Raw genomic sequence first — 72,089 nt, forward strand, 5'->3', positions numbered from 1 at the left:
GTTTTCGATTATTGATTCGATTGACTAATGGTTGTTGTAAATTTGATTGCACCTAGTTTGTTTATTCTTGAAAACCTTCTCTTCTGATATAAGGCTCACTCAAACTAGATCAAAGTAGGGACGGGATCTTTAGAACCATCTTCGGATCTAAAGACATCTTGTGATAATCCATTATTAAAAAACTCCATTTTGTGCGTGATTGATGACAAGAGGATTCAAATATTGTTGTGCATATTATTGAAGGCATTATAAGATTTGAAAGCGAAGAAGAATGCTTATTAGTTTTCGTATCTTGTGGATTTAGTGTAGAGACCTTAATCGTCTGGAATCCAACTAGAATTGGTTTATCTTTGATAGACTTGATTGATTAGTCGCATGAGATCGGCATCGCTTTATAATTTCTCTTTGAGATCTATAATGATTGATTGCAAATCTATAGTTTGATTATTTTAGTAGTTAAAAGATAGATTGATCTAACCAGACAAAGGAGTTTATTAGATTAAACGGAAGAGCCTTTGTCAACAACTCATATATCTTCTAGCAAGATTGATTTGAGTGGTTACAAAGTAGATTCTTCTTTTGATGTTTGGAATACGACCCAAAGGACTTGTTATTTACGTGCGTGACTCTAGAAGTCGAAGGCGCAGGGATACTGACGAAACTAAGTAGCTAGGGGAAGTCTACTTGGTCTCAACTATATGAAGTTGGTATTAGATTTTTATATCGGCTTAATTATGAGAGTATTCAAAACTGGACTAGGTTTCAGGGTTTTTCTGTATTTGCGATTTCCTCTTTACCAAAATCTTGTTGTGTCATTTACTTTGTTTTCCGTATTATAATTGTTATTGTAATTAAGTAAATTACACACGTACGTTAACTCCGTAACACTTGATATTGATCCTATAGAGTTTCGGTTATTACCGTACCTATTATCAAGTGTATACTTTGTTGTCGTATCGTCTGGATCTTGTATCCATAGTCAATCACACAAGTGATCTTGTTGTTGTATTATCTCGATCTCGTATCCATAGACGATTACACGAAGTGTGAACCGAATCTGTTGTATTTTCTCGACTCTGTCCATAGACGATCACATTAGGTAAAGGACTTATAGGTCGATAATTAAAATATTATGGTGTATTTGGGTACCCTCGTTTTTTCAAGCATGCGAGTTTCCTTGGACAACATCATGACCACGGATGTGGTAATCTTCAATTCGTATCGACATGAGAAGCAAGATCACATACTTATAAGGAGAAATGATGTTGCATTTTATGACGGTACCTTGTTTTACCCAAATAGATATTTAACGTACGGTCTTCATAGAGTGATGTTATAACTATGTTATGTTCAAGAAGAACCAATCCCGGTGATGAACCATTCCTAAAATAATATTGAGGTAGTTCACTGTCTAGAGCTAGAAACTTCTCATTGGGATGAGAGCCGTGATTGTAGAGTTGATATCAGTCTTTTAGAACGTGTGGTCGACGGTGATGAATCTCATTATAGTTACATGTCGTGGTACTCCCATTTTTCTAACCCTCTTTCAGTTCGTGAAGAAATCGTTCAACCGACTCGGAATAGAAGAACATCGTGAAAAACCCATCATTTTATAAGTATTGTGTTTTTCTTATTGTTTCAAGATTTGTGAAGATTATATAAATTAGTTTATTGATCTTTTGCTATTTGATTAAAATTATAAGGACAACTTAAAGATCCTTGTGAAGATGATGTGTTGCGTTATAGATAAAGGAGAGTCTTTGTCGGTTGAAGAAAAAAATAACATTTGACTTTGATAGCAATATTGATAATGAAAATGCCATCGAAGTATTTCATCGAGCGAGTATTGAACTAAAGAAGTCTCTTAATCATGGAGGTGGTCCCAGGGAAGTCAACAAGGCGACGGTGCTAAAAGAGGTCGTGGTCAGAGTCATAATAGTGGTCGTGACTAAAAAGATGTTGTCTAAACACCTACCCTGTTTCTTTATGTTTTAGACAATTATACTAAGGTTAATGGTTGGACTAATTTGTGTCTATGTTTGCTTGTTATCCAATACTTACTTTGTTAAATTTTTAGTTTATGAATGTACGGTTTATCTTTTAAATTATGTTTCTGATAAATATTAACATTGGTGTAGTTAAAAGACCAAAGTTATCATTTTTTAACCCTAGTATCATGACGATCAAACTTAGGTCGTAACTATTTTATATACAAACAGACGACCCTTAGAATACAAAATTTCAGTTACCAGTACCATGACGACCCTGGACTAATCATCATTATATCAAAAGTTAGATATGGATGACTTAAGGTGCTTAAACTTGGCCCCTTCCTGGATGAAAACATCTTATTAGTAGTCGTGGTTTTAACATTACGACTATGCCTACCAATGTGTAGTCCTCACCATATAAAACAACTATCGTAATGACTAAAGGTGGTTGCATTTGGTTTTTTTCGTGAACGAAAATATTTTATTAATCGTAATGGTTATGAAATTACTACCATGATGACCACCATAAAATAGTTATTGTATAAAACTCAAATTGTTACAGTCAATGTTGCTTAATTCGATAATATTTGGATGAAAACATCCTGTTAGTCATCATGGTAATAACATTACGATAATGGCGACTTTCCTACAGTCTTCATCGTATGAAACTTTAACCATGACAACCAAGATGATTATATTTGAGATACCCGTGGATGAAACGATACTACCGTGACGACTAAGACTAGTCGTCATTGTAAGAAAAAGTAGACCATGACGACGAGTTAAAAATTCATTTTCTTAAAGTACAACTGCACTGATTTACTATCCCAAAGACTAGTTTTTGAAACAATCCTATAAATGTAATTGTCATCTCTACCAAAAACACACATTTAATCATCTACTCTTTCTAATTCACTACATGACTTTGCATACAAGTATGACATCATTTGACTCAAGTGAAGATTTGGCCATAATTAAAACAAGGTACAATGAAACAAGACATGAAGATGTCTAAGCCGAAAGGGTTGCACCCCAGACCTTTTGGGGGAGGGTGTGTCTCCAATATGTGGTAGATTATGGAAATTCAAATGGAAGAACTCTTCAGAAAATACATGATAGGTAGCAACTTATACAAAAATGGATAACTGATTATGTAGGCATACAAGAGAGAATTTTTTGTCGTTGGCTTTTAGGCTTGTCGATCCGAGAATTTGTAAGTATTTTTGAGTTTTCGTTACATAAGGTAAGTTCTTGATCTTCCACTTGAACACTAACAGGGTAAGATTTTGTTTTTGTTTGTGTAAGAGGGAGTAGCAAAAATGCAGTACTTGGTTGAAAAGGGAGAAGGATTCATATTTGATGAAACCTATTAATTCATGAAGTCAAAAATTCCAGAGATTGACCTGAACTATATGTCATTCAATGTTACGTACGGAGATCCCTCAGATGAAGATTGATATTTAAGACTTATAATAGTTTTTGATAGATTTTGTGGGTAGATCTCTATGGAAGTCCTCACAAGACTACAACTCATCCACTAAAGTCGCCTAAGGGTTAAAAGTCTTGGTGCATATGCTAAGTGCATCCTTCATTGCTACGAAAGTGAGTTTTAGAATGTGAATCAATGTACTAACCAATATTATGTAAAGTATATTACATTTTTGAGTCTCACTTTTGTTGGGTAAATAAACGGTCTTCATGCTTCAACACTACACAACCTACCGATTACATTATAGTCTTCAATGTTATTTTTTGTGCACAATAGCGACCCTGGCAAAACAAATAATGCAAGTACCAAAGCCGTCATTTTGAAAAATCCAAACCTTAACGATCCTATATAAGTCGGCATGTTACAATTCAATACTTTGACGACGAATGAGGCATTTATTACACCGTTCACAGAATGAGAAATCTCTTATAGTCATCATGGTATAATTTCTATAGCATAACCACTAGTTAAAACTATCAGTCGGCATGGTTGTTAATAAATAAAGCATGAAGAGATTTTATGTTACAATCCTCATCGACATGCTCTTGTTTTTTCGAGAAACACGACTTTTATGCACGAAAATCCTGAAAATGTTAATTCCTTCTGTAATTTGAAGAATTAAACCAACAAAACCTGCACAATTCCATTTTGAGAAGTGTTTTGTTAGAGTAATTCAGTTTCGTTACAAAATTTTTATAAACCAATTTTTTTCCAATTTTTTTCCAATAACATTCGTAAGTTAAATCTAACAAAATTCATAAGTTAAATTTAATAATGAAAGTGTTTACTTGTCTAATATAATCTAATAAGATTTACTTAACTAATTCAATAAATTAATATTAATTAATCTGAGGCAGATTAAGGGTTTGGGTTTTACTTTCTAACGATCTTATTTTGTTTTATTCCCTAATCCCCAATCAGTTTTAGCATACCCCAATTCGGTGAGTTTTCTCTAAGAGCGGATTAGATCGCAACTCGACCGGTTGGTCGGCACAAATTGGGCAGGTTCTCTAAGAAACATACCTATATAGATCAGAGGATTTTGCTCGGTCAACAATTTTTTTTTTTTTTTACAAAGCCAGGTGGATGGGTAAAAGTGAATTTACACTATGGAAAAAGTAGTGGGCGGTTGCTGAAGAAGCACGAGGTTGGGTCAAAAACGCGGCAGGCGCAGAAGATACACGGGGGAGGTGAGGGGGCAGACAGGATTCGCGGGTGGTCGATGAGGATCCACGGGCGGTTGGTGAGGATCCGCCAACTTTAAAATCCCAATGGCTACTATTTTCAAATCTAATAAACTCTTTCATTTTCAACTATTTTCGCTCACACCGCTCAATTTTCTTCTTCCTAATTTCTCTATACAAAAACTTCTACTAGTTACTTACAATTTTTAGTATAAAATATTGGTGACGAAGGCTACCATAAACAGTTTTAGGAAAAAAAACAATCGAAAAAAAATGAAAGAATACCGACGTCTGCTAAAAATGTCGATTATACTCAAAATCGTATTGCAGAGTTTGCTTCGCCGAGTGTAGTTGTTGCTCCAAAATTAGTTATAGGTCATGTGTCGGGGCCTCAAGAACGGCCCACATATTATAAAATGAGAGGTGGGTACAAATATTTAAATGTTGTTTATCTAGGTCTACCCCCTCCAGTCATAGATAAAGTGGATAGATATTCCCGGCGTCGGTTTTATTATACAAAAAACATAATTGCACGCTTACGAGAGTAATTATGGAAAAATGGTGACCTACGACGCACCCGCTGCATTTCATGGACTTCGAAATTGGTAATTTTGTTTAACTAAAATTAACATTTATTTTTAAGGAATTGTTGAATAATGCAAAATAATAAGTTAAATGATATCATTCTTGTCATAGGAATTACCCCCTTGAATTGTATTTTATTTGTGAAATTCCAAGTGGTATGGGAGCTCCGTACCGTATAACCAAAACAGATAGGCAAGTGGTGATAGATGGAAGATGTTCTTTTCATTGTTTTCATAATCAACTATACGAGCAGATCATAGAGAGTAGAAATGAGGTGGTATACATTGTTCAGCTTTAAAGCTTTTCCTAAAGCAAAAGGAACACTCAAAAGATGTAGATGAATATGAGGAAATCAAAACAGTATTTCTGTTATAGTTATTGGGTCATACGTTCTTTCCTAACTCAACCAGGTTGCTCACGTTGGTTGGATTGAAGTGTTACAACATCTTGGAACTGCACCAAATTATGATTGGGGGTCTACAATTTTAGCAGAATTTTATAGCGCCATCGATGCGACATCCATAGGTGTTCATAACTTCACTGGTTTTTGGGGCGTCATCGAGGTAATTATCTAAATTATGGTGTTTAAATTAAAGTATTTTTTATAAACAAAAAAAAGGACAATATACTAAAATATATGTTAATTTGCAGTATTGGTGGTATACCTATTTTCGTGTTGGCAAACAATTCTTAGAGACAATACCTCTAGAATTCCAATAATGAACATGTACCACAAGAATGGCTGGGAAAGAAACACCGGTAGCGAAAGAGCGCTTTCTAGTTTTGTTAATAGGTATCAACAAATGACACAAAGCCTCAAAAATGTCATTGTTCATCCTTACGACGATTTTCCTGAGTTCACAGATCTGCAGGTACAAATTATTCTTGGTTATTCACTTCGAAGAGTTGTTTTTTACACCCGGAAATGAACAGGGGTGTTTGATATTTGGAAGAAAGACTACTTTTTCAGTTACAACATATTTTTGCAATTGCGATCAACCCCCAAAACAGATGCAAATCCCCATATCAGATTATGATAGGTTGCAACAACATCCATGTGAGAGATTTGAATTAAATGCTCAATCTCATATTACTGAAGTACAATATCTTCAATGGTACCATACGATTGTGAAGCCTACTATCAGTGTTCACAACATGCACATCTATAGATTTGATTTCCTGGCGTTAGGACGTATAAGTCGTAACAGGAAATTCATTCCCAGCCAGCCGCCTCCAGAAGAACCATGCTTTATGACTTACCCCACTACAAATGGAAGTTCTTCATCATCTTCATAAAATATGCCCGAAGTACATTGGGAGATACCAAGCATAATTTCACAAGGAGAGCCAACCAAGACCCCGATAGTTTCTCAAGCTATTGAACGTACCTATCCATATTACAATGTGGAGGCCAGTGAAGAAAAATGGAAGGCACAACTTAACGATCTGCATTATCTAAGTCAGCAACTGGAGAGCTTGCACTTGCAGACAGTTCAAAAATGGCAGACAGATGCCATGTTTGGATTGAGCCAACTATAAATGTTGATGGTCGTGATCATTCTGGCAGTACTTATAGGAGCAGTGCATCGTGGCACGAGCCTGACGGTACACAAGTGGTGGGAGAAACACAAGTGTTGGATACAGAAAATCAGACTGTGCTTGTTTCCCAACATTAAGTATTTGAACCAGACCCGAGACTCCTTTCAACATCGTCTCACCTTGGAGCCCGAATCAAGGTTATTATACTGTTGCATCACCACAAGCAACCTCTTGGAACTTCCAGTTTACAACCACCCTCTTCTGTGTTTCAAAATTACAGAGGAGATATAGGCCAATTCTTAAGTTTGTTTGCAAGTGGGAGTATTCCGTATCTTGGATAATGGAATGGTGGTGAAGAAGGTGACGATGATCGACATTAGAAGAGTTGTAACTTTTAATTCGACCACTAATGTAATTCTAATCTTAATTAATAAAAAGTAGTGCTTTCCTACGAAATCAAATTACATATATATAAATTAAGCATTACAATTATTTCTAGTAAGAAATTGTTATTTAATATGCTAACTCAATTAACCAATCGAAAGAATTGTAATTGACCATCTTTATTAAAATGTACTCGGTGAAACAATATCTAACAAGAAGGGGTTGAAAGTGTTCAACTGCTTAAGGATTTCGAAACAATCTTGGAAACGGGAAACCATATTTTTCCATCTTCGCCATTCATCCAAAGATCTTCTAACCTTTTCTGCATCAGTTTCACCACTCAGTCTATATCTATTGGCTTGCCTGGTTAAAGCTACAATCTCACTTACTTCTTTCTTAATTGTCTGAAAACGATTTTCTATTTCGCATATAGCACGACGACTCGAATTACGGGTGTCGCTGCAGAACTTCTCGTAAATATCCTTCCAGAAATTCACACCCGGATAGTATGCTTCAGCAAGCTGAGTTTGTAACAACACATAGTTTCTATAAATAGATAGATCTTTTTCTCGACTATACTGAGCTCGTTGAACCAACAAGGGTCGAGACACCTTTCTACAAATTATAGTGAATGAAGAGAAAAAATTGGTGTGAATTTTGAGTTGAAATGAGCTGAATTTATAGGGAAAAGAATTATAACCGTGGGATGATGAAAATCAGATTTATCCGTTGGTGGTTGCGAAAAGGCAAAAAAACGCAATGGGCAAACTAATAAATTTGCTTGTTTGCCTAACCATTTTTCTCTTTTGTTGAGTTCATAGTGGGATCTAGATAAAACGTTGATTTGTTGAGTCCATAGGAAATGTCCTAAGTCTAGCTAGTAAACAAAAGTGGGCCTTGTATCGAAATCTTCCTTTGAATTTGTAGGTGTCCCTTATCATGAAACATCGGTTTGTGATATCAACACACAAATCAATCCCTGGTTCCCCATTCCTCCACTTTATAGAAAGCCATCGATACGAATAAGATAAGGGCTGCTAAATTCCAACACATTTTATTCGTTTAGTCCCAAAATTTCAACTCTTGGAGAATTTTCTTGTGCACATAAATTGACTGCCAGATACATTTTCTTACTAATAAAATATTACATGGCCGACAAAAAATCAATAAACAAATGAGAATTTCTAAGTATAAAAATTAGGTGAGCCTAATCCTTTGTTTCATATCTCCCTCTTGTCTAAGAAATTTTTTAATCCCTTCCAGTTAGTTTCCAAAAAATGAATCAAGAGCACTGCAACAACGCTGTCACTAAATCCAGTAACTACGTAGCCGGCGGGCAACCTCAACCAAGCTGTCCACCCACAGTAACTAGTGGTGCAATCTCAGTTATTAGTCCGAAGTACTGTGCACCTTATCCAGTTGACCTCTCAATTATCAGAAAGGTTCTGAAATTGACACATGATAACTATACAGTTTCAGATGTTAACGGAAATCCTGTTTTCGATATCAAGGATGAGCTCACTCTCGTCCGTCACCACCGTGTCTTACGTGACCCTGGTGGAGTCCCTATTGTCACTATTCTTGAAAAGGTATAATTTTATTGCATTCCTGTGTTTTGCTAATCATCCAGAAATCACCCGATCAATGAGGCAAACAAATCAGTGGAGATGTTAATTTATAACCAGCTGATTTTCACAGAATTCCAGTATGTGGAGATTTATATATAACACACAATGTGCATTTTGGTTCTTATATTCAGGTAATGACTGCACACAGGAGGTTTAACGTCTTCAAGGGAGATAGCACAGATATGAAAGACCTCGTATTCACTGCGAAACAGTCTCATTGTATTCAGTGGACTACCAAACTAGACGTGTTCTTACCAAACAACACAAAAGAGGATGTGTGTGATTTCAAGGTCAAAGGTAACTGGTTGGAGAGATCTTGTACTGTATACGCCGGAGATGGAGACAAAGATTCTAACAACATCATAGCTCAAGTAAGCATTCTGAAGTAAATTTATTTAGCAGTTTCTTTTTTCGAGAATTCTGGAAAGTGTCTTAATCTTGCTTGTTAAACAATTGATTGCAGATGCACAAGAAACACACGGTAAACAGCGTGGTGCTCGGAAAGGATACTTTTAACGTGACTGTGCAGCCAAATCATGACTCGGCATTCGTTATTGCGGTCATTATCGTCCTTGATGCCGTTAACGACCTTAGAGCTATGAGATGATGCATATTTATGTAAAAACTTCGCCATTGCTTTTCCTTTGTGTTATGCCTCTGTTTTTCTAATAATAGTCATAGCAATATGTGCTCTTCTCGTAGTACTTCTGCAAATTGACAGTAATGGATGTAATTTTATGAACGAACGTGTAATATGTGACACTATTAAATAAAATGAGTTATTTGGCATCAACCTTTATGTTTTACTGGCACTGAAATTAGGACATCATGGCCAAAATAGAAAAAACGAAAAATAAGAACAGCCAAATGAAAAAGAAAAAAAAGGGTCAAATAGATCCATTTCAAATGCAGATTTTCTTGGGAACTATTTTTAAATTTGTTGGTAAATTTATACTCTAAAATTGGTCTCTCACCATCACTAATTTATATCCGAAGAAAATAAAAATCAATCTTCAAAGAAAGTTTTGAAAGTACCAGAGACACAATGTTTACCTCCTTGACGGCAAGAGTTGATAAGGCAACAAGTGAATTGCTTGCCGGACCTGATTGGCATATGAACTCTGCTATTTGTGATTCCATGAATAATAATCTCTGGTAATAAAATATAGTATAGGATTTCGAAATGTAGCTTTCTTTTTATTCTCAAATTTTTGTAAGAAATTCATCAATGGTTTGCTTTTGGAATTCTGGCAGGTTAACAAAAGATATGGTCAAGGCATTGAAGAAAAGATTGAAGCATAGGAACCCAAAGATTCAAGTACTTGCTTTGACGGTATGAATTGCGAATAATGAATCCTCAAACTCAATCATAGCTGCATTTTTGAAATTATTTTGTTAATTCTCTTCTGCTTTTTGTGTTCAAGCTTTTGGAAACCATGATGAAAAATTGTGGTGATTACCTGCACTTACAAATAAGTGAACGAAACATCCTCCGCGAACTTATTAAGATCGTTAGGAAGACGGTAAAAATGCACCTACCTGTTCCTTCTATAATGTGCTTACTGCTTAACTAATATCATCTCACTTCATTTTCATGGGTTTTAGTTTTTGCCTGCTTTTTTGAGCATAATTGTATGAAATATCAACAGTTTAATGCGCAAGTGAGGGATAAGATTTTGATACTGATTGAAACTTGGCAAGAAGCATATGGTGGTGCCGATGGGAAACGACCTCAATATTACTGGGCGTACACCCAATTAAGGGTAAGCGTTGCTGATTCCGGCCATATACATTCTCTACTTTATTTATTCATGAAATAAGCGGCAGATACATTCTCAAAACCTGGTCGAAATATCATATTTGTGAAACAAACGTTATGCTTTGAGTACCACATCCAAACCTGATAAATTGCTAAGAAGCTTGTATTAATGCTAGAGAGCTGGAGTACAATTCCCTGAACGCCCAGCTGATACAAGTCCAGCATGCACACCACCTGTTAAACAGCTGACACAAGGACAATCACAAGCAGGGTCAGAACTGTCAAGGAGTAGTTCACTAAGCCTGAAAGAATCAGAATCTTCTGATCAGGATAAGAGTGAAGAAGTGGAAAGTCTAAGGTGAGGAATTTGAAGCAGCTAGTTCAGTGCACTACTGCACTGTAGCTCTGCTCATGTTACTGGTTATTTTTCACATCTGTTTCTTCTATTCCCATTTTGTTCTGAATTCTCAAACTGTCTCTGTTTATCTGTTATTTGCATCTTCAGTTTATCACACATGGATTGTATTCGGAGTATTAAGGAGGTCCTAGCTGACATGTTGTACAATTTTACCCCTAATGAAGGCGAGGTACATGCATCATGCTTGTTAACAATGAACACCAAAAATCTTATAGACCTTAATAACAATATATACACATTTTATACCCTTCTGATACAGCCCAACAAACGCGAAGTGATGCTTGAGCTTGTGGACCAGTGTCGCTGCAACCAGAAAAAGCTTGCTCGGTTCTTGAATTCAAATGGGTGAGTCTTCTATAAATCCCATTACATCAGCCAACTTTATAGTTATCCACAACATTTGGGAAGATATTTTAAGTTATATTCGAACAGATTGTGAAGCTAATCTGTCTTATAGTCAGATTCTCCCGTTTGATAATTTTTGTGCATATGTGGCAGTGATCAGGATCTCCTTACGCACGGCCTCCGTTTGAATGACAGTCTAAACAATGTACTTGCCAAATATGATGCCATAGTGTCTGGTCAAGTCCTGATAAAAAACTCCATCCCTAGACAATCTGACAACACAAAAAGGAGCACTACACACACCGAAATTGTAGACACGACGTGCAAACAAACAGAAATAATAGACATGCCAAGACAAACTGAAATCATAGACATGAGCCCTAAACAAACTGAAGTGGAGAAAGTGAGCCCTGCGCCATCTGAAGTAATTGAACTGATCCCAATATCAAATGAGACAGAAACAGACATGAATACTTCCAAAAAGAACCAAGTTGAAGAGGAGGAAGAAGAGAATGATCATGTAATGTTGCTTCACAGGTTGGTCCTATTTCGTTTTATTTTGTTATTCTACTTCAATGACACTTATTGACATTCTTTAAGATTTCCAAATGTCACATTTAGCATATTCATGACTAAAAATCTTTGTAAACCCAAATGCAGGCAAACCAGAAATAAATCTAACCTTACTGCAAATGCTGGTGGTGCTGATTCATATGATCTAATCGACATCCTAACTCCAGAAGCATCAATGGTTCCAGCAACAGCTTCCATAAGCACCAACCCATTCAGTTCTTTGGTTCTGACAACCCCACCTCCGCCTGTGAGGACTAATATGAAAGAGCAAGACCTGGTTGATCATTTGAGCATCACACTATCAACGACCACAATTTCACCTCAATCTACTCTAACACCTCTATCACCCTCAAACCAAAACATGCTTCAACTACCGATGTCTCCTAGCGCGTCACCAACCACAAATGGGCATCCTTATGGGTCCCACCCTTATGTAGAAAATCAGTTACCATACGGGAGTTATGTTGCCCCTTGGGTCCAAGCTCAATTTCATCCTCAACCACAAACACAACCTCAACTACCTAATTTCTCATCTGCCTGTCCTCCCCCACCTTGGGCAACAACGGCGCATGTGAACGGTGGCCAGATTGCGTTAGCTATGACAACACCTTCTACATCTCTAATGCATCATGTTAATGCTTCTCCGGCTTCATACATGCCCATGCAACAATTTGCTGTAGTCCCAGCAAATGGAAACCATGGTCCTGCTATGTATGGAGAAGAACAGGCCATGGTGGTTATGAGAAACCCTAATCCTGCAATAGGACAAAAAGCATTTATTCCCTCTTACAGATTGTTTGAAGATCTAGATGTACTTGGAAGTCCAGAGAGAAAATTTTACAGGATGAACAGCACAGTGTCTAATCAAGCCGCCTTATGAAATGAAACCCCAACATAATATGCTTTTGCAATTGTTAATGTTTGCTTTTCTTTCATAATAATGTCTTACAGACTGGGATCTGTCACAATTTAAAATTTTGAAATAAGATAGTAATTCTTACTTTCTTAAGCAAATGTGCACTGTGCATCATTTCTATCAGACCCCGAGCTTTCACCAGTGGTTTCCACAAGAACATAATCCATCTTTAAACCGATGGAACCGACTTGAGTCTCTTGCCACAATCTCTCTCCCTGCAATTTTCGAGATAAACGCAGTTGCTGCATGACAATCTATACATATTCGAAGATTCTTGACAATCGTGATCATAGAACCTGGCGGCGTGCTAAGAAGCCCAAATACAATCGCAAGCTTCTCGCTGTGACCTAACAATATTTCTTCTTTTCTCTGATCATCCACATTCTGCACCACTAAGCTTAAATTCGGTACGTATCCAATTTTCTTCATTTTCTTGATTAGTTCCTCCAAATAACTATAGATCTCTTTATGGAGCAGATGTGATCTATCTCCTGATTCAAAGACATAAACTTTTCCCCTAATCTCAATCCACGTACAAGCTTTTTCCTTCCTGATTCCCCTGCTGGACATCAACCTTCTAACCTTTGCAACACCTTCCAAATCTCCAACCAATCCATAGAAGTTGGATAACAATATATAAGCTCCTGCGTCATCAGGCTGCAACTCAAGTAACTTCTCCCCCACTTTTCTTGTTAACTCTACATTCATGAAAGAAAAACACGAACTAAGGAATGCAGTCAGAAGCTTGACGTCAGGATTAACTGGCATTTTCTCGATGAATACACGTGCTTCTTCAAGTTTTCCAGCTCGTCCGAGGAGATCAACCATGCATGTATAATGCTCCATCATGGGATTGAAAGAGTATTTATAAATCATTTTGTTGAAAACTTCTAATCCTTGCTCCACCAACCTTGCATGACTACATGCATATAAAACACCCAAGAATGTAACATTGTTCGGTACAACTCCCTCCATTTCCATTTGATCAAAAGCTCTCAGAGCTTCATATCCAAGTCCATGTTTCCCTAAACCCAATATCAAAGAAGTCCAAGAAACTACATTCCTAGATGTGATATTGTTAAAACAAAGCAACGCATCATTTATGCACCCACTTTTTGCGTACATATCAACTGTAGCGTTCCCAATTGGAAGATACATTTCAAAGCCATGTTTAATAACCAAACAATGTACTTGTTGACCATTAACCAAAGCTGCTAAGTCAGCAGAAACCGATAGCACACTTACCATCGTCGTAAGATCAATTTTCATTCCTTCTGATCGCATTATCCTAAAGAAATTCAGAGCTCCAAGTCCCTCCATATTCTGACCAAGGCCTGAAATCAATGAATTCCATGACCCCACGTCTTTCTCAAATATTTGAACTGCCTCTGATGTTAAATTGCATCGGCATAACCCGCTGATCATTCCATTAACTGCTATCACATCTCTTTCAGTCATTTCATCAAACACATTACGAGCTTCACAAACGCTTCTGGATTTAAAATACATATCCATTAGAGATGTCATTAGAATCAAGTCCTTATTGAACCCATATTTGAATATTACACAATGGGTCTGTTTTCCTTCATTAAGAGCTTCAAGTCTTGCACAACATTTGAGAACAGCTGTGAGTAAGAATCCAGTTACTCTAACTTCAAATGATTGAAGCTGGTTGAAAAGAAGCAAACCTTTTCTGCTTTGCCCTTGGTTTACTAGAGAAATTATCTTGGTAGCCAATGTTGAATTTGGTCTTTGCTGTACTTTGGGGAAGGTATTTTGCAGAGTATAAAGGAGGATGACAGGCACTTTAGGTGTCACAGAAACCATTTGGATGAGCCCAGATTAGGCGTGTTCGGTGTTCATGAATCCTAATTTTGGTTCCGTGCTGTACTTATATTTAAGGCGTGGGTCGCATGTCATGTCCCTTCTTTTAAAGTGTAAGTTAAATATAGTTGGTTTAACACTTTAACTACAGGAGTAGAAGTGTCAGTCTAAGCTTTGTTTCTAATCGATGAAAACCTTCAGTAACTAGCCTTGCATTTGTACCTTTCTATAGTACCATCTGCATTTTCATTAAATTCAAGGGAAACCCACTTACATGCTACCAATGTTTGAGAAAAATCTGGAGGTACCGGGTTCCAGCTTTAACTCCTCAATAAGAAAGGCATAAGAAGTTGCACAAAAACAAGATCTGAAAGATATATTTTTTGCAAAAAAACTTAAAATTTTGTACCCTCCTACCATTGTCATGTCAAGATGTGACACTATCATAAGATTGGCATGACCATTAATTTTCAACTGTAATTACCAGAGAGAGAATAGGTGAGGAGGGATGTTATTCCTCCTCTCTCTGTCTTTGTCATTCTGATCAGTTGTATTCTAGTTTTGATTAAAAAATGTTTTTAGTTCATGGTTAAAGTATATAGAAATTAAGAAGGCTCAAGACTGCCTGGTGCCTGCATTAACACAAGAATATTGGGCTACACTATTCTCTCACTCTATGAATGGATTAGTAACCCACCCATTGTGATTTTAGGACTAACGCCTACAGAGGATCATAAGACTGGTAATTTTTTCAATTGGATGCAGCAAAAACTAAGCTTCCATCTACAAATGTGCGTTATTATGCACTAACAGCAGCACTGCTATTAGGAACGTAAAATCTATAATGCAACATTATAGAATCAAACACCCAAATCTTTTGAAGAAATCTTCACAAAATATAAGGAATTACAGGAAAAAACACTAAATTTCATTCAAGGAAATAAAGTGTTACAACAGAGATTTGAGTTCATACTAGCAACTCCATATTCCTATGATCTATTTCTAATAATACTACTACTAGTAAAGTGAAAGAACCAGACTACTACCATTAAAATCATACTAGGAACTTAATATTCATGTGATCTACTTTTCTACTACTACTGAAGTCAAAGAACCAGTCCTTGCCCTTGCCTTTGCTACTACTACCAAGGTTTTGTAGCAGCCGCTTTAAAATTCACAAAGTTCACCTCTTCTTTTAAAGTGCACTTCCTAATCTTGGACTCAAGATTTTGGGTTCCTTCTACTTGAATCTTTGAACTAGCTTCTAACTGCACCATTTCTTTTCTTAACACAGCCATCCTATTCCGAGTGATTTGTGCTTTACCTTCTAAATCTCTCATCTTTGCTTCAAGTTCCTCCTTGATTTTTCTGTTATTTGCTTCATCTACTGCAATACTCATAAGCTCATGATATCTTTCCCAGAGCTTCTCAACATCATAACCCATGCCTTCCAGGGTTGTCAGCTGAGAAACGTAATGTTCCACAAAATCAAAAAACTTAACAGGATATCAGCTTGAGAAAATGTAATAGCAAGATGAACAAAATCCAAGTCTAAGGCTACCTTCATGGTATCACGAATACTTGGAGGGTAATTTTCGAGGGGTTTAAAATGAGGGTTTTGATGTGGAAAAGTTTTGAAGACTTCCTGTTTAGTACTCTCGAATCCATCAGAAACGTAGAGACAGTGAGTGTAGCAATCAGGTGATATTCTGTTCAATGGAACGGCTTGTTGATTAGCTGAAACAGTAGTTGGAAGGGGTAAAAGACATCTTAGCTAGATATAAGTTCATTAGTTGTTGAAGATGGAGATGATGGAATAATAATGTTATTACAGAATGAGAGCTTTAGAGAAAAGAAGAAGAATGGAGGAAGATTGAAGAGACAATATTTGGAGATATTTAATATCACTAGTACTACTGCCCATTACCAGAGTTTTAACTTCCATTTCCATTTTTGTGTCTCAGTAAAGTTACTTCTCTCTGTCTCTGTTAAACCCACTACTGTTTCTTTCTATCTCTCTCTCTCTCTCTCTCTCTGTCTAGTCTTTACAGCTGTAGAGATGCAGAAAAGCAGAGAAACCAATCAGGAAACGCCATGCATTTCCAAACTTTAGCTAAAAATAGGTTTTCTGCTTTCCTTAATATTTACTGTATATTTAAGGCTACTTAGCGAAGTGGATAGTGGATACAATGCTAAGTACGGGTAGCCAAGGCATACATGGGACAGAGACAACTCATAAACATTTGTGAGAATAAGAAGAGGTGAGCTCAACTAATACACTAGTCCTTCATCCATCGGCTCGTGCTCCACAGTTCCATACGAACAATTCTTCAAACGCCAAGTATGCAGCTCACTCCCTCGACCTCACCTGAATTTCACGGCAGGAGAAATTTTGGTACCATCATTTGGGGCATACAAGAAAATTCTGGGGAATAAGACAAAAACATGGTTGGAAATAATGTTTTTAGGCTGTCCCTTATCTAGCAATTTTTAAAAATGCTAAAATACCCTTGGATGATTAGTGTTAATTTTAATGATTAGTTGTTAATGATTATAGTTTGTATTAGTGTTAATTTAGGATAATAATTATCTTTTTAAAGAGATTGAATGAGTTATTAAAGAAGAAGAAGAGGAGGAGTAGAGAAAAAAAACTTTATTTTTTCTTTTGTGATATTGTGATTGTTGAAACATGTGTGATCCAAATTCGAGTGAGGAAGGTGAATCTTCATCAAGTAAAGCTAAGAAAATACATATCAATTACGATGGAGTTCCGGAGATGGCTTATTTTTTGGATTATGAAAACGATTTTACCCAAATTCAATCTCAAACTCAACTTTTTTCTCAAGCTCAAGATGATTCCTTTGTGGAGCCAAATCCAGAAGATGAGTACATTGATGTGGAACCATACACAAGTATGGTTGTAGACGTTGTTTAATATCCATTTTGTAGCTTGAATCCACCAAAAGTTTGGATTTTTGAACTTAGTTCGGCGCAACAGGGTTAGGTTCGGCAAATAATTTGGATGCCGAACCTTGAAATATAAGAACAGTTCGGTTTATACGATTGAATTCTATATAAGCCGAACTGTCCTTGAATTTTTTTTCGCGCCAATTAATTTACTTGGTTCGGCTTAGAATGTTGTTCTATTATAAGCCGAACCCTGTACTAAAATATTTCTGAATTACAGTGTCATGTTCGGCTGTCACGTATTCCAACCGAACATAGTTTTATTGTTTTGATAAATCTTAATTGTTCTGGTTCGGATTATAATGTTAGTCCCCAATGAGCCGAACCCTTATATGTTTACTAGTTCGTCTTTGTAATTCTAACTCGAACCAGCCGAACCGTAAGATCGTCTTTCAAGTATTTTTACGAATCAGTCGAACCTTACCCTGAACGTATGTGATATTGTTGTAGATTGTTCCTGAAATGGAAACTATGGAGGATCAACCACCGCCTGTTGATGTCATTCATGGAGATACTAAATATCACTTCCAAACTGACTTGGTAGGTAATCTAATTTATGTTTTTCTATTATTTTTTCAAGTATGTTGTATTCAAAATCATTAATAAAACTTAATTTTTATACTTGTCACCATGTAGACGTGGAAAACTCGAGATGAAGTTGTTCAATGGGATGAGGAACATGGTTGGAAAATCAATTGTGTCCTAGTTAAAGGAAGACAAAGCCGAAAGGAGCGGGTTGAGATGGTTTGTGAGAGAGGTGGGAAGAAAGTAAGCAAGAAGAAAAAGGGTGAGGTGTATGTTGGGAAGACCGGGAAAAAGTATAAGACTAAATCAAGGAAGATAAATTGTCCCTTCAAAATCCTCTTCAATTGGAACTCAAATGAAAGGGTTTTCACCATGAATAAAGATATGGATTGCCGTCATAACCATCCACGTCCAAAGGATCTTCATGGACATTATAGACCCGGAAGACTCAAAGCTCATGAATATGCGGAGGTAGATTAAATGACACGAGCACGTATGGCACCCTCTAAAATTCTTAGTAAATTGAAGGAGGATGATAAGAATAACAAGAATACGTTGCAACGAATCTATAACGCTAGAAGTAATTTGAGAAGGAAGGATTTGCAAGGTAGGTTGGTGATGCAACAATTATTGTGGTTGGCGCAAAAGAAGAACTATGCTTGCCAAAAGAAATTGGATGAATTCGGCCATGTGACACACCTTTTTATTGCCCATACAGAATGCGTAAAGTTGGCGTTATGCTTCCCACAAGTTCTCATATTGGATTGCACTTACAAGACCAATAAGTATGAGATGCCCTTGATGAACGTTGTTGGTCACACGTCAACCAAGTCACCTTTCACTGTTGATTTTTGTTTTTTGAAAGATGGGTTGAAAGAAAGTTATGTTTGGGCATTGGAACAAGTGAAGTTAGTCTTCCGAGAGGATGCTCTTCCAAAGATCATGGTAACCGACCAAGAGGCGGCATTGTTGTTTGCTATAAGGAAGGTATTTCAAGACGCGCAGAACTTTCTTTGTACCTTTCATATATGGAATAATGTTAGGAAAAAATGCCAACCGATAATTCAACCGCTTAAGTTGAAAGAGCTAGAGAAGATTGCTAAATTACCGTATGGAGAACGACAAGTGAAGAAGAAACAATTCAAGAAAGAATATGAGGCTAATGAAATGATGTGGGCATGTTTCTCCAACGATTGGGATGCTTTGGTATGGTCAATCACCGAAGAAGTGTATGAAGAAAATGTTGCAAAACTCATTGCGAATTGGAGCGTCAAATACCCGGAAATCATTATATATTTACGCAAGAAATCCTTGGATACCAACAAACATAGATTTTTAAGGGCATTTAAAAACCACCACAAGCACTTCGACAACCAAGCTACAAGTATGGTAGAGTCGGCTCACTATCGTTTGAAGAGGAATCTATTTGGGTGCGTGGACACGTTCGTCACGGTGTTTGAAGCAATGGAAGACTATTTCATGAGTGGTGTTATAAGAATTAAAACGTTATTCGAGAAAAGTCTAATGATGAAGCATGATGATTTTTTGGATGATAAGAGGCTTCGGGGACTAATCCATCGGGTCTCTCATTTGTGCCTTGAACTTATAATGAAGGAAGTGCATTTGATGGACAAAATGGATGCTAACTCCCAAGAAGAGTGTGTTTGCAAAATGAGGGAAAGCATGGGACTTTCGTGTCGGCATGATCTACTTCGGTACAAGGATTATATGGTACCTTTTGAGGATATTGATCCTCATTGGAAACAATTGAGTTTTGACCCTATCCCCGACGATGACGATGATGTAGAGATTCGGGACACACCGTATGGAAAATGGTTGGCCGAGATGTACCGTGGGATGTTCCGAGCTCAAAAACAAATCTTATGGCACAACATGATGCCAATCCTCTATCCTCACACACAACAAGGTTTACTAGAACCGGAAAAGGGGCCACAAAAAGGTAGGCCACCCTCCAAAGAAACCCGAAAAGAGCAAAGAGAAAAAGCGAATGTACTTGGCAAAAAAAGGGTCCTATTGGAAGGGATCCAATCGGGGTCGAGTACCATGTTGCAAAGTACGAAGAAGAGAAGAAGGTAATAGAGAAGATAAAAAGATGGATGAAGTGAAACTTTCAAAGAAATGTGGTCGACCAAGAAAGGATAAAGGTGAAACAAGTAACAAAGAAGTTAACAATATTTATGACAATAGACGAACTTATTGCTGAAATTATATTACCAAACCCGTTTGAAATCATAAAATCATAAAATCACCATTACAAACTATTCATTACAAAGTAACCATTACAAGCTTCTAATAACCTAAACGAGTTATGAGAAACTTCCGAAGGATGATGTAGTGAGGTTCATATTTGAATTTTTTTCCTTTCCATTTTTGCCATTCCTCTAGAGCTCGAACAACAATCTCATCATTTGTTTCACCTTTAAGCCGATATCGGTTGACGATCCGGACCATAGCTATGAAGTCCTTAACTTTATTTTTAATTGTTTCAATTCGACAAAACAATGATGCGCTATCCCGATTATTAGAAATACCTGTTTCGTTGGTGAATGCTTCATGAATTCTGACCAAGTAGTACATACTCATTATCCCCTTTACCCGTCGCTCAGCACCCTTCTCCGGATAGTACGTTACATAATGTTTGCAAAGAGACAAATCTTCTTCTAGAATATACTTAGGACTAGAGGTTGCCATTTTGTGTTTTGATAATGAGATACCATACGTGGGTATATATATGTTGATAAATTGTACTATTTGTAACGGTTATTTTTTGAAAGTCCAACGACTAGTTCTTCAAATTTTGAAAAAACTACAAGGTTCGGCAGACTCGAATTTTATTTTATAAGCCGAACCTTACAATACTCGACCATCTAGTGTATCTCGTCGCAAAGTTCTCTTATAAATCTCGGAATTCTTCTCTTCAGCCATCTGTAACATATTCCGAGATCGTATCTTCCTCCATGGAGTATTTCCCAAAGGTTTTGAATTCTTGCTTCCTAAATAAAAAGGAATGAAAATTTAGTTATACAAAAAGAAAATTAAATTACATATAGCAACATAAATCTTTTGGATTACTCACTTTTTCTTCATTAGTTGCGCTGGGATGATATTGATTAACCCATCCTAATACTCTGATGTAATCTTTCATCGTATAACGGATTCGCTGGAATCTTTCAGCTAATTCCGGCCGCTTACGCTGTTTCGGATTTCCATCTAACCGAAAATGAAATTCTTTTACTCTTTTCCAAAACATCGAATAATGCATATCAGGACGTTCACCATAAACACGATAAGTGCGGATGAAAGCTCGAACAAGCATTTTATCATCTTCTACGGTGAATGGTTCCATGAATGAATAGAGAAGGAAAAGTAAATTACGCAAATCCAAATAAGTTACGCAAAGCCAATACTATAAATAGAATACTATATATAGTAAAGGTTTTAACGAATATATTTTTTGGGAAAAAAAACTAGTTGTTGTACTGTACATCCATCAGTGTACGGTTCGGCTCCTATGAACAATTTACTTATCAGCCGAACCGTACGATCACAGGGTTCGGCTATTACGAAAATACTCGTTTGAGCTGAACCCAAGGTACTTAACATATAAACCCAAACATATAAAACCAATTTACAATATATTAAAACATACGATTCAAGGTACTTAACCAAACAAGTATATTTAACAAACCATAACAAAGTAAGAGTACTTAACGGCTAATAACAAAGAAAGTGTACTTAACAAAGAAAATACGGACATTCAAGGCAGTTTACACATCCAAACTTATAGTTCACTGACCATGACCTCTTTTCCCTTTTGGACGGAAATTCTCGTCGTCTTCACCACTTGGCCCGCCCCTACCAACACGAATTTAGCCTTCACCTTCTTGCCGTGCTCTCTTGATCGTCGGCCTTTTTGCGGGTTTATCCGGTCCTTTTCCTTTATTTATAACTGCATCCCACTTGTTATACCAATCCTCTTGCTCCTCCACCGTCATCGTAGTTTTGCAGGAAAGTCTTATCTTCAAATTTTTCAACAACTCCTTACCCGCCGCAACCTAAGGATAGAAAAGTCAAGAGTTTTAATATTTAAGAACTAACAATTAAACGTGTAAAAATTAAACAACTAAAAATTGAAAAAATCGTTTACCATTGTTTTGTATGCCTTTTGAATGTTAACAGTCTTGGACTTCTTTTTGGCGAGCTTTGTCTTCTCCCTGTCAGCTACAACTTGACTTTCTGTATTAATAATCAGGGGATGTGAAATTTCATTATACCAATCCATGTAGCCCGGCTCAACTTCACGAGGATATTCATCCAAAATTTGTAAGTGAGACGTATTTAACTTGTTGGGTTCCAACTTTCTCCAGTATTCTAAGGTTGGTTTTGGATTATATTTGGGAGACCACGAAGAGTTGGTGCTTTTGGTTCCCTTGGAACACAATGGCATCAACTTGAACTTATCGTTAACCACTGGGAGTGTTTGGATAGATCCTAATTGACGTAGTACTCGACGAGGATCATATATTACAAAACCACCTGGATAAAACAAAGGTCCATAGTACATACCTATCGGCATACGATTATCTTGGACAACATAATCTTCTTGAAGATCTCTCAAATATGGATCAAATACCACGTCACTCCCATCCAAAGAGTCTAATGTCTCTCTCAACTTAATAAACATTTCTTTCTTATTCCTTATCTTGCTTTCCTCGAACTCATATCGAGCCGCAGTTGGCGTTGTATTAACCCAACTGTCATGTGTTTTAGCCAATTTGGGAAATGATCATATACCCACACCTATATATCCTCGACCAAAGAAAATGAATTCCTACTGTTAATGAATAATTCAGACAATATTCAAAAAGTGAATTCCTACTGTTAACCGAAAAAGTGGTAGTTCAGTGCAAGGTTCGGCTGCAAACCAATCCTACAACACAAGCCGATTCTTGAACTGTCAAGGTTCGGAAGACAATAAAAATTCATGTATTTGTCGAACCTTGAAAGTACAAGGATCGGCTTGTTTTTTATGTTTCATTTTGCGTCGAACCTTTCACTGAACTACCACTATTTTAGTTAGAAAGAACAACAAATTCATATTTCATGAATATAATTACCTGAAGAATAGTGAAATTCCCTCCAATGTTTGTACTTTCCAACCTAGAGGCTTGTGCGAGTTGATTGAGTGGTTAGGAAAGTGACGCTGTCCCCCAAGCATAACTATTAACGGAGTGAACATCCTTGAAAAAGTGGAGATATTGAGCACTCACCTTGTTCCCAGATAGGTCGGAAAGATATCTCTTCCAAGAGTGTAAAACATATATGCTGTTGCAGTTTGCTTCACTAACTCCTCAGTCATCACCAACTTTCCATATTTCGCCTTCTCCGCTGTATCCGAAAAATAGTTTTTCAACCTCAACAACTTAAACTTCTTGTTTTTCTTGTGGCATGCACCTTTATCATCTCGGATAGAAGACACATCTTTTACAGAACAACAAAACTCTAGTTCGGTTATTAATCTTGGCCAACCTAGAGTTTCCTCCGCCAACTTGTGCAACTCATCCCAACTCATATTATAGAATGCAGCATCCACGTTTTCGCCTGTTACACTAAGGCCCGTAATCTTATTTGCGTCGTCAGGAGTGATCGTAATCTCGCCAAAGGGGAGATGAAATGTGTAAGTCTCCGGAGCGAATCTCTCGGCAAAGGCGAAGGACGCCACACTATCACATTCCTGATGACCATATCTAATGGAAGGCCATAAACCAGAGGCTTGAACTATAGGAATCACCTCAGGAACCTCCTTATGCAAATCCCAATGTGCAACCCTTTGATGTCTTAAAACTCGAACTGCACGACAATGGTCAGGAGTTTCATATATCCTCTTATCCCAAGACTCTCTGTAACCAATAAATACCTTGCCTCCGTCGGCTGGAAGACCGTGTGGTATACCATCTTCTCGCGCAGAGATTACATCATCATCATCAGGAATGTGCAACCCAATAGTACGTGGTGTAGTATCTTGCTTCTCTTAGGCTGATTCTTGTTGAACTTCCACATCAGGTTGATCTTCCACATCTTCTTCCAAGTTTTTACTTTTACCCTTTTGTTTCCTATACATATTGTTTCCTATACATATTACAAAACCATTATTAAGTATAATCCTACAGAATATACAACACATCCTAAATAATAAAAATTACAGTGACAAGTTCGGCTTATACGTATCCCAGTCGAAACAGATATACAAAGTTCGACAATGTTTAGAATATGCCGAACTGTTCTTCAATATAAGTTCGGCTTGTAATAAATAACATGTTTTCAGCCGATCTTTTCTGTGCAAGAAAAATTCCTAGGTTTTTCTAATTAAACCTAATCTAACAATCAAAGATACTGCATTTAGCAACAAATTAAATAGTTGGGTTTGTAGAAATACCTTATAATCCACATTTCTTGGGTTTCTTCTTCACTTGATTGAACTTCTTTGTCAATTTCGGTTTGAACTCCTCCCAATGGTTGTTGGTCTTCATTTGACGGATTAGAAGAAGATTTGGACTGCCTACCCATTGCTTTTTGTTTTCCACAAGCCATTTTATAGTTGTGTTTAATCGACGATCAAGTTTTTATGCATCGACGATTAATTTCGGCGATGAAATATGAACGTAACTGTTTTCTCCGAGTTGGTTCGGCTAGAGAAGATGTTCTTCGATGTTTCTTATGCTTTGACCCCAATGAGGAATTTTTTGCTTTTATATCACTTTATGGGCTGTTTAGTAATTTACTTGTTTCTAGAATATTCTTATAACTTCCAAATAGTTCGGCTTATTATGAAATTGGACATTTGCGCCGAACCTATTGCTACGAATACTATGGAATTCACCAACATGGTTCGGCTGATACGACTACACATTTAAGAGCCGATCTTTTCACTTAGCTTATCAAGGATGGTCAGCAATTAGGTTCGACTAATACGCATTACTTATAATGCGCCGAACCTTACACTGTAACTTAGGTTTTACAATAGTACTCAAAACATAACATTTTACTTAAAAGCATAACATTGTACTTAAACATAAAAGCATAACATTGTACTTAAAAATAAAAGCATAACATTGTACTTAAACCTCGAAAGAATTAAAAAAAAAAATTCAAGCAAATAACATTGTGCTAAACTTGAACATTACTAAAAACCAAACAATAAAAACCAAGTGTTCTTGAATTTGAACATATTTATTCATTGAGCACGACCGCGTTTGCTACCTCCACCACCATTTTTTCCACCACCGCTACCTTTTACCACCACTTCCACTCGCAGCTTCACCTTTGTTGATTACTCCATCCCAACGGTCGTAAATATATTCTTGCTCTTCCATCTCCATCTGTGCATCCCAATCAAGTTTCTTCTTCATGATCTTCAACATGTCTTTACCCCCGACCACCTAATAAAATGTAGTTCAAACAAATAAGCAACAATATATAAAAAAATTAAAAACAACTTTGAAATTATGCACTCAATATACCATAGTTCGGTAAGACTTTGCAACATCCTCAATGCCTTTGGAGTTCTTCCTCGTCTTCGTCTCCACTTCCTTTTTTTTTTGATTTCCACTCCTAGCATCTACCAAATCTTGACTTTCCCTATTAATGATTAAGGGATATATGTACTTGATAACCTAGAGGTGGTTCCAAGTTGCTCGAAAAGGAAAGAAAGGGTTGCGGTTCCCCAAGAGTACTTGTGGCAGCTTTTCAAATCCTTTAACAATTGAAGATATTGAGCTCACCTTGTTCCCACTGTTATCGGGAAATATAACATTTCCTAGAGTATACAACAAATATGCGGTAGCAGTGCGCCTAGCTGTGACTTCGTCCATAACCATCTCTCCTTTTGAAATTTTCTCATTTGTATCTCCAAAAAACTTTTTCAAAGAGGTGAACTTGATTTTCTTCAACTTTTTTGTGCTAGAATCCACAAACTTCACCTCTTTAGCAGCGCAGGCAAACTCCAATTATGTCTTGTCTTTTGGACAACCAAGAGTTTCCTCCGCAAGTACATACAACTCATCCCAAGTCATTTCATAAACCTCGGATTTCACATTTTTCCCCTTCATTCTAAGACCACCAATCTTTTTTGCATCATCGAGAGTAATTGTCATCTCGTCAAAGGGGAGATGAAATGTGTAATTCTCCGGATAAAATATCTCATTGAAGGCTGAGTTTGTAACTGCATCAAAATCCTCTTGTGCATAGAAAATAGCAGACCATAAACCAGAGCCTTGTACTAAAGCCACCACCTCAGGTGCCTCTTTAAAAATATCCCAATATGCGACACTTTGGTGTCTAAGTACGCGGACTGCATCCTTGTGATCCGGAGTCTCATAAATTCTCTTCGCCCATGACTCCTTATAGCCAATCCACACTCTTCCACCATCTTCCGGAAGACCATGGGGCAAACCATTCTTGCGAGCACGTATCACATTATCATCACTAGGAATGTGCTTACCTGTCTCCCTTGATGTAACAACTTTCTTCTTTCCTTTATCTTGTTTTTGTTGTGTTTATTGTTGCAGTTCTTCTTGTGGTTCTTCCTCTTCATCATCACAATCCTTATCCTCATCATTGTAGGGATCTTGTTCTTCTACGGGAAATGAGACACTTGCATCAGTTCCCCTTTTCCCTACATGCAAGTTCTTTCTACCACCAGCTCGAGGTTTGGGAGTTTTCGAATTAGAAGGATTCACTTCCATGGTTCTCCTCTTAGGCTTCTCTTTGAATTTTCCCGGATGGTTACTAAAACAAATGATACATCTTAATTAATTTTCCTAAAAAAATAAATATGTTTCTACTACTAAACAAGATGATAAGTCACCTATAAATAGACAAGTTTATACCAAACATGTTAGCCATACACAGAGTAAAGTTTGGCGCATTCGATATTTATCGAAATGAGCCGAACAATCTAACATAACATATACATGTACTGAAGTTCGGCTGATTATCATCAAAATTACGATGAGCCGAACATGTAGGTTCGGCTGATTCGATATTTAAAACACAGCATACTTATTAGCCGAACTGTTCTTCATCTGTAGAAAAAAAAAAGGTTCGGCTGATAAATGTCAGCCGAACAACACACTGTAACCACTGAAGCCGCAATGAATCGTCGATTACATTCATCAAATCAATGAAATACGAAAAATCAAGCAATGGGTTTGTGGGAAATACCTTTCAATGTGCAATTTTAAGGAATCATGGTCTATTTATTTCTCGCTCTCCAACACCAATTAATCCACAATCCTCTTCAACTTCATCTTTATCAAAAACCCTAGGTTGAGTTGTTGCAGAAACAACTTCTGGATTAAGCATCTTACCTGATCTAGCAACTCGCTTATAACGAGGTGGCATAATGTCTATAGATTTAATCGAATTTGGTTTTGGTGATATATTCAACGTTTTTTACTGATTTTTGAGAAGAAAATGGAGAAGAGAGAAGAAGGAGAAGAAAAAGAGGGAAGAAGAAGGAGATGAATAAATTTGTTTTAAGTTTTGAATTAAATGGGTTAATTAGTGGGTTAATTAGTAACAGTTAATTAGTGGGAGGATAGTTAATTAGGGGATAGTTAATTAGTGGGAGGGTAGTTAATTAGAGGATGGTTAATTAGTGGGAGGATATTAGGATTAGAATTTAATTTAGAGGAAGGTTAATAATGTAATTTAAATTATATAAGAGTATTACAATAACTTAAACATCACTAGACACCCCTTATCATGAATCTTTGGATGGCATAATAAATATGTATGCCCCAGAATCTTATTGTATGCCCCAAATGATGGTATAAATTTTGGCCACTAGCGTTCCACTGCAATACTAAGCCCACAGCGGCGGTTATGTCAAGGTTCGCATAGTGACTAGTGAGGACCTAAGCGCTCGACTTAACCCAAGCCCAGTGACACGTGTATGTTAAAAAGGGATCCTAAGTGGGAGAGGTAACATTAGAAACACGTAAGTGTCAAAAGAAAAAACATTAGAAACACGTGTCATGATCCAACTGAGTTCGCACAGGGACAGAGGTCATTTCAGAATCCAATTTTGTGCACACTCATTTCAAGACTGTGCACGTAATAAATAAATCTTATTGGCTCTTCGAGACAAACATCTCATTTTGCTATGTTAATTTATATTTTATTAAAATTTAATTTAAACTTTAAAAAGATAATGATGTCTAATACGAACCGGAAATATAATGTTTTCAATATGTCACATCTTTAACACGGATTTTATATTTTCTAAAACCAAATTTCAATTAGATTTTGTTTAAATCCATATTATAGTCGTCTAAGACTCTAGAAAATCACATAACTCAAAGGATAACAATCAAATTTGTAGTATCTTTTTTATGAATCTCCTTAGACCTAAGATGCTAGTTCATCAAACTATTCTCAAACTCGAAACAAGTGATAGAGATCTTCTCTAATCGTTTAATATATTATTATGTAAGGTTTTTCATTCGTTACGATTCAATCACTCTACATATTGATTCCAATTCTAGGAGGAATGATAAGTACGAAAGAAATAAATTGAAGTCAGGCATTTTGTTAAATTCCCAGTTGAGTTTTAAGTTTGTTCTATAGGGTGGTTGCAAGCTAAAATTCGTTTCGAGTTACTTAAAAAAATTGGTAATGGAATTCGATATTTAAGATAAAATGATTTGGGAGAATAAACCCTAACTATGTTAACATCTGATACTTTGGAAAAGCTAAAATTTAGTTTAGAGTTAGATATTGTTACCATTTTATATTTGAATTAAACTAAATTAAAATAAAAACTAATTTTGACAAAATAAGGTAACCCTTTGTTTTGGAGAGCCAGTAAGATTGGTTTGTTACAGTAGTTACCTAAAATCTGGGAGAGGCTAAAAGTGGGATTCTATGGTTTCTGAAAGTGAATTACGGGAGGTTAAGCACGAAAAGTCTCTGCCTAAACCACGTACAGTGGTCGTTCAAAGTTGCTTCAGACATAAGCAAAGAGGCTTAGGGTCGATCTTAGGGAAGGAAGCATATGAAGAGAGAGATCACGGAACTCTAGGGTTTGAAGAATTGATCTGAAAGTTTATGAGAAAGTTGTGATTAGATTTGAAAAATAGAAGACTATTATAGTTGAATTCTCTAATCTCAGGTTGGTGAAGATGGGGATTACTTGTCGTACGAGGCACTTTTCCCGTCTCTTCAGGAATACATAGAGATAAACTAGGCTGAGTTTATCTCTTTATTCTGCCTCTTTTACTCTCTTCTGCAGTGAGAAATATCCTAGGTATTAATTTCTCGCACATACTGTTGACCACCAGACGAAAACCCTAATAGATATTCCCCCATTTGTTTGTGGCTGAGTTAGTTTTTTGATGACTTATTGAGAGAAAAATATTCTCTATAGATGGTGTTGGCTAGGATAGAGAAATATTCTTCGATTTGTAAGAGTGACTAGGAAAATACATGTGAAAAGGCATGAATCCCACAGAAATTGTGTGTAGAGTGTGAGAGAGGCTGAGATTCCCCCCCCCCCCCCCCCCCTTTCCATGGCCGGTCAAATATGTTATGTGAAGACCTGTTGTTGGGGAAAAACGATTTGCTGGTTTTTTAGAAAAAGTGAAGAGATGACCGTGCGGACACGGACTCCTCGACCGAGCAAATTGCCTAAACCTTTTTCAAACAGATGCACTGCACGGGAGTGCTTTGAGTTCGAGAGATCAATCTATAGGACTCTGGCCTAAACCAAGACAATGGTCATTCCAGAGTCAATTCGGTCACAAAGAGGGATGAGGGTCGATTTGTAGGAGGGAAGCTGAGAAGTGTGTATGAGATCAATGATGATCAAGGATTGTGAATGTGTTGATGATTTCTGCAAGTTTGTGAACTGTTGATGAAAAGACGAGGGTACCCAAATATACCTCAATCTAAAAATTTTCCACCTATAAGTACTTTCTTCGAAAGTGATTGTCTATGGACTGAGTCGAGGAAATACAACGAATCGGTTCACACTTCGTGTGATCGTCTATGGATACGAGATCGAGACAATACGACAACAAGATAACTTGCGTGATTGACCATGGATACAAGATCGAGACAATACAACAACGAAGTATGATTACTTGATAATAGGTTCGGACTTAACCAAATACTATAGGATTGCTATCAAGTAATTAGGAATTAACTTTTGTGTATTTTACGTTATAACAAATCAATTATAATTGCGGAAATAGAAAATTAAAAGACACAGCAAGATTGTGTTAACGAGGATACCGCAAATGCAGAAAAACCCCGGGACCATGTCCAGAATTGAATACTCTCAGAACTAAGACGCTATACAAAATCTAAACCAACTTCGTATAGTTGAGACCAAGCAACTAAACCTATAGTTCACCTAGTTCCCTCAGTATCCCTGCGCCTCCAACTTGCAATAAGTCACGCACTTGGAACAATTCCTTTGGTTCGTATTCCAAACAGTAAAAGAACAACAAATCTGTTCGATAACAACTATTTTCAAACAACGTGATATGAGTTTGACAAAAGTCTCTTCCGTTTATCCCAATAAACTCCTTTGTTGGGTTCTTAGATCAATCTATTTATAAACTAACAAACTAATTGTTTAGACTATGCAATCAATACTATGAATCACAGAGAAATGTATTGATGCTGATCTACGCAACTAATCAATACAATCTATCAAAAGATAAACCGATTATAGTTGGATCCCCAGCCGATCAAGTTTTGTGCACACCAAAGATTATGAACTCAAATAAGAAATCTTCTTTGTCTTCAAATCTTCTTAGATCTTCAATAAAAACATGCACACAATCAACTTGAATCTCTTGTGATCAATTACACACAGAACGGAGTCTGTTAACAAAGGATTATCACAAGACGTCTTTAGATCTTCCAAACAGTCTAAATATCCTCGTCGATACTTTGATCTAGTTTGAGTGAATCTTATATCAGAAGAGAAGATTCGCAAGCATAAACAAACTAGGTGCAATCAAAGTTCAACAACCGTTAGTTAATCAAATCAATTGAAAACTAATAATAGACTGCAATTATCTAGTTTCCCACCAACGGTACTCGTAGAGCTTCTCAATCCCAAAGAAGTCTTTAAAACGAGCGGTCGTAAGAGATTTCGCCTAACTATGGTACTTTCCTCTCCGAATAAACGGCTCCACCAGTAACAACACAACTAGGTAGTTTTGCTGGCTCTGAGGATTAGTTTGCTCGAAATGCAAACTTCAATATTTACAGACCAAGGAAGTTTGGGCACCAAGGAATTTCCAAAACCGAATATTCTCAAAGATATGCAATAAAGCCAAAATCGGTTTTCATAATTCCTGGAAATGCTCTGTGCAAATATTGACCAAAATCTCAGTAGAAAATCTCCAATCAGTAAATGCACGTTACCAATTTTTATTTTCTAAAGATATGCATTTAATTGCTGGAAATTAAAAGCATATAAAATTAAAAACCTTAACTAAAAGATTCTCAATTTATTTGGATCCGGGATTCTCCTTTAGTTATTAAGGAATATCTTTGAACAATAATAGATAAGAATTACTGCACATGTTCAAAGTATGTCGACATCTTTACTTTGTAAATTCTTTTTCATATTTACAACCTTGGAACCGATTTTCCACACTTCCAAACGAGTTTAGAATTGGTTCATCTGATTTCCAAGAACTATGTGATTGATCAAAAATATTCAATCACCGTTGATGGGTTTAACGGTTATACCAAACAAAGTTCGGTTCTACCTCCAAGTGGCTACTAGGATCGGTCACACTAGTTTCCATAAAATGGATAACTAAGTACCAGGATCGGTTACCACTATTTGTGGTACTTACTTGTGATCGGTTGCACAAGTTATAGGATCGGTTACACCAATTACTAAAACTTGTTAACCTACTACAAGGATCGATTACACATCTTGTGATTAGTCCCACCAAGTTCTAGGATCGGTTACCCAATGATTAGGAATGGTCACACCAATTACAAATATCGATCATACGATCTCAGGTGATTACTTAAGATTGGTTTCACTAATAAAAGTCATACCGATACATAAGTCAGACATTATGAATAGTTTTACCAAGATACATAAACAAGTTATGAGCTGTTATAATAAACACACATATTAGTAATCCAAAGATTTGCAATGAATAACAATACCAATAAGCCTAGCGATTTCCCTTTCGATTCACAAAACAAGTTTATGAATTGTACTTCCTTTAAACGAATGTAAAACATTGTTTCCTAGGACGAAATCTTCACCCATACCCATACATAATCACAATAGGATTCATACGATTATGTCGATGTCTTATATACGAAGTTCAAAAGATAGGCGTTATACTTCGTATTATAATTTCTTAATACTACGTCTAACTAGAGTATAATCATTCACAGCTTCGCAGTTATGTTTTCAATATAGCATGACTTGAAAGATACGTTAGGAATGAAACATTTCAAGTCAAAATATTACTAACCTCAAGAGGAAGGATGATGTCGTCGATGTAGCTCTTTACTTCTTCGCATTCTTCAAGTCTTCGAGTAATACTTGTAAGTCTCATATCCTAATAACTTTCTAGCTAATCTATACGAAGTTGACTCTAGTAAATAATTAAACGACTCTTTAAATGAGTTTTGGTTCACTAAAATATGACAACCAAACTTGACATACCAGTGCTTGGTGGGTTCAACCGAGCAATGCTCTAACAATCTCCCCCTTTGTCAATTTTAGTGACAAAACTCTTACATCATATGGATAAACAAATTACAAGAATTCATTAAACATATGCTTGATTCAACAACACAATAACCTGCATATATTCAATCCATAAATGCCGATGTTGACATTATAATAACAAAGCTAATACTCCCCCTAAAGGTGAGATAGGTAGATTTTCAATCCGCACATCTTTGTTATTTCCTCTTGTAGTCCATATAACTACAAATCATCATATGATATTGTGACTACTCATTTTCCCGTAGTCTACGTAATGTATACAGCTCAGAGAATCAGATGCTAAGTAGTATCGATACCTCTGTTGAACTGATAATACTAAGTAGTAACAGATATTAAAGATCACAATAATAACAAAGAACTCAAATATAATGTAAAAACTTCTAAGTTATCATGAGACACAAGAGATTGCGTGGTTCGACATTTGTCTACGTCCACGGGGTAATGAGTGGTTGTTTTGTATTAAGTATGGTGGTTACAAAGATCTTAAATGCTTCCCAAAGTAATAGAGAGAACTCAAGTTGAAGTAAATACTTAAGTTCTAAACATTAAAGAGGTATAAGCTTAAGACTAGATCTTCTCTCCTAGATATTTAATGCCCTTATTTTGTTGGTGAGGCTTGGTATTTATAGCCCCTTCTGCTCCAGGTATATCTTTGTTGCCTTTGGGTCCATCGTCTGCTGATATACCTTCCGTATACATTGTACCTTCGTTCACCGCTCGCCTTATCCAGTCGAACCTTGCCACCTCAGCTGACCACGTTCCTTCGGGAACTCCCCAACCTTAGTATAGGTTGTACCTTCGTTCACCGCCAGCTTCTACCAATTGGGTTCTGCCACATAGTCTCTCTCCACGTGCTTTGGTTATGCGTGTAGATAAGGGATTTGAGCATTTAATGTTGATTAGATATCCCATCTACCTTTGTCCCTTCGCCAGCTGCCTCCTTGTAGACTAGGCTTTTACTCTTCTGATCTCAACCGTCGAGGCATCCTTCCTTGGGACGAGATAAAGTAGATCTACGAAGGTATAGTTTGTAACTCGGGCTTCTCTGTATAGCGAGGGCTACACAGTTAACTTATGAATGCGGCCACTAAGATCGTGACACGTGCCCTGCAGAATATTGGTATTCACAGATATGTTTCTCCCCCTTAGTCAATGCTTTACTCTTTCGTTAGATATAACGTTTTAGCACCATTGTCCTTTCCTTAGTGAATCACATCACTTGTTCACTCCATATATTTATCTCCCTTTTTGTCACAAAATGACAAAGGTACGAGCAAATAAAGGACAAACCGAAAGGATCTTACAAATCTAAAAGACTTGCATAACCTATAAGAGTTAAGCACGAAGGTTTCACATACCATTTTAGATAACCAATATCAAAATCGAAACTACAAAGTAATTTTATTTTGATATGTTATCAAGGAAACAATTGCCCGAAGCTATTTTTCCTAATAGTTTAGCAAATTAAAAATTGATTAAGTACCTTAGTTCTTTTGCTAAACCGATTGTACAAATACAATCGCTTGTTTGATAAGACCAAAATAAAGATCAGAATTAACTCTATTTTTTCTCATCAGGTTCTAATTATTCGAACAATAACTTAGACCTTTCACTTTAAACAAAACAAGTACTAGGTTAGTTAACTAGTATTTCTTGTTAAGGCATTCGATTAGACTTGAATAACTGAATCCTCCACTTGGTAAGTCCAACTAAGATCAGAATTAACTTAGTTTCTCTTATCCGAAATAGAATTGGACTTAACAATTGATCTCGAAAAGACATAAACAATTCATACAAACCAAATAAATCAACTTGCATAATTATTTATCTTAACCGAAAGCAATTGAAACAGACATAGACATTAAAGCACCGCAATTGTACCGAAATTTCGTTAAGCCTAAACAATTGATACCAAACAATGAAGCAAGATAACAATAGTTTTTCTCAACCGGAAACAATTTGAATCACACATACATCCATACACAAATAATGGAATAAACATCAACTATACCGAAATTTTTTTAAGCAAAAACAAAATATATGCAGTAAAATCAGGCTTTTCTTAAACATGAAAACGATTAACTAAAAAATTCGTTACCTCAAATTCCGCATCCTCTTCACCTTTTCTTTGCATCTTTTCGGGGAGGAATATGACTGTATTATCATCCTCTTGCAAGACAAAAGAACAACAACAAAAGCAACCTTTACAGAGAAAGGTTGTATCGGTTTTAACTAATGCATATCAAAAGTTGAAAAACCCAAAACACATATGCTTTTATGCTAAACCAAAAACGATTCAACAAATTGTGACTTTTTCACACATGTGTTTCAATCGGAATCCCTTATGATACTTTGATAAAGCCTACCAACATGGGCTAGAACTCAATCCCGCTAAATCAAAAAGTCACCCAAACCATAAGGGTTCACACAATATGAGATCGAATATTAAGGTTATGAAAACGAAATCAAACATCCCATAAACACATAGCAATAAGATAAAGCATTCAAGCACATGCTATGTAATCGAAAAACTATCACAAGATAAATTATAAAATAATAATTTTATTCATAAATAAGATAGTTTTATTCAAAATAGACCTTATACAATTATTGAAATAAATCAAAAACTGATGTCTATTTTTCTTGACTTAATCCTTCATCTCAATGCTAGAGGAATGTAGATTATTACTTTCAGTCTTCAACTTGTGAAATTCTTCAAGTAGATAACCTTGTTGTTTGACCAGAATTTCTTGCAGTTGAGAAATTTTTGTGAAGGATTCTGCAAGAACGTGTAATTCTGTCTTTGATTGAACACAGAAGTGTGTCAATACTTCGATACACTGGTCTTTCTTCAGCATATTCTCTCTTTCCTTCTTGCTAATTCAATCTCTCTTTTTGATTTTACTCTTTGATTTCTTAATATCCATAGAAGATGCAGACTTATTCTTGAAGTGATCTTTCTGATCTAGCATCTTATCAAGAGAGGACATTGGATCCAGACTCATAGTTCGTACAAGGAATGACCAAAGAATGAGAAGGATCTTTTTATAGCTTTCATACTTTCGAAAATATAATATTCCCATAAATATGAATATTTCACATATTTTTTTAATTACTAGATTTTATTCCCATAATCTACACATAAGTGCCTTGATCTTTCTTCTTCCTCACTCAGTTTGGCACACGAGGTGAGGAAAGAATGCTAATACCGATCAGGTGGTATTAGTATGAGATTTTCTCTCATTATGGAATTTTGAACAACCAGAGTGTTCAGGATCTAGTATTGTATGAAAGAATCCTTTTTTGTTACCTCGAACTAACGAAGTATCTTGAGATTGACTTTGGTTGCCTATGCAACTTTTAGCAATTCTGTTTCCGAGACAGTTTTGCATCTTGTCTTATTTTTCCCTTTACCATTAGATGATTTAATAATATCGGAAGACATGTCCATTTTTAAAATGGTTAAATCACTAACGGGGGAGGAAGGAATAAGATTACAACTAATGCAATATTAGTTGTTTCCTCTTCTTCAGAGTCATATGAATCAGAGGACTCATCAAGAGTTACAACCAGTGCCTGGCTTCCAGTGTATTTCTTAAGATTGGGACAGTCTTTAGCCATATGACCAAACCCTTTACACTTAAAGCACTGAGGCTGATATTCATCATCTTCTTCTTGATCTTTCTTGACAGGAACACGATCATGTGGACGAGAAGATCAATAAGTATCTTTTATGAATCTCTTATTTCTTTTCTTCAAGAGATATCGAAACTGTCTAGTGATCAATGATAATGATTGTTTCATTTCATCATTAAAAATTTCTGCAATCTGTTCATCTGAATCATCCATCTGCCTATTCTTCTCAATTGGAGCTTTTGGAATTTTTGCAGCTTTGAAAGCAATTCCTTTACTTTGAATAGACTGTAATTCATGATCAAAGATCTTTAAATTTCCAACGAGTGTGCTTCGTGAGAGTGTTGAAAAATCATTTGCTTCTATGATTGCATGTTTCTTAGATTCGTATCTAGATGAAAACGATCTGAGAATTTTGCATACTATATCCTTTTCAGAAATAGTCTTTCCAAGTGAGAAAGAAGCATTAATTATCTCAGAGAGTTTAATATGAAACTTTTCAAAAGTGTCGTTGTCATCCATTCGAAGATATTCTCAATCGTACGTAAGAGTTTGAAGTCTAGCTTCTTTCTCTGATGTGTTTCCTTCGAATACGATATGAAGATTATCCCAAGCTTCTTTCGAAGTTTGACATGTTAATACATGATGCTGTAGATCACGACTTACAGCATGTACAATTGCATTCAAACCATCTGAATTCTACTTGGAAAAAGCCTTTTCTTCTTTTAAGTAATCCACTAAGCGTTTAAACTAAGTTTCCGAATTTTCTACTTTCGGGCGATTATAACCATCAACGAATAATAGCCATGTATTAAAGTCTCGTGATTCAAGAAAAGATATCATAGCAGATTTCCACCATAGATAGTTTTTTCCGTCAAATCTTGGCGGTACGCTAATTGAAGTCGATTCATGAGAACTCGAGTTCATTTCTTATAGGTTGGATTGCACCAAACACGGATTGTTAGATCTTTGCGTGTTTGCCTGCTCTTATACCAATTGGAAAGACGAGGGTACCCAAATATACCTCAATCTAAAACTTTTCCACCTATAAGTCCTTTCTCCGAAATGATTGTCTATGGAATGAGTCGAGAAAATACAACGAATCGGTTCACACTTCATCTGATCGTCTATGGATACGAGATCGAGACAATACGACAACAAGATAACTTGCGTGATTGACTATGGATACAACATCGAGACAATACAAGAACAAAGTATGATTATTTGATAATAGTTTCGGACTTAACCAAACACTATAGGATTGCTATCGAGTAATTAGGAATTAACGTTTGTGTATTTTACTTCTAATTATAATAAATCAATTATAATTGCGGAAATAGAAAAGTAAAAGACACAGCAAGATTTTGTTAACGAGGAAACCGCAAATGCAGAAAAACCCCGGGACCTTGTCCAGAATTGAATACTCTCAGAATTAAGCGGCTATACAAAATCTAAACCAACTTCGTATAGTTGAGACCAAGCAACTAAACCTATATTTCACCTAGTTCCCTCAGTATCCCTGCACCTCCAACTTGCAATAAGTCACGCACTTGGAACAATTCCTTTGGTTCGTATTCCAAACAGTAAAGGAAAAACAAATCTGTTCGGTAACAACTCTTTTCAAACAACGTGATATGAGTTTGACAAAAGGCTCTTCCGTTTATCCCAATAAACTCCTTTGTCGGGTTCTTAGATCAAACTATTTAACAACTACCAAAGTAATTGTTTAGACTATGCAATCAATACTATGAATCACAAAGAAATGTGATGCCGATCTACGCAACTAATCAATCCAATCTATCGAAAGATAAACCAATTATAGTTGGATCCCCAGCCAATCAAGTTTTGTGCACACCAAAGATTATGAACTCAAATAAGAAATCTTCTTTGTCTTCAAATCTTCTTAGATCTTCAATAAACACCTGCACACAATCAACTTGAATCTCTTGTGATAAATCACACATAGAACGGAATCTGTTAATAATGGATTATCACAAGACGTCTTTAGATCTACAAACAGCCTAAAGATCCCCATCGATACTTCGATCTAGTTTGAGTGAATCTTATATTAGAAGAGAAGATTCTCAAGCATAAACAAACTAGGTGCAATCAAAGTTCAAAAACCGTTAGTCAATCAAATCAATCGAAAACTAATAATAAACTGCCATTATCTAGTTTCCCACCAACGGTATTCGTAGAGCTTCTCAATTCCAAATAAGTCTTTAAAACGAGCAGTCGTAAGAGATTTCACCTAATTAGGGTACTTTCTTCTCCGAATTGACGGCTCCACCAGTAACAACACAACTAGGTAGTTTTGCTGGCTCTGAGGATTAATTTGCTCGAAATGCAAACTTCAATATTTATAGACCAAGGAAGTTTGGACACCAAGGAATTTTCAAAACCGAATATTCTCAAAGATATGCAATAAAGCCAAAGTCGGTTTTCATAATTCCTGGAAATGCTCTGTCCAAATATTGACCGAAATCTCAGTAGAAAATCTCCAATTAGTAAATGCACATTACCAATTTTTATTTTCTAAAGATATGCATTTAATTGCTGGAAATTAAAAGCATATAAAATTAAAAACCTTAATTAAAAGATTCTCAATTTATTTCGATCCGGGATTGTCTTTTAGTTATTAAGGAATATCTTTGAACAACAATAGATAATAATTATTTCACATGTTCAAAGTATGTCGACATCTTTACTTTGTAAATCCTTTTTCATATTTACAATGTTGGAACCGATTTGTCACACTTCCAAACGAGTTTAGAATTGGTTCATCTGATGTCCAAGAACTATGTGATTGATCAAAAATATTCATTCACCGTTGATGGGTTTAACGGTTATACCAAACAAAGTTCGGTTCTTCCTCCAAGTGGCTACTAGGATCGGTCACACTAGTTTCCATAAAATGGCTAACTAAGTACCAGGATCGGTTACCACTATTTATGGTACTTACTTGTGATCGGTTGCACAAGTTATAGGATCGGTTACACCAATTACTAAAACTTGTTAACCTACTACAATGATCGATTACACATCTTGTGATTAGCCCCACCAAGTTCTAGGATCGGTTACCCAATGACTAGGAATGGTCACGCCAATTACAAATATCGATCATACCATCTCACGTGATTACTTAAGATTGGTTTCACTAATAAAAGTCATATCGATAAATAAGTCAGGCATTGTGAATAGTTTTACCAAGATACATAAACAAGTTATGAGCGGTTATACTAAACACACATATTGGTAATCCAAAGATTTGCAATGAATAATAATACCAATAAGCCTAGCGATTTCCCTTTCGATTCACAAAACAAGTTTATGAATTGTACTTCATTTAAACGAATGTAAAACATTGTTTCCTAGGACGAAATCTTCATCCATACCCATACATAATCACAATAGCATTCATACGATTATGTCGATGTCTTATATACGAAGTTCAAAAGATAGGTGTTATACTTCATATTATAATTCCTTAATACTACGTCTAACTAGAGTATAATCATTCACAGCTTCGTAGTTATGTTTTCAATATAGCACGACTTGAAAGATACGTTAGGAATGAAACAGTTCAAGTCAAAATATTACTAACCTCAAGAGGAAGGATGATGTCGTCGATGTAGATTTTTACTTCTTCGCATTCTTCAAGTGTTCGAGTAATACCTGTAAGTCTCATATCCTAATAACTGTCTAGCTAACCTATACGAAGCTGACTCTAGTAAACTTAACATACCAACGCTTGGTGGGTTTAACCGAGCAATTCTCTAATAGTTGAGTTCAAATGATATAAGTTCTGATCGGTTGAGTGATAATTTCTTGTTGGTCGAAAATTGTTGTCCTTCCATCGTGAATTCAGAAACTTATTTATATTGCAAGAATAGTAGACACATTGTGTGACGGTTGCTCGAGTGAAAGAGAGGGAAACCGTGGTTAAGCCAGTTCCATGTCGTGCGGAGACTTGGTTGATTGTCCACCAACTACTTTGCTAACTTCCTCAATCGCTTGCACAAATTACACACATTTATTATCGTGGGTGCACACACGTGCCATAGGCCGCCAGACTAAAACCCTAGTGATTATCCCCCCATGTGACGTGATTCATGTCTCATGAATGTGGAGTCTGCAAGGCAGACACTTATTTAATTAGTTTTTTATTGACTTGACTAGAAAATGAGTCTTAGCCTTGATGAGTCGAGCATAATGAACGAATGTGGTATGCTCTCTCATGGATTGAAGATAAGATGTTTGCTGGGACAGTAATGATGTTTAGACGTTGAGTGTTGGTATCATTTTACCAGTCGAGATAATAATGATATTTTGATAATTTGGATTGAACTTCCAATGAAGTTGCTCGATCAAGGACTTATTTTGATATGTCGAGTTTCAACAAGAAATCAAAGATATTTGATGGTCGTCCGTTCGAACCATGTTGCTCAGTCGATAAAAAATGTTGGCAGCAAAACCAAACATTAAATATAAATTAGAATATTGATTGTTGGATCAATAGAATCCTCTCATGTTGATAGTTGAATCAAAATGAGAAATATTGCTTGGTCAAGCAATTGATTGTTGAATCAATGAGTTCTGAACCCAGTTGATCGTGCATTTTTCTATCTTAAGCAACTTAGTGTTGATATATGAGCAAAATAGATATTGCTAGTTTAAGCAAATATTGCTTGTTTGGGCAATATTGCTCGATTCATGAATTATTGGTAGCGGGACCAAATAATATAATTAATTAAAGTTGGTCTGAATATTATTAATTGGAATGTTGATTGGGATCAACATAAATGATCGTTTAATCATTATTAACATAGTGCTCGTCTGAGCATTAGGTGGTAAAACCTAATTATGGAGAGAGGACGGACCGACCAAAGGGTATGAAACCGGCCTTGGTAGTCGTGGGGCCAAATGATGATTGGTTGATCAAATTCCAAGTCGTTTGGAAAGAGTTTGAACCCAATATGAATTATGGAATATCAATTAGGTCAAAATCGTAATAAGTGTGGGACCGGCTTCTGTGAGCCAAGGGGCCGACCTTGGTCGGTCAAGGTGGACTTCGCGTGTCACCATATTGTCCATGACTCAATTCTGAGAATTTTGATATTTTCTGGTGCGCGTTTGAGCAATATTTTGGATTTTCAGAAGAGTTTGATCTTGACTGAAATTCTCGATTTTGCTCGAATGAGCAAGTAGAACTTTGCTCGTGCGACCACTATTTTGGGAATTTTAAAATAAATGATATTTTAATATTTTCCGTGAGAAGCCCGGATGGTCTTGTGATCATTTGATTTTTGGCTTTTGATAGTTTGAAAAATATGGAAAACCTAGGGTTTTTGCTCAAACGAAGGAGTTTCATGAAACGAGGGAAGAAATAATAATAAAATAAGGATTTAGGAAAGTGTGGGACCGTCCACGGCTAGGGCATGGAAGACTGTCTAGTAGGCCCGGTCCCGTGACACTCTTCCCCATGTTAAATTATTATTTATCATCGTGTGAGGAAATTTGGAAAAAATTAGGAGTTTTGCTCAAACGAGGGAGTTTTCATGAGATAAGGAAAATAATAAAATAAGATAAAAATAAAAGGGGAGGCGTGGACCGGCCAGCATAACCGGTCGGACGGTGGGTCCGGTCCCGTATGCCTCTCTTTTATTATTTTATTATTATTATTTTCTTCCCTGTTTCACATAGGTTTCCTCGTTCGTCCATATTTTTGAATGCTCGGTTATGCGTTTGGGTGCTTGTTCGTGCATTATTGTTAAGTACACCTGCACCATTTTCTTGGGGCTTACTCGATGGTGGCCCAGATGCCCGAACAGTAAATATTTATTATTAATTCATGAAATTCAGTTGGGAATAAGCCATGAAACGGAGTAATAAAATAGATTGATTATCTATTACTAATTCATGGAATTCAGTCGGTAATAAGCCACGAACGGAGTAATGAGATATAATAGATTATTTTTCTAGGAATTCGATTGATGAATGTTATGCTAAAATTAATTTTTGGATGGCTCTATACTAGCATGCAATATGTCTAGGAGAATTATGTTTATTCGAGAATGAGGTATGAGATGATGGAAGCTCAGTCGGGAGGCTTTACGTATAACATATTCATACAGAGATCTGAGAGGGTGTACACTCAGTCAGAGATTGTTAAATGATCTTTCACGAATCCTAAAATATGAGTTTCACATAAATTTCTGAAGTCGTGTCAGAAACATGTAAGATCATGATTTTACGATTTTAGCCTTTATTGAAAACCCACCATCAACAAGACCGTATTATTATTCTTGGTCAGTTTGTTGAGCATGAAGATCTGTGGGGAACTTATCCACATTTTTTGATAGACATGCACAGTTCAAGCCCAATTTTATAGCCATGAGTGTGTTTAAGACGCTAAGAAAGCGGCATGAGCCCTAAGTGAGGCTTGTGGATGAGTCTTATTCTTGTGTAAGACTCTTCAGACAAGATGGTTCATTTTGGATTAGCATGAGGCCGTCTGAGGTTTGTCTCACGTGATTCAGTCACTCTGAAGTCAGCTAGGACATGATTTAGAGAAAAGGAAGGATTGCATGCCTAATAACGTCTCTGTGAAACTTTAGATCACTTGTCTTTGACCAGTGTATCTTGCAGAGATGTGCTAGAAGTCAATTATGTCAGTATAATGGGTCCAACATGACAAGAGTATCTCGAAAAGATGTTCTTGTTAGAGCATTGCTCGGTCGAACTCGCAAGCGTTGCTATCTCAAGCTTGTTTGTCAAATTTAGTTGTCAAAACTATATGTTTTGATTTCTAGTCTACTTATAGCTAAAGTATCGAACTAGGATAGTTAAGTGTAGTTAAGCTCAAACTCCACCGCGATTATCATATGAAGACGAAGAACTACTCAAGGAACCAGTGGAACTTCATCGACTAAAAGGTATGTGGAGACTTGAACTTATCTATCCCTCAAAAGTCTATCTACTCTATCTCATACTCTTGAGACAAAAGTCGTATAAGTATATAGATTTTCAATTATACACATTGCTATTTCGAGCCGAGTTTAACTCGCCTATCTATTTATTGAAATATGTGTCGGTAAGCTTTCTCTTTAGCCAAGTTCATCTTTACTCGTGACGAAAGTCATGTTGACATTTCAATATCTTGAAAATCGCTTTGATGAAAAATAGTTTGTGAATAACAACTATATAACATCCTCTAAGAATGTTTTAATGATTGAAGTGTAGAGTTGAGATTATGTAACCATCTTTGGATATAAGCATATAGAGTGTGTTCGCACATTAGTGTATAAATCCATGAACCGGGAACCAAGTGTATGCATATGTGTGTGTACGAAATTGGTGAAGGAGACAAGTTAAGTATGCGTACCCGTACGCACACTGGCGGAAGTTCACGCCCGTGAATATCTGCTGAGTTTGGGAATTGATAAAATCTTAACCAGTCACCTTAAGTATGCGTACTCGTACGTATACTGACGGAAGTTTTCTACCCGAGAATTTCTGCTGAGGTTGGAAACCAAAACCAACTCAAATTCGGTTGCTTAGGTATGCATACCAGTACGCATACTTAAGCTGGTTACTTTATCAAATCGGTCAGTTCATGAACTTAAACATTTAAATTATAAGGAATGCAATCTTTGCAAACACTGGCTATAATGTTCATGAATCTATTCAAGTGAATCAAACCGATTTTGTTTCAATTGTGTCTTCCAAAAGATCTAAGCAATTGAACAACTCTTTAACTAGTTCTTTTGAATTCATTAGAACTAGTTGTGGTAAAGATGAATATGGTTCATATAAAAGTTCTCATATGGCTAATCATTTGGTTAACTGTTGTGAACCAACTAAGTGTACACGTTTAGGTACGGTTAGTCAAACCTAAATGAAATACATTTCATTTGTGTATGACAAGCTAAGATTCGATCTAACGGTTGAAAGATATTAGCTTGAATCTAATCAGGTTTCTATCTAATGGTGGATATTGAATGCTTTGTTACTAAGCTAACATTGATTGCAAACCCTGATTTGAAAAATATATAAAGGAGAACTCTAGCAACTGGGAAAACTAATCCCCACACCTCATGTGTGATACTAGTTGTGTTACCTAGAGTCGATTCTCCTTTAACCTTAGGTTTCTTCTCGAGACCCTGTAGGTTAACCACTTATAGACTTCATTGGGATTGTGAAGCCAGATCGGACTACTTTTCTTGTAATTGTGTGATCTAATCTTGTTGTATCTATCGTACGAGTAAAATCGTAAGCTTGGCTTGAGATTGATATCTCCAATAGGCAAGATAGAAAAGAAGTCACAAACATCTTCGTCTCATCGTTTGTGATTCCCCAATATCTTGTTTCCATAGTCGATTAAGATTATTGTGAGGTGATCGATAATTCTAGGTTGTTCTTCGAGAATATAAGTCCGGGTTATAGATTGGTTCCTCTTCACTTTGATTTATCAAAAGACGGAACAAAACTCGTAGGTATTTTTGTGGGAGACAGATTTATCTATTATCGTGGACTTTTTTGTGTGATACAGATTTGTTTATTAAAGTCTTCGACTTTGGGTCGTAGCAACTCTTAGTTGTGGGTGAGATCAGCTAGGGAATCAAGTGCGTAGTATCTTGCTGGGATCGGAGATGTAAGGAGCGTAACTGTACCTTGGATCAGTGTGAGATTGATTGGGGTTCAACTACAGTCCAGACCGAAGTTAGTTTGTAGTAGGCTAGTGTCTGTAGCGGCTTAATACAGTGTGTGTTCAATCTGGACTAGGTCCCGAGGTTTTTCTACATTTGCGGTTTCCTCCTTAACAAAACTTCTGGTGTCTGTGTTATTTCTTTTCCGTATTATATTTTGTTATATAGTAGAAATATCACAGGTTGTACGTTTTATTGATCAATTGTGAAATCCAACCTTTGGTTGTTGATTGAAATTGATTGATCCTTGAATATTGGTCTTTGGTACTATCCAAGTTATTTCTCTTGTATTCAATTAGACTCGCAGATTTCGGTTTGCTTGAGTAAGGATTGAATCGACAAATTGAGATATTAACTCTTTGATATATCTTTCTTAAGATTGAGTCTAACTGTCTAGTTGATTCTCTTGAAAGTATATTGGAGTTAGTCTATACAGATTGCTAATCGAAATATTGGGTGTGGTTGTTAGACCCCCGCATTTTCAGTTCTAGCCATGAGTTTATTGAAAGGGACCAAGGAAGAATAACCAATATATATCGCGGGGATGTCCTAGGAATTATTCGGAAGCCTAAGTAATTTTAGTCAGGTCCTAGAGTAGACGTGACCGGTGTACCTCATGATGATGCACTAAAAGTTAGTCCTTGATCTCAAATAGGGTGAGTCGTGCTTACATGAGACAGGTATGTCTCCGCTCTGGTTCATAAGTCCGTCCTGGACGTTTTTACGCATCTATCGAGCCTACATGACCAGTAGTATCTCGTCGAGGATGTATACCAGGAACCATGGAACCACAATTAGCTGCGCCTCGCGAAGACATGCTACAATCATGGTTTTTCTGGTTCATAAGTCAGTTAGGGACGTCTTACACTGTACAGAACCTACGTGACCAGTAGTATATCCTCGAGGATTTACGCTAGGAGTCACGGTATCACGACCAGCAGTGCTTCACGGGGACGTATACTAGAAAACGTGGCCATGGGTGTCTTGAGGACCAAGGGTTGAGTCTTTCCCGTAAGAGTTGAGTTTTGTCCTATGGGGCTAAGCTTGTCTTTCGACGATGAGGATCAACTTGTCTCCAGAGCTCCTTTTTACATCCAACCCTCTTTCATTTTGGTCTTTGCTTAACTTTGAAGACGACTATTAACTCACCTCTTACTTATAGAATTACTATTTTACCTTTGGTCTAGAAATGACACTTTTACACCTAGTATAAATTTTACCATCTACAGTAAGTCACCTACTCAGAGTAGAACCTTGATTGTTCAATGATGAGTATATAGATGGTGACGATAATCCTCTTGTTCCTTTAGACTTGTAGTTTCCCAGATTACGTGAATTGATGCTTAGTCTTACTTGTTCTGATTATGAACTTGGAACCGACTCTAAACTTGGAATTTTTTCGGTCTTTTACGTTGGGAGGTGTCACTGGTGTGATAATGGAGTCTTGATAAGATATAATCTCAGACTTGAGAGACTAGACTTGTGAATTAGGGTTTCTTTGAACAAAACCCTAGTTTATTCATTTTGTGCAACTCTGAGTTGTCAACTTTATACAAGCGAGTATGTGGGGAAGAGAGAGTTCTAGAAGGCTTCCTGCCCGTGATATTAGAGAATAGCCATGAGAAAATATTTGTATTCCCTTTTGAGTTTTCGAATCCTCATCCCATACAAATTATGAGTTCAGGCTTGTATTGCACCTATAACCCTAATTTCTCTTTCTCTTGCGTCCAACTCCTTCGGACACTCTGGAGGGGCTTGATGAGGCATAGTAGGTGTGCATCTATCTTGTAGGGACGACACCTTGTGTTATAGGATCTTGTTCAATCCTTTGTACCAATCAGACGCCTCTTTTTAGAGAAAATGCCTACTTTTGAAAGTAAGGGTATTTTCGTCAAAAATTATGATGAGCATATTCATTTTTGGCATGAGAGACGCCTTGAGATTCCTAAGCATGGTGACGTATTGGAGAGAGATACTTAGGGAGAACGTGTGTGATCCTGTTTTTGGAAATTATGAGCTCGGATTTCCCTGTTTGAGCTGAATTCCCTTTAGTTTCTCTGAATTTCTGAATTCTGTTTTAATCTTGTTCTTCTTTGAGGACCTAGAGACTTTAATCTTCACATGTATGAGGCCTTGGAAATGAGTATAGAAGGAATTGATCAGTCTCTGTTGTATTAGGGCCTTCAACTTTGAAAATACTCAAAATTGTGAAAGGAAAAATTTAAAAAGTGTCCATGTAGGAAAATACATTTAATAAAATGCCCATGCTTTTTTCTATAATTAATTTGATGCCCATGTCGTTACGATTTCCGTCCGGACCCACCATTTCAGCAAAATTTCGTTTACTTAGTCAATTTCTCATCACACGAGATGAGAAATTGGTAGGCTCAATTATAAATAAAACCATTGACCGTAGAAGAGTATAAATAATCTTCTACCGTCCATGCATTGGATAAATCGACGGTTTGGGATAAAATTATTATCATCTCGTCAACGTTATGAGAATAACATCTTTGACTGTCAACGCGTTTGATAATCGACGGCTGAAAATTAAGTCGATTGGATTATTACACGTGTTTAACAAAAATGCGTAATAAAACAACCTAGGGTTTTCACTTGGTATTTCTGCCCCTCATCTCTTCCATTTCTCTTTGCACCTTCCTTCTTCCTTAACTGGTCTCTTCCATTCACTTTTTTTTTTTTTTTTTTTATTTCAGAACTCATTATATTATAACCTGTTGTGATTCATTTCCAGCAACATCATCACCATCACCAAGGGTTTTGTATTGTTTGATTTGATTAGTTAGATATAAATGTGTTCTCAATTGGGGAATCGATGAGGTTTGTGTTGGGTTTTCAGTTAGGGTTTAAATTAGGTTTCCTGGTGGTGTTGGTATGAATATGGTGGAACGGGTAAACGGTGTTTAAATTGGGTTCTTCTTGATACAGTTAACGTGGTTGATCGGAAGAAATTTTAGATAGTCGTGATGAATTTGATGCTAGGCTAGAAAATTTTCAATTGTAATTAAGGCGTTTGATTGAAGAATTAGATAACTGAAATTTTGCTTTTTGAATTTGGGGTTCAATCGGTTGCGTGGTAGGTATAACAATTGTTTGTTTCAATATGTTTTTGAATTATAAGAAGAGTTTGATTTTGATTGGTGGACAACTGTGATAGTGAAATAGTGGTGTAAGTGTTGGTGAAGACGAAGACGTTTTCCGGAGATATCAGTGGAAGTACTAGTGCAAGATTGTTGTTGATGATTTAGGTATTGGAATCAGTTGGATATGCAACAAGAGATATTGTATGTGTTTGATAAATTTTCCTAATTATCCCATTTTATTTAATTGCAGAACTGTACTTTTAATAATTTTTCTTAATTAATTCCATTTTTATTTAATTGAAGAACTGTACTTTCAATTGCTTGGGTTCCCTAAGTAAAAATTAGGGAAGAAGATGAACAGGCGGTTAGTCCACGAGTGAGTTGGAGGGAGTGTAATGTATTTTGAATCTTGGGGATTTAGAGGGAGTGTAAGAGAGTATTGGGAGTTTGAGAGAGAGTTTGAGAGAGTTTGGTATGTTGAGTGTAAGGAGTTTGAGAGACTCTTCCAAAATCTCTACTTTTTTGAGAGATTTGGAGTGAGCCAAAAATACACTATAAACTCCCTAGAACTCCCCAGAAAAAGTAAACTCCCTATCATTCTAATTTTTACCACTAACAGGGAGTTTAAGAGTTTCTTTCAAACTCCCCCACGATTAACGGGGTTTTCTAGGGAGTTGGGGAGACTCTTCTAAACTTTCCCACGACTAACGGGAATTTTAAGAGACTCCCTCGAACTCCCTCACGACTAACGGGAAAAAACACAACTACACCCAACTCCCCCAACTCCCTTGAGAACTAACACCCTGGAAGTATCTTCTCTCTTACAGTAGCAGTGATTTGGTTCGATTTAACTCGGTACTCATTCACTCGGATGGATCCAACTGATTCAGCGACTAGAATGTATTTTTGACATATCCAATTTAGTGCCACTTGTCATGTAACGTCTGTTAGACATTTTAAAAAAAAAAGCGAGACCGAAAAGGTCAATTTATGGGCCTTAAATAACCTCGCGTTTTTAGGGGCCACCCGAAAGGATTTATGGGCCATCAATTTATATCCAGGCAAAGACTCTAGTTAAGAGGTACCCTATATGATATTGAAGTTACATAAATGCCCTTCTGGTAAAACTGTATAAAAACCAAATTAAAAAAAATTCTACTCATTTCAACTCTTCTTCTTCCAGTTTCATATTATCTTCCAATTATGGAAGAAAAAAAACTTTCCCTCGTTCTTGTGTTCAACCGAAACATCGCCGCGAATCGTAAAATCAAAACATCGTCGATTCGTTTATAAAACAATGGATAAGGAAAATGAAATCCACAGACCTAGAACCAAAAACGTTGCTCGGGGTATCGATCCAAAGATTGAGATTTTAGCAAGAAATAAAAAAATTGTTGCTGCAAATGAAGAAGAACGCGAAGAACGCGAAGAAGAAGTACCCGTCGATGTAGTCGGTGGTTGCTATTCCGATAGTCAAACACTTCGTCAACTTCAAATGGCCCAATTAGGTAAGAATCTATCATTTTTGGGGTTTATTTCGCTTTAATTCGACGAATCGAGAAAAAAAATTTCTAGGGTTTTCGGTTATTTATCCAGATTCGGGCGATATTCATGCTTATTTACTTCCGAATGTAGTCGTGTTCTTCATTTCTCAAGAACATCGACAGTATTCGGGAGAAATATTTGATGGTTATCGGCCGAATATTGTTGGCCATATCTTCCTGGATACAAACTGGTAATAATCGGTAGTTTAATGAATTTTTTGGCTCCCGAATATATTTAAGTAGACACACAGTATTCGGAAGTACACTCACTACCGAATATATATATATATATTGAAAAAATCTCAAAATTTCTGATATAGGAAAAATCCCATTTTGGGGCCAGTATTTATTCGAAAGACAATATAATGTTTTATACCTCCGATTGTGTAGGATAAAATTTTAGAGTTTCTGAACTCCAGTTGATGAATATTCGGTTGTAAACATGTTTAGTTATATTCCGATTATTTTTCATTCGGGAAAAATATGTGTCTTCTTACTTCCGAATTTGTTTATTCGGGTTATAGTTTTGTACTTTTTCTTCTGATTGTGTAGGATGAAAAATTTAGAGCTTCTGAACTCCAATTGATGCATATTCGGTTGTAAATATGTTTAGTTAGCTTTCGATTGTTTTGTATTCGGGAACAATATGTGTCTTTTTACGTCCGAATGTGTACATTCGGGTTATATTTCCATACTTTGTCTTCCGATTGTATAGGTTGTAAATATTGTTCCTTTCTTTGTTGTTTAGAAAAAGTCGAGAAAAGAGGAAGAAAGTGACCGCTAGTGCTAGGAGGGAAAGGAGTGCCAAAGATAATTCAAGTGCTCAACAAAGCTTACAAGAACAAAGCAGTCAACAAGGAGTGGAACCAAGTGCTGAACAAAGTGTAGAACAACAAGGCAGTGAACAAGGGGTGCAACCAAGTGTTGAACAAGCCGCTCAACAAAGTGCAGAACCAACTGCTCCACAAGTTAAACCCCACCATGAAATTGAACCAGTTGATCCAGTGCCAAGAGTAGAAGAAGAAGGACAACCAAGTCATACCCAAAAAGCCAAAAAAGAAAAAGATGGTGTAAAGAAGGATATTGCTAATAAAGCATCACATCCCCTCAGCACTTGAAGAAGAAGGGTATTCCAGCAGGCACAATCCTTGGGCTACCGGCGGATGGAGGAAAATTGCTATTTGGATACAAAGACTCATGGGCCAGAGAAATATACGAAACCGAGGTAATAAAATTACTATTTTTTATTAATGTATTGTCTATGTGTTATATCGTAATATTTGTATTAAGGATTTTTTTATGTACTTTAATAGGATCATCAAGATGCGTTCCGTCTACTCAAATCTACCGCCGCACCAACAAAAATGCTTGCGTGGCCTTTATCCGGTGAATGTGGAAGGTTCAAGTCAATTGTTGCCAACTCGGGGTTAGCTAATGTCGCCGAGAATTCATTGTTGGAACATGATCGTGTGGCCATATCGGCGTTCGTGGAGAGAATGTATCCTGAGACCGATACTTTCCATATGCCGTTTGGGGAGATGACGATTACTCTGGATGATGTTGTGCAGATTCTTAACCTTCCCGACCAAGGCACATCTGTGAAGTTTAACTACACAAAGCAGTTAAGTAGGGCACAACTTTATGCTCTAACTAAAAAGTGCTTAGGTTGGGATGAAGAGACAACAACAGTAGAGTTTAGGAGGCATGCAAGTTACAGAACAAGACAAATCAACATTACAGCTTTGATGAATATGTTCCGAGGCACCTTGGAGAAGGAAAAGAATGGAACGTTAACTGATGAGCAACTGAACCACGCTGCCACCGCATATCTCCTTTGTGTATTGGGATGTGTCATATTCCCCAATACTTCTGGCAACCGGATCGACGCCAACCTTATACAAGTTTTGGATCCTCTCCATGAAGTCGGTGACTATTCTTGGGGCACGGCATGCCTAGCATTCTTGATGGAAGAGTTGAGAAAGGCTTCGAGGCTAGGAACCTTCCAAGTTGCCGGGAACGTGGCTCTATTGCAGGTTTTTTCTTTAACTCTATAACTCACTCTATAGTTATTCGGTAGACAATACATATGATGCATATTCATAACTCCAAATGACGCATATTCGGTAGGAAATGATCCATCTCTTTTTCCGAATGTTGGTTATTCGGTGGCTAGGTACTTATTTTGTTTTCCGATTATATATAATCGTAAATATTCTTTTGATATTAGAACCGAATATACATGCCAGAAAAACTATAGGTTACTGAACTCCAAATGACGCATATTCGGTAGGAAATGATCCATCTATTTTTCCGAATGTTGGTTATTCGGTGGCTAGGTACTTAGTTTTATTTCCGATTATATATAATCGGAAATATTCTTTTGATATTACTACCGAATATACAGGCCATAAAAACTATAGGTTACTGAACTCCAAATGATGCATATTCGTTAGGAAATGATCCATATCTATTTCCGAATGTTGGGTATTCGGTGGATAGGTACTCAGTTTTATTTTCGATTATATATAATCGGAAATAATGTTTGGAAATTACTACCGAATATACACAATCTATTTACTAAAACTTGGTTTCTTATGTATATAGGCATGGATCTATGACCACTTCCTTATCCTGAAGTTGGCCGGAGAGAACCCGGGGTGGTGCAAAGGTACTCCTAGAGGAACAAATTATATATTTGAAGACAACCATTCTAGGACGAAAGAGCAGCAGTTGATTCGCATGAGGGAGATTTTGGACCAATTGAAGGCCTCAGACGTATGCTTTGATCCATACAAGGAAGATCGAGCCAGTGGGCATATAAATTTTTGGTCGGACTTGTCCCTTTATTTTGAACCATTGTGGCACCCCACAGGATATGTGATGTATAACCCCTCTAGGGTGATGCGACAACACGGGTATATACAACATCAACCTGTGGAGAAAATGGGGGATTACTACAAATTGGAGTTGGAGGTGTGCTCTTCTAGTGGTGATAATCTCACGATTGTTCACACAGGCCCACTTACTGTTCTTGATAACTGGGATAAGAGGAATGACTTCATTATCGACACTGGTAGACGAACCACCCGAGGTGATGAAAATTCTCCAGACTATATGAGTTGGTATAACAACGTATCACATCCTTTGGTTATCCGTGAAATCAAATCCAACACTACTGCGGCGGGTTCAAGTTATAATTGTATCATCAAAGACAAACCAGCTGGTTATGATAGACTGGTGCGTGTTCTTATATTTTTGTTCATTTTATATTATTCCTATAAATCTTAGGTAATTACCGTTTGATGTTATGTCATTACGTATAAAAAACAGGTGAATAGGTTCAAGCGTGTTTCCAAAATGTTAACTGCATGCCTGAAGAGCGGAGATCCCATGCCAGCTGAGAAGATCAAAGAGGCTAGAGACCTAGTTGATAATATGGATAACGAAGATTATGCTGCCCAGTTTGGGGAGAAAGTCACGAAGAGGCATCCGCCCAAGGTGGCAGTATCAAAGACGGGTAAAAGAAATCGAGCTTCATCGAGCGCTGAAGGTGCTCTAACTGAAGGTGCTCAAACCCGTGGTCGTGCAGGACTGGGAGGTAGTCACGGTCGTAAAGTAAAGAAGAGCAGATAAATGACAATGATTTATGTTGTACATTCGGAAGTTTGGGTAACTAAGTTTACTTCCGATTATTGCAAGTTCAAAATTTGAAAAGTATCAGTTTTTCCCAAATTCTGATTTTTGGGCCATCGTACATTCGGGACTTTACAAAAAAAAATTATCCTCCGAATATTACAAGTTCAAAACAAACCATGCCATGGCTCTAGGTGGTTCCAAGGGACAATATAGAAGGTTAGACAACCCATATTCGGAAGTTTGGGTAACTAAGTTTACTTCCGATTATTGCAAGTTCAAAATTTGAAAAGTATCAGTTTTTCCCAAATTCTGATTTTTGGGCCATCGTACATTCGGGACTTTACAAAAAAAAATTATCCTCCGAATATTACAAGTTCAAAACAAACCATTCCATGGCTCTAGGTGGTTCCAAGGGCCAATATAGAAGGTTAGACAACCCATATTCAGAAGTTTGGGTAACTAAGTTTACTTCCGATTATTGTAAGTTCAAAATTTGAAAAGTATCAGTTTTTCCCAAATTCTGATTTTTGGGCCATCGTACATTCGGGACTTTACAAAAAAAAAATATCCTCCGAATATTACAAGTTCAAAACAAACCATGCCATGGCTCTAGGTGGTTCCAAGGGCCAATATAGAAGGTTAGACAACCCATATTCGGAAGTTTGGGTAACTAAGTTTACTTCCGATTATTGCAAGTTCAAAATTTGAAAAGTATCAGTTTTTCCCAAATTCTGATTTTTGGGCCATCGTACATTCGGGACTTTACAAAAAAAAAATTATCCTCCGAATAATATAGTCGTGTTTAGAAATACCAACCTAATCGATAGATAAAAATTTAATTTCGCTACCGAATGTCCTATTCGGAGGGAATACGTGTATCGTTAGCAACCGATTGTAGTGCATCATTGATACGAAACCTCAACTGCCATATTTTCAGAAACCTCAACGGCCATATTTTCAAAAATTAGAGCCGTTGGAACTCTAATCTATATAAGGAGGGTAACCCCTCTCAGTTATTATTGAGTAAAAAATCAGAATGAAAAACCTTTTTAATGGCAAGTCCATCATCAATCGACAACATACTTCGAAGATGCAAGCGAACAACTACATCAATTGCAGCAATGGAAGAAGAAGTACAAAAAAGGAACAAACAACCCAAAAATATTAAACCATCGTTAGTGGCAATGAAGGAGGAGGAAGAGGAAATCAAGGCTAAGAAGCGAGGTCAAGAACAATTCCATCATAGAGAAATATTAAAACAAGTTGAGGAAGAGACCGAATGGATAAAAAATTATTACATTGTGAAAGATCTACCCAAAGAACAGCAGGACGATCGTATATTTTGGATTAACGTTTGATTGGGTCCTTTTGTTGGTAAGTACAAGAAGCCACGCCACAATTATGAACCATCCCATGTTTCTTCAAGGGTGCACCATGTTATAAAATTGTGCACCGAGTACAACCGTATTCTTGCTAGGCACAAAGACGACAGGTTTGCGGCACAAGATGCTTATTCCAAGTGGAGAGGAGAGTCGTTTCTACATTTCGAAGCCGCGTTGATTGTTGCATCTCGGACTGGGAAAAAAGAATAACATGTGATGTTTGAGTGCTGTAAATTCAAATTTTTAATATTAATCGGCGGTTTGATAAAATATGGAATTCCCGAATATGATTAATCGGATTGAAGTGTTATAATACTGTTGTTCCGATTACATAGTTTCAAAAAAAATTATAGCCGTGCCTCGAAATACCGACCAAATCGGTAGATAGATATTTAAGAGTTCTACCGATTATAATATTCAGAATCAAAACGTGTATCATTACCAACCGATTACAATATTCGGAATCAAAACGTGTATCAAAGAGCCCGATTCCTACATTCGGGAGACAACATTGTATTTTTTGCGACCGATTAAATCATATATCTTCACAAAAAAGTTTCCAAAAAACTTGTACAAATTACATGTTCGAAAAAAAACGATCAAACATCGTCATCATCCGAGGGGATCAATTCGATTAACTCAGCGGGAAAGTTGTTGTCCATAACGCGATCCCAATCAACCATGTTGGACTCATATTGTTTCACCCAATCCTTGCAATGGTTCATCGGGAAGTAATCTTGCCACTTACTCAACGGAGGTAACGGACAATCTTTCTTTACTCTTAAACCGATAAAATGCATTTCATTCACAAATGCCATCACGATTCTTCTATCTTTGACCGACTCATCGCAAGCCGTTCTTGTGGGTGCAAACGTCATGCTAAGTCCATACATAGGAGGAACAAAGAAATGTACCACGCAATTCAAAACGTCCGCTAGGAGATATCCAAATTTAGGCATTGTCATCCAATACTTGGATCCGATTGTCTTCAATCCCTTTCGGCACTTCACACGCGCAACTAAGTCTTTGAACTCTTGTTCTTTGTCGTATTTATCTCCTCGCCTCATCATCTCCATATAAAAACCCTTGTCCTTCACTAGTTGTACCGCCATCTTATTTCTTAAATATTGGCATTAGGTGACATCTTCGATATCCGCCTCTCTAAAGTAACCCATTTGTTCCGTAGCAACGTGAAACCCACAATTTCCATCCCCATCAACCTCGTCGGTCGACAAAACAAATGGAATGATAAGTGGAGGGAGTTGTTCCAAATACTCTTTGTATATTGTATATGTGGATCGATTTGGTCTTCCATTAATATCTATAGGGCAACGAAGAGTACCTTTGTCCTATTTTATAGTAAGAATTTCCATTGGTTGGGTTTGTTGCGAAGCGTTCATTTGCTCAACAACTTCTTCGACAACATTGGGTTGACTTACTTGAGAAGGCTCTGTAGAGATCTTTGGCCTTACTTGTCGGGTGGTTGGTCCACTTTGATCATTTCTTGGACGACCTCTTTTCTTAGGTTCCGGCTCATCTTCAAATTCGGCTTCCGAACGCTCGTGCCTAGACAATATTCTTTTATTAGACAAATACTCCTTCAACTCTTTTCTTTGGATGGTCCTTGTTGTAGTATTTTTCAAGAGGTAAGTAAAAGTTCGTTGCTCGGACTTGAATAGATTTTAAAATGAAAATATATGTACAAATTTGTCACAAGATGTTCGAGAGGTATTGGGACTAAGGACTTGGCCAATTCTTCATGCATGTGGTATATTTTATTTATTCTTAACAATTACTTCTCAAAACATAAATATATGGACTCTTATTTTGCCAAAATAGATTCTCAGAATATTAGTTATAAATCGTAAGCATGGGACATCAAACATTTAAGCAAGCATGCCGCATCAAATAAAATGATAACTAATTAATTAAAATCATTTTTCAATTTTTAATCAGTGCAAAAGTCATAAAAAGAATAAATTAAATTTACCACAATGACGAAAATAGACTCCCTCCGTCGTCCCAATGTTGGGTTTAGCTCCTCATATTAATCATAATCTCAAAATGTTTTATTATTGCTCCAAAGTTGATTACAATTGAGTAAACAATGCAACAGAGAAATCGCAACAGCAGTTCCTGTTGCGAAGACGATGTTGGACTGTTACAGAGAAACAAGTGGTGACGGAAAATTAAATGCTGTGGTTTACTTCTCTGTTGCAAAATATGATGAAGAAACTGTTGCGATGAAGATAAACGTTGCACAGCAGTTGAAGAAACTGTTGCGATGAAGATAAACGTTGCAGAGCAGTTGAAGAAACAGTTGCAAATGGATGAAGGAACCGTGGCCGATTCCTTGTTCTTCACGGGCAGCAGCAGCAGCAGCAACAGAGTTCTGAAAACTCTGATTTCTGCTCCTCTGGCCCTCCTTTCGACTCCCAACTCTCGACAGCCTCTTCCCAATGACCGATACTTGTATTTATAGTGTTTTGGAGCAAGAAATCCGACCATTGATTGCGTATATTTTCTATTTAATTCGATTATTCTTTGCTGCCCATATTTAACAATAATTTCCATTTTTGGCTTCCACACACGTTAGATTTGATCCTGCACGCTCTAGTTAGCCTTCTCCACGTCTCAACACTCTTTCAACGCTAGTAGAACTCCTCCATGCACACAAGAACTTCAATTTTGCTCGTGTTACAGTACACGTGCTCTGTTTTGGGTGTGTGAATCATCACGAATTTTCCAGCCAATTCCGATCGAATTCGATGCCCAAAATGTGTTCCTTAAGCTATATCACATCTTCCTACCAAGTTTGAGCCATTGAATCGCACCACAACACCTTCATTTTGTCGATTGAAATTCTGACAGTTGATGAACCAATTTTCCCGCCAAAAAGTTTATTTGAATTTGAGAAGAAGGTGTCCTGGTGGTGCCCCTTAGTAATTAGGTTACCCCTTATCCAAAAGCGAGAGTCCGAATAACACTTGTCCTCCGGGTGCCAAAATCAACTTTTCGAGCCAAATTTTCCAAAAATGTTTATTTCCTAAAAATACATAAAAACACAATATTAGTACAAAAATAGAGTTCCAACAATACTGACATTGAGGACAAATTAGACACAAAAATGTGTCTATCAAATACCCCCAAACTTATTATTTGCTAGTCCTCGAGCAAATTTATTCTTGAAAAGTGACCGAGTTAATCTCGGGTGGGTTTATCAGAGGTGTACCCACAAAAACCAATACTCCATACCCTAGCTATCTACGCAGAACCTTGGAAAGCACTAAAGAACCTCCTTGGTTGGCATACTTATTAATTACAGGAGGAAGTACCCTGACGCGAAATTCCAATTGCTGTATACGAGTTTGCACTCAAGCATACTAAAATTCATATAAGTGACAGAGCTCTACTAAGATAGTTTCACGATGGACATCATACTCGGAGTCAGACTAATCACATGAAAAGATTAAGAAGATGGAAAAAGAAAAATGTAGATGGTTGAAAAGTGAACGGTGTTTCCCATATCTGTCTGAAGGCCTCTGCCAAGATGAACCTAACCTAAATAACTGAGATACCGGTCTGACTAATATTAACACACTGGCATATACAAGGGAACCAGTGGTCAATAACTTAAATCTAGATCAACAAACTGGCAAATACAAGGGAACCAGCAGTTGACTACACATAACAATAACCATTTTTTTTTCTTTTTTTTTAACTTATCGGCATGAATAGATCTTTTTGATCCAAGCGCATGCTTCTTGTCAGCAGATTACACGATAGTTCCCACGGGTCCTGCATTCCACGCTTGCTTAGGCGACGGAAACAGGGAGAACACACGCATATTGCTATCCAAGTGTTAGTACTTATTCCGATTGGTCTAACTGGTCCGGTCTATTTTTTTTTTTTTTTTTTTTTTTTTTTTTGGAAAAGGTAACTCAGTCACTCTATTTCACCCTAGCAAAGGTAACAACTTGAATCGTGTGCCCCACCAAATCACTTGAAATAAAAGAAAAAATAGAACGTGAAAAGGACTCGACGAGATATGGCGAAACTATCATGTTATTTCTAACACCTGAGCTCTGTGCTTTTATGAATAGACTCTATAGATGTTTCCATCTAGTCAGATTGGTTCCTCAACTCCTAAAACAAAAATGTTTCCATCCACTTAGATTGGTTAGTGCTATCCTTAATAGGCATAAATTTCTAGGCTCTGGAGTTTATTTATTGCAACTAAAAGTTTCTCCCATACCCCCAAACTTAAATCTAACATTGTCCTCAATGTTCTAAAGATGAAACTAAAAGCATGAACAAGGAGAAACTGTTACCACTTGAAGCAAAAGAGATAAGGAAGGATATTACCGTGTCGCAAGAATATTGGGTTACCTCCCAAGAAGTGCTAAGTTTAAAGTCTTCAGCCAGACTTAGGAAAGGATTAGTCAACTCGAACCATAAAGTAACAGTCGAAATAACTGTGGGTCTTTAAAACGAAAAAGAGCTGACCAAAGGAAACTACAATAACCCAAGAAAGTGAACAAGAATAACATGCCCTTATCTAGTTTTAAGATATTTATATCTAATTGTGGTTCAGGTTCAGGTTCTATGAAAGGGTCTAAATAAAATATTTTCCTCGGATGCATTTCCTCATAGGTTGGATCCAAATTATTAGGTCCTAGAGTCTGGAAAAACTCAAATAAGAACTTGGAATCACAAAGTAATAACCTAAATAATTGCGGATCCTCTAAGTCAATCAGATATGACTTACAAAATTGACCACAGTGAGAATAGTGGTCATTCTTAAGCAAATGTATCGATTCTAATTTCCTAAGGCATTCAGGTTTAGTCTCACAACTTAATATTCGACACATTTGGAATATAAACGTTCCCACAATTGGAAGAAAACTATTTGGTGGGAAAACAAAATCAATCTTGGTATTATTGCATGGGTTAACCACATCAACCAGAGGATGGGTTTCTAACATTTGAGACTCTTGTTGGATATCATTAGGTTCTGGAAAACGATTATGAAGATAATCTTGTAAAATGGTTGAGGCATTGATGTCAAGTCCCAAGTGAGGGACCTTACTAAGAGTTAAAGCACATGGAGAATGATACTCACCCCCAAACTTAGAGTTTTCGGCGTCTCTAGATAGACTAGTCATAACCTCCCTAATTTCTTGGTCGGCAATTGATTTTTCTAAGTCAGGTTCATCCTCGCTAATCTCTACAAGTTCATCTAAGACTATTGTTTCTAAATCGTTTGACACGATCTCAAGATAAACTGGTTCCTCTAAACCATCATCGGTTTCGTAAACAGGACATACTACATCGTCTGAAACGGGGGTATCTCTAGTCAAATCCTCGTCCTTTTGAATAGGTGAATAATTTTTAAAATTATTAGGATCTGAATCAGAAATAATATAATCATTATAAGGCTCAACTGGGGTAACAAATTCCTGATCACTATTCCCACATATTTCAGATTCTTCATCATCACTATCCTCATCATCATGATACAATTTTTGAAATTCAAGAATTCTCAATCTTTGTTCCAAACTACATGGTCTATGTTTATAATATTTCTCATAGATCGTTAGAGGTGATTCCTCAATAAAAGTTGGAGTATCCATATATCGCTGCCCACGCATATATTCACCAAGAGTCATTTCCGAAGACGTCTCTTGATAACGAGAATTTCTAGACATATATTCTCGCAACGTCATCGCAGGTGGCGTCTCCTCAAAAGGATTCATCACCGAAGAAATATAAACTACAGAGGGATTCTATACAATCACAAACAAGGCCGACTCGACTCCACCAAAGCAAACCTAAAGATTTCTAGCAAACAAAAAGCATGATGGCTCCACTTAGATTGTTTCTAGACCAGCTTCTATCTTTCGAAAGGGAATTCGTTGCAATTTGAGCAAACCCCTCTGGAATCAATCCGAGTCAAAGTAAGTTGAATTGAGGCGAGGGAAGCTCAGTGGAGCTTTGATACCCAAGGCCTCACCGCTATCACAAGGCGGCGCAGTCACGCATTCAACTCACAGAAACCATCATGAACTTTGGAGTGTGCTTAAAGAGCAACCAATATTTTTCGAACGAGTTTCCTATTAAGCTCGTTACCCTATCGGTCTCGTTCTATTCCAAATTTTAAAGCTTAGGTTCGCGTTCGGTTTTGTTTTCCTAAGGCGGGCAAGAAGGAAACGGTGATGAAATCCGAGTCCTTATCTTGATTTGGCCAGGCCTTGCCCTTTACTAGGAATTTAAAGACAGTCCGGTTCGTCCTCAAACAATTATCACCTTAAGGCAGACAGTAACCCGCTTGCAGGAGATTCGCGGGTGTTTCGATTGGACTTACCTCCCGTACCAGACGGGCGATGAACCGTTGTCGTCGACTCGGGCCACGACTCCTATGCCGTGTGCGAACCCGAGGGGCCGAGACGATATAGTAATCGTCGTCCTTCCCTGCACACAGTTTATATAATAATTTTTTTTTTTAATAATAATACCCTTCCGTAGGGTTAAAAAAAAAATAAAGTCCAATTGTTTAAAGTCCAAAGTCCAAAATAAATAAATAAAAAAAAATTACAGTTTTCCTCACACACTCTAAAAAAAAAAATTAAAAATTAAATCCTAAAATTGTCCTTTTTTTCTTCTCTTTTCGCTTTTCGCTTTAAGATTTTTCCTCTCCAAGTCCTTAGTTTTCACTTTGAACCTGCAAAATAAAGACAAAAAGAAACGTAAAAAGGAACAAACAATTCTAAAAAATAATAATAATAAACCTAAAAAAAATAAATCAATCTATATACAAGTCCGCGTCGGCGGCGCCATTTTGTTGTAGTATTTTTCAAGAGGTAAGTAAAAGTTCGTTGCTCGGACTTGAATAGATTTTAAAATGAAAATATATGTACAAATTTGTCACAAGATGTTCGAGAGGTATTGGGACTAAGGACTTGGCCAATTCTTCATGCATGTGGTATATTTTATTTATTCTTAACAATTACTTCTCAAAACATAAATATATGGACTCTTATTTTGCCAAAATAGATTCTCAGAATATTAGTTATAAATCGTAAGCATGGGACATCAAACATTTAAGCAAGCATGCCGCATCAAATAAAATGATAACTAATTAATTAAAATCATTTTTCAATTTTTAATCAGTGCAAAAGTCATAAAAAGAATAAATTAAATTCACCACAATGACGAAAATAGACTCCCTCCGTCGTCCCAATGTTGGGTTTAGCTCCTCATATTAATCATAATCTCAAAATGTTTTATTATTGCTCCAAAGTTGATTACAATTGAGTAAACAATGCAACAGAGAAATCGCAACAGCAGTTCCTGTTGCGAAGACGATGTTGGACTGTTACAGAGAAACAAGTGGTGACGGAAAATTAAATGCTGTGGTTTACTTCTCTGTTGCAAAATATGATGAAGAAACTGTTGCGATGAAGATAAACGTTGCACAGCAGTTGAAGAAACTGTTGCGATGAAGATAAACGTTGCAGAGCAGTTGAAGAAACAGTTGCAAATGGATGAAGGAACCGTGGCCGATTCCTTGTTCTTCACGGGCAGCAGCAGCAGCAGCAACAGAGTTCTGAAAACTCTGATTTCTGCTCCTCTGGCCCTCCTTTCGACTCCCAACTCTCGACAGCCTCTTCCCAATGACCGATACTTGTATTTATAGTGTTTTGGAGCAAGAAATCCGACCATTGATTGCGTATATTTTCTATTTAATTCGATTATTCTTTGCTGCCCATATTTAACAATAATTTCCATTTTTGGCTTCCACACACGTTAGATTTGATCCTGCACGCTCTAGTTAGCCTTCTCCATGTCTCAACACTCTTTCAACGCTAGTAGAACTCCTCCATGCACACAAGAACTTCAATTTTGCTCGTGTTACAGTACACGTGCTCTGTTTTGGGTGTGTGAATCATCACGAATTTTCCAGCCAATTCCGATCGAATTCGATGCCCAAAATGTGTTCCTTAAGCTATATCACATCTTCCTACCAAGTTTGAGCCATTGAATCGCACCACAACACCTTCATTTTGTCGATTGAAATTCTGACAGTTGATGAACCAATTTTCCCGCCAAAAAGTTTATTTGAATTTGAGAAGAAGGTGTCCTGGTGGTGCCCCTTAGTAATTAGGTTACCCCTTATCCAAAAGCGAGAGTCCGAATAACACTTGTCCTCCGGGTGCCAAAATCAACTTTTCGAGCCAAATTTTCCAAAAATGTTTATTTCCTAAAAATACATAAAAACACAATATTAGTACAAAAATAGAGTTCCAACAATACTGACATTGAGGACAAATTAGACACAAAAATGTGTCTATCAGTCCTCGACACTTCGGTGTTCGGCCTACCGGTGTTCTTTTTCTTAATAGGTTCATCAACCTCCCTTAAACAAGAGTGAAGGGCTTCCTCCAAATTATGCATCAATATTTGCTTTTTGGTGCCGTTTGATGTAGCGTAACGCTCGGCTATTCGTGCACACAATTCCGACTCCAAGAAAGACGGACCATCAACTACCGGGGTGTTCGGAGTGAAATTTAATTGCTTCCAAAATGGATGAATATCATTGATGTCAATCACTTCAACATACCTACCCAACTTATGACGACACGGGAGTCCAATACCTATCATATCCTTGCAAACACAAACCGTATTCCCGTCATCATAAGTTTATATAACTTCAATTGTTTCATCATGCGATTTATTTCCCATCTTGAAACTTTATGAACAACTCCCCTTAGAAGCAATTTTTCCTTAATATGTTCCATCGGGAATTGGTGTACACTAAATTGCATACATTTCCTAATCTTTACGAGATCAAGATTGGTGAATTCATGGATTGCTTCTTGGATCGACACAACTCCATTTTGACTACCAATTAGTATTTTCTTTAGTAGACCATGAGACCCCTCCGCAATGCTTGTCGCCTCGTTCTTGAAGTTACGATATTCATATGTCCATGCAAACACAAACCTCTCCTTAATCGTTAACTATTGTTTTTTACAATACTCAACCGGTTTTGGGTAGTCCGTGTCGTATTCATCCTCAAATTTCTTCATGTTACATTCGTAAATTTCCTCGGTCATCGACCAAACGATTTTGTCCCATGCTTTCATGAACATGTTCCAAATAATTCCATCCTCCTTCCACTTTTCTTCAAATAACCTATCCTCTTCCTTACGTTCTTCCACGGTTAATTTACTAATGCGCTCATCCTCTTCCTTTGACCTCTTGGTACCCTTCCTTGGTCTTTTAGCTTGGAAATGATGATGGCAATTGGTTTTGAGATTGCATTGAATGTTCCACGTACATTGCAAGTTTTGGGCTTCCGGAAACACTGCCGCTATTGTATGCATTAAGGCTTGATCGTTATCCGTTACAATAACCCTTGGAAAATTATCACCGTTATAAATGAACCTCAACGTCTCCAACATCCAAATGAAACTCACATTTTTCTCATGATCCATTAAACCCCATTCAATCGTAAACGTGTTTTTGTCCGAAGTATGGAAAGCAATGTTCAACAACGGCATGTTATACTTGTTTGTATTATAAGTAGCATCTATCAACAAAATTTGATGAAAGCATTGAGCCAATTGGATTATTTCGGGATGTGCCAAGAAAATACGAACCACTATGCCATCCTTTTCTCCCCTTCTCAAGGTGTAGCCGTGTAACTCCGCTAACCACTCCGATTGTTGCATGACCGTTCTACCATCCCATTCAGTCCTTTTGATCGTAGCTAGGGCCGACTTAATTGTATACAAAGAAGACAAGTTGTCGGGGTCGTCCGCCTTTATTTTACTTAAGATCGTACTCGCTTTTTGGATCCGCATAAACCTCACCCGTCTGCATTTGATGTGGTTTTAACTTGACAACCATTACATGTCCAATTAAATCCAACGGATCATCATGGTTGTGACAACCATTATCAACTTTATACATTTTATATTGTTTACCTTTAATACCATCGGGCTTATAGAAGACAATCTTAAATGGGCATCATATCTTCTTGGTATTGCTTCGGTATTTCCTATTCGTCTTCCGTACGTACTTAATATTCTTTCCCTCGTGACTCTTTCGCGTCCCACCTCGCTCACAAATCATTTCAAATTGAGTGTCACTAACATGATTATTTTGAACTACCACGCACATGTTATCTTTTGCCTTGTTAATAAGCCATTCCTTTGCCTCCTTCTTACTTCCAAATGTCTAAACGTGCATAAAACAAAACAAATCTAATAAGCATAACCATTTAACATATAAATTTTGAAAAAAAAGAAAAGTAGTAATGAGTATACCAAATCGTTTGCATAGTATAGGGAAGTGTCGGGCCTCAAATAGAAATCATCAACAAAGTCTTCAACGGCCTGCATATGAAAGCAACAAATTATTATACAATAATCGGAGGTTATTAAATAAGTCAAACTGCCGAATATACTATATTCGGAATCCTATCAGTTACCCAAAACACACGATTTATGCAAATGAATGTACACAGTTTACTGAGTGCAAAAAATGATATAATCGGAATCTAAAATATATAGTAAAACAGACGAATATAAATAACCGGGAGATAACTTTAATCGATAAACATCCGATTTTCAAGTTTTCGGAAATTTTATTTTGAGGCCACTGTTATATTTGGCAGTCAAATAATGTTAAACTATTACCGATTATAAAGGATAAGAATGCTGAGTTTTGAAATTTTTTGAGGAATTCGTTTTTGGGGCCATTCAGAGGTAAATAACTCTACATAACTACCGAATGTAGATTTTTTTGGAAAACCAGTTTGGGTTTTTTCTCATATTCGACAGTAAACTACTATCTTGGAACTACCGAATATACATATTTGGTACTCAGTGTGTTATATTCGTAAGTTTATTCGAGAAATTATCTACCGAATCTGGGTAGTTCATGGCATTCAATGCATGCAATAATCGGTTTTTCTTGTTTACAAAAGCACACAAACGCATGCAAATCGAGTATTTGAGTTTCTTAACACAATACCTGTGTTTTACATGCATCGTTAGCTTCAATATCAGGCGATTCTCCATTTTCTTCCATGAAAGGGTCGTCTAGGTTTTCCTCTCCACAAAAGTTTGGATCATTCAACATATACCCCAAATCGTCTTCGCCATGATTCTCACCTTCTTCTTCATATCCATCCATTTTTGTAGTGATAAAATGGGTTTTCCCTTTTTTTGCTTCACCTTCTTCTCTATAACTCTAACAACTCAAAAATGAAAAAGAAATGGAAAAAATGAAACAGAAATCATTCTAATACTGCACTGACTACAATCGGAAGTCTGGGTAAATTTTTGTCTTCCGATTGAAATCGTAGGATAAAAATGTTATCATATCCTCCGAATATATAAGGGTAATTTTTCCATTACGAATTACGCGAGATAAGGGCTGGCTACATTTTCCCTTTGAGTGACCTTTTTTGTTTTATTGTTGGCTCCTAAATCCTTTTGAGTGGCCCCTAAAAACGCGAGGGCATTTTTTTATGAGAAAAACTTAGGCATTTTATTAAATGCATTTTCTCGCATGGGCATTTTTTTTAAGTTTCTCATTGTGAAATAATGATATTTTGGTCGAAATCCCTTATAAGCTCGCTTTTATGAAAGGATGAGGAGAGAAAAGAGTTGAGAGACATGTATGAGGGAACGTCCAAGTGATTAGGGAGAGGCTCGACTCCCTTCCTTTTACGAGAAATCTCTTTTGTTTGCCAAACATTTGAAATTAGGGCAATTTTCGTCAAAACCCTAATTCTCTTCAAATTCGGTGTTGTAGATGGTAGATTTTCGACAAGGGCTAAAATCGTAAACGCATAATTATATGAAGCTCTGATCCAGCAATCAGACGTGAGTATTGCGACACGGGTCTCTCATCGAATTCTCAACGGAGATTACTTTCTCTCAGAGTACATGTAGATATGTAGTCTCACGACTGTACAACGACATATCTCATGAATACTGAACACTTTCACTGACTATTTCTATATAGTATCACGAGATGGACGGCTCCTAGAAAGATTGCTCTGCTAGTATAGAGCGATAACGTCTTCAGGAACAAACAACGAGTTTACCCTGACTATATAAAGTATGTGACTTACCGACAAGCTCATATCGGGATAATTAATGCTCCTAGACAGCTTGCTCTGCTAGTATAGAGCCACAAAGTTAATTGTTCCTAATTAAGATTAATTCTGCCGTGACTAGAGCTGTCAACTAATAACCCGACCCGCGGTTTGACCCTAACCCGGCTTGTTTCAACCCGGCTCGGCTTGGCTTGTTGTCTAAACGGGCCGGGTTAGGGTTGCCATATATAGCCCTACTAGTAAACAAGCCGGGCTAGGGTCAACCAGCGGGTTACCCGCCAACCCGTTAAATTATGTTACTTTGACGAAATATAGAAAACCTGGCCTTGATATTTCTTACAATCAGTTCATTTCTTACTTTCAAGATGTTAAATCATATATATCTAAATCTTTATTAACTTTAAGTATACACAAACAAGCTGGTAACAAACATAGATCTATCAAATAAGATGCACAATAGAACAAGTCTAGAATTTGAAGATCCAGCGAATACCCATTCTTTTAATCCATTCAAATCAGGCAACCATTATATTAAATCCAAAGAAAGAGAGAAACATACATATAAGGAGAGGATAAATATGTTGGTTTGTATACGATTTTTCCCATACAAATATTAACCAACTGATTGAATAAATAAAAAAATGATAATCAACTGATTATCAAATTCCTAGAAAAATCTAGGTCTAAGCAAAGTGAAAGGCGGAGAATCTTGATCTAAAAAGGTAAAGAAGCAAAGTAAGAAAAAATTAAAAAGAGAGGAAGGACTAAGGAGGGAGGTGGAGGAGCCGAGGAAGGAAGGAGACAGTGATGCGGCAGAAGAAATGAGAAAGGTTTGTTGTAGGGTTTTTAACTCTTTATTTTTGGTGAAAAAAAATACTGTGTAAATAGATCATATATGTGATTGACGGAAAAATGGGCAAAGCCGCTTTCATAGTCCAGTGGTCTGTATACTATGTGACCACCTAATTGACCTGGGTTCGAATCTCCACATTCACAACTCTTTTTTTTTTTAAATTCGAACAGTGACCAGCCAACCCGTCGACCCATCAGGGCTGACCCGCCTAGGGATAGGGTTGGGGTTTTTGGCTTGTCCATGAATAGTACTAGGGCTAGGGCTGACCCTAACCCTACCACGGGTTGGCAAGATAGGGTCGAGTTGGCCCTAGCTTGCCCCGTTTGACAGCTCTAGCCGTGAAATTCACTACTTAATTCCCAGAATAATCTATTATTGCTCCTATTCCATGGTCGAATCCACGACTGGTCCCATGGAATGGCAATAACAATTGCTCCTATTCCATGGTCGAATCCACGACTGGTCCCATGGAATGGCAATAAAAAATTGTTCTGATTCTATGATCGAATCCACGGCTTGATCTCATAGAATAGCAATAACTATATTATCTCATTACTCCAATTTCATGATCGAATCCACAACTGGTCTCATAAATGGTAATAGATAAATCTTAATTACTCTGATTCTATGGTCGAATCTACGATCCCATGGAATGGTAATGCTCACTTTATTATTCTGAACTCGTAGTCGAATCCTCAGCTGATCCTATGAATTAATAATAAACATCTTATTACTCAGTTTTGTGAATTATTCTCCACTGAATTCCACAATTAGTAATAAATAATCAACAACCGGGCGTCTGAGCTACCTCTAAGTAAGCCCCGATTCAAATGGTGAAGGTGTATTCAACGACGATACACTAACAATCACCGCATGAACGAGTATTTCAAAAATACAACGAAACGATGAACCTATGCAAAATAGGGAAGAAAATAATAAATAATTAAAAATATTGACCAGGGTGCTGGGAGCACGGACACACGACCGACCGACCGTGTCGTGGTCAATCCCACGCCAGTTTTATATTTTTAATGCATTTTTATTATTTTCCACGATTTGATGAAAATTCTCTTATTTGATCAAATCTCCTTCGTCTCGAGGAAACTCCTCGGTTTCATGATATTTTCAAAAATTCGTAAAAAATAATATAAAACTAAGGAAAGAAGTGTGGGGCGTGACCGTTGGCCAACCGGCCATGCCTTGGTCCCATCCGGCCCCACACCTCACGGTTCCTCATTATTTTATCATTATTTCTCTAATTTCATGAAAAAACTCCTTGATTTCATGGTATTTTGCACAAATCATCAAATAATAAATAAAGTTATGAAAACTTGTGGGACCGGGCCACTAGCCGGCCGGCCATGCCCTAGTCGGTCCCACACGGCCCTTGTTTTATTATTTTATTTTATTTTTCCTTGAATTCATCAAATTCCTTGATTTCATGGTATTCTCTCAAATTAGGAAAAGTTCTCTCAAATCATGAAAAATACTTAAAAAATATACAAAAATTATGAAAACTCATGGGACCGGGCCCCTAGCCGGCCGGCCACGCCCCCACGGTCCCACATTCCCGTGTTTTTATTATTTTAATATTTTTTGCTTCCTTGAACTCATGAAAACTCCTTCAATTCATGGAAACTCCCTAAATTCGTCGAAACCCTAATTTTGGCATATTTTCTCGAATGGATACTCAATTGCACGCCAGAAAATATCAAAATTCTCAGGACTGAGACGCGGACGCCTTGGGGACACGAGCACACTATCTTGACCGACCAAGATTGGCTCTTTGGCTTATAGAAGCCGGTCCCATCAGGTTTCACAGTTTTGACCTAATTTGCACAATTGCACGTATTAGGTCCAAGACTCTTCCAAACACTTTGGATTTTCATGAAGTGATCATCAGGCGGTCAGGTGACTACCCAGGGCCGGTTTCATGACCCCATGGTCGGTCCCTCACTCCGTCATAATTAATTAGGTTTTCTCACCTAAGGCTTAGACGAGCATTTTCGAATAAATGATTAAACCATCATTTAATCATTCTTTCACCAACAAATCGTCAACTCTTCAGGAGTTCTTTGTATTTTCTCACTGAGCATATGGACACTACAGGGTTGATCCACGGTCCCATGTAGTCGCTCCCTCCTTCTTCCCATGGTTAAACTTCTGACGAACCATGAATTGATCATCAATTTATCAAATTAGGGTTTCTGAATCCAAGGATCATCATTCCAGATTCCAACCTTAATAATTTTACGACGACCTCATGGTCATTAATTTTATTAATTATGCTCGGTTCAACGACCAGTATTCTAATTAATATTTTTGGTACGCTGCCAATAATCCATCAGATGAGCAACACATGCTCAGACGATCAAATATTCAACAATTCATCACATGAGCAACACTTGCTCAGATGATAAATATTTGCTCAAACCAAGGAATATTGGTTCAACAATCAATATTCAACGATCCATCGAATGAGCAATATTTGCTCACTTCATCGTAAGAACTATACCTTTGTCTCATGACATGTTCAATTCATGAGTTTCAGAACATCATGTTCAACTCGGCAACTACATGGACTCATCGTCCCATCAAACCACGAAGTCATCAATTGACTAACATACCACGAGACGTCAATCGTGTCACTTTGGGGGGATATCACTTAGGGTTTTGGTCTGGCGGTCTACGGCACGTGTGTTCAAACACACGATGGAATGTGAGCAAGTCGTGCAATCAGTTAAAGGAATTCACGAGGTAGTGGGTGGAAAATCGACCAAGTATCCACACGTTGAGCAACTGGTTTTCAAACACGATCTCCACTTCCCCACTCCTTGATTCCATCAACTGTCACACTTCATGGGGTCTAAAATTCCAACAATATAAATAAGTCTCTGAATCATGATTGAGGGATCAGCATCAACAGTATCATCAATCTCACGTCTCATCGACAACACGAGATCATCAACTCATCAATTGAGAAACTACTCTCAATTAAGAAATTTCAATCATTCGGAGCTTATCATATTCAGAATTCACACACCCACAATCTTTGATTACCATTGATTCCACACATTTCCCAGCTTTCCTCCTACAGATCAACCCATCCTCCCTTGTGACCGAATTTACTCTGGAATGATCAATGTCTTGATTTAGGTCGGAGTACTACAGATTGATCTCTCGAATCTAAAGCACCCCCTTTGCAGCGGTGCATCTGTGTGAAGTTTAACATTTCGCTCGGTTCGAGGAGTCTTCTTTGTACGATCGTCTCCTCAATTCCTTAAAAACCAGCAAATCGTTTTTCCCCATCTACAGATTGGCGACCACAGTGGGAGATCATTCTCTCGGTTGCAATCTAAATTCGGAAGGATGGTCGGTCTTAGGTATGGTTCAGTTACCAATCCGGGTTCAACACCCAACTCTAACATTGCAAGTCCTAGTGGTACTCCCAACAAGTACTACTCCTATTAACGTTGCAGGCTCTAGTGGTAGCACTAACACCACTCCTCCGGCCAGCAATATCACGTCACATGTTACTATCACTCTTCCAAGCACTGGTGCTCCATAGATCGCCCCTGCAAGTGACGACACTGGCACCATCAACAATCCACTCTTCGGTTGGTCTCCTGAAGAAACCAGAGGAAATCAGCTTGATCTCATGAAGGTTCAGACTGACGTGGCTGCAACACAGAAAGAGTTGTATGCTTATCTCAAAACTCTCACAGACAAGTTTGCGTCTGAACGAACTCAGCCTCAGCGCGAAAAAGGAGAAGCTAAAGAAACATCTTCAACTGCTGATCCTGAAATCTCTCCAATCCATGTTGTACAAGATGAAAAATTCCGCAAAGCTGCAGATGACTCTCCAACAAAGGAACTTGCAGGCTTCATCGCTCGTGAGGACCTGGAACGCTTCATGGAGGATCGAGGAAAAGACAAAGCATCATATGTTCATCGTTATCAACCTTCATACCCTGTTTCTACGCAAATAATTTCTTTCCCGAAGGGCTACACTTCCCCAACGTTCGCACTATATAACGGAACATGGAGCGCTCGAGAACACGTCTCTCGATCCCTGGAGGCACTAGGAGAGCATGAACAAAACGAAATGATCCCAATCTACAGAGCCTTTCTCTGCGACTCCATACTCTCTCAGAACTTCATGAAGC

The 72,089-nt window shown here is 37.2% G+C and overlaps 4 protein-coding genes across 4 annotated transcripts; 3 read left to right on the forward strand and 1 right to left on the reverse strand.

Moving 5' to 3' along the window:
- Positions 1-8,386: 8,386 nt before the first annotated feature.
- LOC113313400 (protein LURP-one-related 15-like) lies at positions 8,387-9,593 on the forward strand. The gene is made up of 3 exons (XM_026562159.1): positions 8,387-8,761; positions 8,932-9,171; positions 9,264-9,593. The coding sequence occupies exons 1-3, from the start codon at positions 8,450-8,452 to the stop codon at positions 9,405-9,407; spliced, it is 696 nt and encodes a 231-aa protein (XP_026417944.1). The 5' UTR covers positions 8,387-8,449; the 3' UTR covers positions 9,408-9,593.
- Positions 9,594-9,767: 174 nt separating this feature from the next.
- Positions 9,768-12,904, forward strand: LOC113313151 (TOM1-like protein 6). The gene is made up of 9 exons (XM_026561881.1): positions 9,768-9,955; positions 10,055-10,133; positions 10,225-10,323; positions 10,450-10,563; positions 10,736-10,917; positions 11,065-11,146; positions 11,237-11,322; positions 11,476-11,859; positions 11,983-12,904. The coding sequence occupies exons 1-9, from the start codon at positions 9,846-9,848 to the stop codon at positions 12,773-12,775; spliced, it is 1,929 nt and encodes a 642-aa protein (XP_026417666.1). The 5' UTR covers positions 9,768-9,845; the 3' UTR covers positions 12,776-12,904.
- LOC113313152 (pentatricopeptide repeat-containing protein ELI1, chloroplastic-like) lies at positions 12,755-14,883 on the reverse strand. Its single transcript, XM_026561882.1, has one exon. The coding sequence runs from the start codon at positions 14,636-14,638 to the stop codon at positions 12,947-12,949; it is 1,692 nt and encodes a 563-aa protein (XP_026417667.1). The 5' UTR covers positions 14,639-14,883; the 3' UTR covers positions 12,755-12,946.
- Positions 14,884-18,607: 3,724 nt separating this feature from the next.
- On the forward strand, positions 18,608-20,224 carry LOC113312477. Its single transcript, XM_026561227.1, has one exon. It carries the CDS (start codon positions 18,608-18,610, stop codon positions 20,222-20,224), a length of 1,617 nt encoding a protein of 538 aa, XP_026417012.1.
- Positions 20,225-72,089: the final 51,865 nt, after the last annotated feature.

The sequence above is a fragment of the Papaver somniferum genome, chromosome 9 (genome assembly GCF_003573695.1).
Source record: "Papaver somniferum cultivar HN1 chromosome 9, ASM357369v1, whole genome shotgun sequence".
Classification (NCBI taxonomy): domain Eukaryota; kingdom Viridiplantae; phylum Streptophyta; class Magnoliopsida; order Ranunculales; family Papaveraceae; genus Papaver; species Papaver somniferum.

Excerpts from the sequence above, each read along its gene's own strand:
- LOC113313400 (XM_026562159.1), top strand. The coding sequence starts at position 8,450 with ATGAATCAAGAGCACTGCAACAACGCTGTCACTAAATCCAGTAACTAC. Across the intron at positions 8,762-8,931 it reads TTGTCACTATTCTTGAAAAG|GTAATGACTGCACACAGGAG; the intron begins GTATAATTTTAT and ends TCTTATATTCAG. Across the intron at positions 9,172-9,263 it reads CTAACAACATCATAGCTCAA|ATGCACAAGAAACACACGGT; the intron begins GTAAGCATTCTG and ends AATTGATTGCAG.
- LOC113313151 (XM_026561881.1), top strand. The coding sequence starts at position 9,846 with ATGTTTACCTCCTTGACGGCAAGAGTTGATAAGGCAACAAGTGAATTG. Across the intron at positions 10,564-10,735 it reads GGGCGTACACCCAATTAAGG|AGAGCTGGAGTACAATTCCC; the intron begins GTAAGCGTTGCT and ends TATTAATGCTAG. Across the intron at positions 10,918-11,064 it reads GAAGAAGTGGAAAGTCTAAG|TTTATCACACATGGATTGTA; the intron begins GTGAGGAATTTG and ends TTGCATCTTCAG.
- LOC113313152 (XM_026561882.1), bottom strand. The coding sequence starts at position 14,638 with ATGGTTTCTGTGACACCTAAAGTGCCTGTCATCCTCCTTTATACTCTG.
- LOC113312477 (XM_026561227.1), top strand. The coding sequence starts at position 18,608 with ATGACACGAGCACGTATGGCACCCTCTAAAATTCTTAGTAAATTGAAG.